This window comes from Phyllostomus hastatus, unplaced genomic scaffold (assembly GCF_019186645.2).
Source record: "Phyllostomus hastatus isolate PE091 unplaced genomic scaffold, TTU_PhHast_1.1 phas_contig_38, whole genome shotgun sequence".
NCBI lineage: Eukaryota > Metazoa > Chordata > Mammalia > Chiroptera > Phyllostomidae > Phyllostomus > Phyllostomus hastatus.
In genome coordinates, this window is record NW_025333869.1 from 10327467 (window position 1) to 10398619 (window position 71153).

A 71153-nucleotide genomic window follows, 5' to 3' on the forward strand; every position below is an offset into this window, starting at 1 on the left:
TACCACAGTTTGTTTATTCACATGCCACAAAAGATCTGACAGCTTACAATTGTTTTTTATGCTAACCATTCTAATAAGTAAATATTGATATCTCATAGGGGTATTAATTTGTAGTTTCCTAATGACTAACAACAAGGAGGGTTTATTTTATATGCATATGTGTGTGTGTGTGTGTGTGTGTGTGTGTGTATAGATATATATATATTCTTTGGGGCCAAATATTCAGATCTCTTGTTACCTTCAAAAAATGCAGCTGTTTGGTCTTTTATTTTTTAATTTAAGAGTTTTAAACACATTTTGGATACATACCCTTTATCAGCAGTGTGAGTCCTCCAATATTCTTTTCAACATTGTTTTTGGCTATTTTGGGCTCTTTGCAATTACATGTGAATTTGATGACTAGCTTTTTTATTTATGTAAAAAAGGGTGATAAAATTTTTTATTGAAAATCACATTGAATATGTGCTCAGTTAGGTAGTGTTAACATCTCAACAATTTGTCTCCTAATACATGAACACAGGATACCCTTTCCTTTACTTGAACATTTTAAATTTCTTTCATTCATTCTTTATAGTTTTCAGTGTACAGGTCTTTCATATCTTTGGTTAAGTTTATTTCCAGGTATTTAGTTCTTTTTAATGTTATTGAAAATGGAATTGCCTTTTAATTTCATTTATGAATTGTTATTGCTGGTATATAGAAACACAAGTGATTTTTGTATGTTGATTTCATGGCTTGCGAATTTGCTCCATTTTTTGTTACCACTAGTAGATTTCTTGTGGATATTTTGGGAAAGAAACATCAATGTAACAGAGAAACATTTATCAGTTGCTTCCTGTACATGCCCTGAATGGGGATCAAAGCTGCAAACTAGGTATGCACCCTGACCAGGAATCAAACCTGCAATCTTTTGGTGTACAGAATGATGTTCCAACCAACTGAGCCACCAGGCCAAAGATGCTTTATATTTTATGTTCTTTTTTATTTGTTAACACCAATTACAAATCTACTACTATCTACTATATTATATGAAATAATATAATATATATGGATGCACATTCTGTGGCCCTACTGGATTATAAATTGGTCATGCAAATTATGCAGAATGTGTTTATGCGAATTTCTTTAAGCCATTGTAATGAAAGTCCTAAAATAAAAATTCTCATAGAGAGTTTGCAAACTATCTAGACTATATGTCCTTTTCTTAATTTTGGAAACATGCGTATAAATAATTCACAGTTACCAATAAGCGTTTAAACTTTAAAAATGATGCAATTTAAGGCTCTATTGAAAATTATTGTATTATGCCTCTGAAGAACAGAGTGAACAGCCAGTGGAATCCCAGTTTATATGAAGTTTGGAAACCAAAGATTACAGAGGACGTTTAAAAACAGACAGTAAGGAAATTGAGCAGGCAGATGGGAAGGTCCTTGGGACCTGCACCAGGACCATGTCTATTGTGGTCCCTGAGCTCAACACCAGGGACAGCAGCTGCCACAGGAGCTTTGGAGGAGAGCCAGAGATCAGGGATTGTAACTTCACAGCTGCTGCCCCTCCCAGAGCAGAGAAGCCAGTCCTGCAGCACTAGAGACTTGGATGCTTAAAGTCATTGGGGGGATAAAGACACAGTGGGAAACCCACAGAGGTAGTGTTCTCCAGCTGGGACTGTGGTTACTTGCTGAAACAGTACCAGAAAAATTGGGGAACCAGGTGATACCTTGAGATGGGAGAAGAGTTGGGCTTCAACTGACCCAGATAGTCTTGAGACTGGTCAGAGTTGGGCTGTGTGAAAAGCCAGGCTTTTGCTAAGAACAAGTGTCAGCAACCAAGGGAAATTTGCTCAGAATAAAAGGCTCTCAGCTTCTATGCAAGGAACTGTCATGCCCTACAGCCAGGCCAATGAAGGATGAGCAAGAGGGATGCAATTTGCTCCAAGTCAGGGCACCTCACAGACTGATCAAAGTGGGGTAGCAGGGGCTCAGAGGGGCAGCTGTCCCCAGAGAAACTTATTTTAATATGGGAACTAAACTGCCCTGAAGGGACCTTGTACTCACAGCGCACAGGCCAGCAAAAAAGGAGGAAGGGTGTGAGTTGCTCCCACTCGGTACACCTCACGGACTAATCAAAGGGTGGCACAACAAGGTGGATTAAAGGTGCCAGTCTGGTGCATATGGACAGTGGGGATCACACAGCACTCTGAGGGCTTGGGCTGGAGACTGGACACCTGTGAATACTGTAGCCCAGACTGAGACCCCAACACAAAACCACAGGAAAGGAAAAAAACAGAGCCCAGCCCTGTTGCGCGTGGGTCACCGGCCAGCAGTGACCACGGAATGCTGTGGATGGCTCAACGATAAACACGCGAGAAATAACAACATGCACAGAGACAGACTAGTTTCTGTGGGGAAGTAGGGACGAAATGGCCACCCCCCCTGGTGGGGAGCGCGCCGATTTACAGTCCATACCTGCTTTTATTGGGCTCATTCTGCATAATAATTCAGGTAAAGTACAGTACTCATTAGGGGGAAGTAAGGAACCATAGAAAACAAAGAACTCTGCTGGTCTATTGAGTTGGGGGTCAAAGAGCTGTAAGACTGAGGAACAAAATAACTTCCTCCTAAGACCCTTCTCATTCAACTGAGAGCATTCTAAACAAAGAAGGTTTCACAGTAGTTTACATGTTCTTTCTTAGGCCTGATCACCCCGGGGAATCCGCACTTCTCAGTACAGAGCTGCACCACCCTGTCATTGTTTCAGTCTTAGGTGGAGCAAGGGAACTAAGGCAAGTGGGAGACAAGGAGGTTTTTTCCCAGACACTGAGAACTCAGGCTATGTCAAAGCCGAGGAGCGAGGGTCCATCACCCCCTTTTGCTGCAGCCCCCCAAGTCCTTCTTTTGGGGGGGGCCTCCCAAAGTGATCGTGCCTGTCTTAGGTCGTTCCCCCCGTGGGGAATCTTACCTGTTTTTGGCTAACCAACCAAGCTTTTTGGGGTTCAGTCATGAATAAAGCAGCAGAAGCAGCATTCCTGCCAGGGAGATAAGTTTTTGTCTCCTTGCTGGCTTATGGTTCCAAGGGCATTCCCTTAGCCTTAGCCTAGGCGGGGGTTTCAGCTTCTGATACCAGTCAGGGCGGTTCCCAACACAGCCCCCCTCTGCCTGTGGCATCCAAAAAGATCAGGAGAACCCACTGGTTTAAAGTCAGCAACAGGCCTTTTTTCCTTTTCAAGTGTAAGACAGTAAGACCTGGAGCTGTGAAAGGACAAAAGACAGATCCAGGGAGAGATCAGAAGGCTGACACCAACAACTGAGACAAAATTCACTGTGCTGTCCTATAGAACTTGCATTTTATTTATTGATTTTATTTTTATTTTTGTTATTATTTTATTTTTTATTTCTCTTCCATTTAATTTTCTTTGTCTTTGTTTGATTTCATTGTTTGATAGATTTTCTTTCTCCTCCTTTTCACATTGCATTTTAATTTCCCTTCTTCACTTCACTCATACTCCAAAAACACACTACTCTTGGTCTTTTACTTTTTATTCTTTTTATTCAGATCATACATTTCTTGCCACATTATTGTTGTTCCAATTCCCACACAGCACCCTTCCCTGGTCTTGATCCATTTGACTATGTTCCTGAGCTTTATTACTGTTGTGGTTAACTTAATTCTCTCACACATTATGCCAAGTTTCTAGCCCTTACTCTCACTATATCTCACCATCTAACTTCACACAAGTGCTATGCTTTCTGGAGTCAGTCCACATTCTATTTCTCCTCTAAGAAGAGTATTATCTCTTTTTCACATTTTATAAAAAGTGTCTAGTTGAGTGAAATATCATGGGTATTGCTGTACTTCTCCAAATGATCTCCTATCTGTTTTGTGCTTGTTGGTGCTTTAAATCCCATAAAATATTGTCCTGCTGTCTTAATCCATTTCACCTTCATCTAGCCCCTCATCATATACAATATAAGGTGAGAGTTGTGAATACCAGTAAACCTCCTGGAGGAGAGAACCCACTAACAAAGGAGCCACCAACAGGAAAAACCCAAGTACAATAATACAGCTCACACAAATGGAAGAAAGGACAACCCTAGAACACTCAGACAAGGAGATCAAAGAGACCACACCACTAGGTCCCACAAAAAATCCTACCATGGAAGTTCAACCTACAGAGATAGATAGTAAAGCACAGCATGGGAAATCACAGAAACAAGCAAAAAAAATCTCACCTGAAATTGGGAGATGAAGAAAGAATCTGCAATTAGAGGAAATGGAACACTCCCCACTAAAAGAGCTAAATGAAATGGAGGCAAGCAAACTATCGGATATAGAATTCAAAAGAATGGTATAAGGATGCTCAAGGAACTCACAGACAGCTACAAGGAACTGAGTGAGAACTACAAGAGTATAAAAAAGGAAATAGAAAGTATAAACAAGAACCAGTAAGAAATGAAAAATATAATTTCTGAAATAAAAAGTACACTAGAAAGAATTACAAGAAGGCTGGATGAAGCAAAGGACTGAATTAATGAGCTGGAAGAAAAAGTAGAAGGAAACACCCAGATAGAACAGCGGCATGAGGAAATACTAGGAAAATATGAAGACACCTTAAGGGAACTGCAGGAAAACATGAAATGCAACAATATTTGAATCATAGGAATACCAGAAGGAGAAGAAAATGAGCACAGGATGGAAACCCTGTTGGAAAAAATAATGACAGAAAACTTCTGAACTTGGAGAGGGGAAAAACAATGCAACTTCAGGAAGCACAGAGGGTCCAAATCAAGTTGAACCCAAAGAGGCCAATGCCAAGATACATCATAATTAAAATGCCAAGTTTTTAAGACAAAGAGAGAATCTTAAAAGCAGCAAGGGAGAAACAAGAAGTCATAAACAGGAGCTCCAATAAGGCTTGTGGCTGGTTTCTGAACAGAAATACTCCAAGCCAGGAGAGAATGGCAAGAAATATTCAAGGTAATGAAAAACTAAGGCCTGCAACCAAGGATACTCTACTCAGCAAGACTCTCAATTAAATGGAAGGCCAAATAAGGAGTTTTCCAAACAAAAGAAGGCTAAAAGAATACACCTGCACCAAACCAGCACTACAACATATGCTAAGGGGACTGCTTTAAGAAGAGGAAGAAACAGAGAGAAGAACATAGGTACAAAGAGAGTAAAATGACAATGAGTAAGTACCTATCAATAATAATCGTAAATGTAAATGGATTCAATGCTCTAATCAAAAGATATATGGTAGCTAAGTGGATAAGAAAACATAACCTGCACCAATGCTGCCTACAAGAGACCCAACTCAGAACAAAAGACCTACACAAACTGAAAGTGAAGTGATAGAAAAAATATTCCAAGTAAATGGACAGAAAAAAAATCTGGGGTAGCAATACTTATATCAGACAAAATAGACTACAAAACAAAATCTATAAAAAAAGACCCAGAAGGACACTTCATAATACTCAAGAGAAGAATCCATCAAGAAGATATAAACATTGTAAACATACAGGCACCCAACATAGGAGCACCCAAATACATAAGGAAAATCTTGGAGGACTACAAGAAAAATATAAACAGCAACACATTTATACTAAGTGATTTTACACCCCACTGTCAAAATAGATAGACCCTCCAAACAAAATATCAACAAGGATATTCTGGCATTGAACAATCTCCTAGACCAAACGATACTTAACTGATATTTATAGAACCTTTCATCCCAATGAAGCAAAGTACACATTATTTTCAAATGTATATGGAACATTTTCAAAAATAGACCACATGACAGGACACAAAGCAAGCCTCAACACAAATTCAAGAAAACTGAAATTATATCAAGTATCTTCTCAGACCACAAGGGCCTGAAACTAGAAACCAACCTTAAGGAAAAAACCTCAAAAACACTCAAATTCATAGAAATTGAATAGCATGCTATTAAACAATGAATAGGTTAATAATGAGAACAAGAAGGAAATCAAAAAGTTTCTGGACCAGGAAAAGGAAGATGGCGGAGGAGTGAATGGAAGTCACGCTGACCGCCTCCCAAGACCAATGTGGAATTACAACTCAATTGTGGAGAACCACCTGGAACAAACAACTGAGCAATAGCCAGAAGGAAGCATATAATCAGACATACAGAATCAACTTCAGCACAACCAGTCTGGTAAGGAGTCTGGTGGAGACTCAAGAGGGCTGGCTGGGTGCCTATGGGCAGCAGCACTGGTGGGATAATTAAGTGGCTGGTTAGATCCCTGAAGAATATTGGTATCTAAACCCTAAGTCAGGATTTGCAGCCTAGAACACCAGAGCCCAAACAGTACACAGATAACAACCAATGAAAAAAACAGCAGGGTTGCTCTCTACCAGACAGACAGTTGGAGACACAAGGGCCATTTAAAGGGTTAACACACAAATTTTCATTTGCAGTAACTTACCCAGGGCTCAGGCAAAGGTGGGGGAAGAGTGAATTGGAGACTATAGGAGACCATTCTGCATGGCGTGGGCCCAGCTCCCACTCAGAGGTGCACAGGACCCATGCCCACAGATAGGTTCTCCCATGGGGAATCAGGCCTGCAATGTATCTAGGCCACTTTGAGACTTTCTTTTGCTAAAACTCCCTCACCCTGAATTGAGATAGCAAGTGCTTACTGTAACTTCCTAAAATCCATGCTAAAACTCCCCAGTATGGAGTGTAACTGCTTCAATCACTTTTCCCTTTTCATTTGCAAATATCCTTCTTCTGTGATGTGATTGGCAGCATCAGCTCCTTTGTTTTCTGTAAAAGGTAACCACCTAAAGTGAACCTGTGCACAGTAAATGAGGTCCATCGTGTAATGTGCCAAGAAACCCAATAAAGGCCTGTCATGGCGGAGGCCATGGCTTTTGGCTCCTCTTGAGAGCGAAGCTGCCTGCCCTTTTCCTCCGCAGGGCTCAGGTAGTCCATGTGAATGTCTCTCCCCCATCTACAATGTCGCAGACCCTGTGAGCCGGGGTCCACATCAGGAGGCACCTGAGGAGAGACTGGGGATGGAAGCCTTGGGGAGAGAACTGAGAGAGTAGCTGCAGGGATCCCAGTGCTGAGTCATCCCCCAGACAGCAGCAGCCTTTGTGCTCAGGCAGACCACTTCCCTCTGAGTGGCAGTAGCCTGAGGGGAAACAATAGCCCTGACCCCAGGAGGGTCTCTGCTCTGGCCCTTTGGTGGTTAGGCATGACTGCTGAGTCCTAGTGACCAGATAAACAACTGAAGAAGACAACCAGAGACAGTAGGTCACTGGACTAGAGAGACTTGAAGAGAGACTGGGGATGGAGGCTTTGGGGAGAGAACTGAGAAAGTAGCTACTGGGATCTAGTGCTGAGTCAAAACCCATATGCAGCAATCATCCTGCTCAGGCAGACTACTGCCCCAAAGCAGCAGCAACCTGAGGGGAAAAAATAGACCCCCACAATGGAAGTGATTTGGCCCTGACCTACTGTGCTTAAACCTGACTGTTGAGTGCAGAGGGGCCATACTAACAATTAAAAGAGATAGCCAGTGATAACAGATCACTGGAAGTATCAAACAGGCTGCCCAAGGTCAGATAGGGTCAACATGTGACATCACCAGAGGCAAATCCAAAAAGAAAAAATACAGTGGTAAATACAAGAGGCTACCAATATGAAACCATTGTGGTGTCCTTCATGATTTACAATATTTTCTTTCCTGCATAGCTTTATAACATTCATTTCTTATCCAGAAAATTTGTATGTAAGTCACTAGATTTTATACTATAGTATATTTCAATCCATATATTCCCCCCCTTCTCTTAGCCCATCTTACCTTTCTCTTTTCTTGCAATAGTCTCATTTCAAATTTGGTCTTCTCTCTAGCTACAACTCGTTTCCATTCCACACTCATACTATTTCACATCCTTTTGTCAAGGGTCATTTCACATACTTTTGCCCAGCTATTAAAATACCCATGTTCTCTCTATACCTGTAACAAACTTTACTAGTTGTTTGTGGGTAGGATAGGTGTTGTTGCATTGTTCTTTCAAGATTACCTCTAGAAATTCACTAATTCTGTATTTCAAATAACAAATTTTACTGGACCCCTCTCCTGCATTTTTTTTACTCAAATTTGAATTATGCATTCTTAGCCTGTTTTTCTTTCTTTTTCTTTTTTGTCTTTCTTCTATTTCCCTTTAATCCTGCTCTTTTCTTTTTCTTTATTCTCCTTTTTTCTAATCCATTACATCCAAAATTTTAATTTTTCCCTCACTTAGTCTAGTTTTTGTTCCTCAATCTTAGTATTCCCTCTCCCTACTATCACTACAAAATCACTTCCCATTCCTTTAAACATCTCTTAGACTTTTCCTTGTTTCTTTTTTCCCTCTTATTCCCATACCACCTATATTAATTTTACCTCATTTGTTGTTGATAGTACTCTGTGGATCTATCTCTCCAATTTGGCTCCTGTATTCTTATTAATTATTTAATATTTTTCTTCTTCTTTTTCTCTCTCATTTTACTTTATACTATTTTAATTTCTGTTTAAAACTAATATTATATACCCCATTCCACACTCTGTATTCCCTTTCTTTATTCATGAGGTAAACTCTACCTTCTCTCTTTCCATTGCTCCAACTCCCAACTCTTAAAAGTACTCCTCCCTCTACCCTCTCAAAATCATTTCTCTTTCAGTAGGTCATCTCATATCCACTCTCTTTTCATATAATAGTCTTAATCTCATTATACCCTTATTAATACTGGTTCACTAGCTATCGATAGTGGGATTGTGGGGGAGAGTTACATTTGCAGGTGTGGATTTGTTTCTTGGGCTCTGTAGTTTTCTTCAGGCAGTGCTTGCACAACAGCATAGAAGATGTGGTGAGCAAAGTGACCCTCAATTAACCAGCTGCAGTAAGCACCCACAAAAGAACAACCAAACAACAATCAAAACCCAACTACATCCAGAAAACCAGCATAAAAGGCATAAAGGACATCCCAAGAACATCAAGTTCAGAGATCAAGGAGACTGCACCACTGTATCTCACAGGCCTCCCACCATAAAAGCTCACACCACAAAGTCAGAAAGTCAAAACAGATAAATTTCAGAAACAAAAGCAAACAAGAAGAGTCCCACAAACAATGGGAAGAAAAAGAAACAATCCCCAAGTGAAAGGAAAGGAGGAAGCCTCAGAAAGAATGCTAAGTGAAATAGAGGCAAGCCAACTATCAGATATTGAGTTCAAAGCAATGGTTATCAGGAGGCTCAATGAGCTCACAGAGAATTACCAAAAACTATAGGGAAATTATGGGGAACTTTCTGCAAACTGTATCAGCATAAAAAATTACATGGAAACAGCAACAAAGGCCAAGAAGAATGAACAATATAATTGCTGAATTAAAGAACACAGTAGGATGAATCAAAAGCAGTCTCAGTGAAGCAGAGGATCAAATTAGTGAGCTGGAGGACAAAGTAGAAAAAAACCTCCAAAAAAGAGCAAGAAAAAGAAAAAAGACTGAAAAAGAATGAAGAGGAGTTAAGGGAAATGCAGGATAACATGAAACATAATAATATTCATATAATAGAGATACCAGAAGGAGAAGAAGAGCAAGGGATAGAAAACTTGCTTGAAAAATTGATGATGGAAAACTTCCCTAATTTGATGAGAGAAGACACACAAATCCAGGAAGCATAGAAGGTCCCAATCAAGAGGAACTCAAAAAGGCCCATTCCTGCCTGGCTGGCGTAGCTCAGTGGATTGAGCATGGGCTGTGAACCAAAGTATCGCAGGTTCAACTCCCAGCCAGGGCACATGCCTGGGTTGCAGGCCATGGCCCCCAGCAACCATGCATTGATGTTTCTCTCTCTCCCTCTCTCTCTCTCTTTCTCCCTCCCTACCCTCTCTAAAAAATAAACACTTTAAAAATTTTTTTAAAAGGTTCACTCCAAGGCACATCATAATTAAAATGGCAAAAATTAAAGACAAAAGGAAAATCTTAAAGGTGGCAAAGGAGAAACAGGAAGCAGCATACAAGGGAGCCCCAGTAAGGGTAGCAGCTGACTTCTCAATGGAAACACGACAAGCCAAAAGGGAATGTCAAGAAATATTCAAAGTAATGAAAAACTAAGGCCTACAACTGAGACTACTCTATCCAGCAAGGTCCTCAATTAACTGGAAGGCCAAATAAGGAGTTTTCCAAACAAAAGAAGGCTAAAAGAATGCACCTCCACCAAACCAACACAGTAAGATGCTAAAGGGACTGCTATAAGAATAGGAAGAAAAACAGTGAGAGAGAAAGGAACAAAGGCACAAAGGGAGTAAAATGGCAATGAATAAGTACCTATCAATAATAATCTTAAATGTAAATGGATTAAATGCTCCAATCAAAAGACATAGAGTACCTGAATGGATAAGAAAACATGACCCACACATATGTTGCCTACAAGAGACCCAACTCAGAACAAAAGACCTACACAGACTGAAAGTGAAGGGCTGGAAACAAATTTTCCATGCCAATGGAAAGGAAAGGAAAGCCAGGGTAGCAATACTTATACCTGGCAAAATAGACTTTAAAACAAAGGCCATAAAAAAAGACCTAGAAGGACACATCATAATATTCAAGGGAAGAATCCATCAAGAAGATATAAACATTGTAAACATATAGACACCCAACAGAGGAGCATCCAAATGCGTAAGGAAAATCTTGGAGCACTTGAAGAAAGATATTGACAGCAACACAATTATACCAGGAGATTTTAAAACCCCACTGACAAAAAGGGACAGATCTTCCAAACAAAATATCAAGAAATATATTGTGGCATTGAACAATGCCCTAGATCAAATGTACTTAACTGATATATATATAGAACTTTTCACCCTGAGGAAACAAAATACCCATTGTTTTCAAATACACATGGAACATTTGCAAAGATAGATCACATGATGGGACACAAAACAAGCCTCAACAAATTTAAGAAAATTGAAATTATATCAAACATCTTTTCAGACAAGGGACTGAAACTAGAAGTCAACCTCAAGGAAAAAATTCAAAAACATTCAAACTCATAGAGATTGAATAGCATGTTATTAAACAATGAATGGGTTCAGAATAAGATCAAGGAAGAAATTTAAAAATTTCTGGAAACAAATGAAAATGAACTCAAAACAGTCCAAAACTTACAGGACATAGCAAAAGCAGTCCTGAGAGGGAAATTCAAAGCAATATAAGCTTACTTTAAAAACATAGAAACATTTCAAATAAACAACCTAACCCTACATCTACAAGAACTGGAGGGACAACAACAAAGATAGGCCAGAGCAAGTAGAAGGAAGGAAATAACCAAGATCAGAGCAGAATTAAATGACATAGAGACTAAAAGCACAATTCTAAGATTCAATAAATCCAGGAGCTGATTCTTGAGAAGATAAAGAAAATTGACAAACCTTTAAGCAGACTCATCAAGAAAAAAAGAGGACCCAAATAAACACAATCAGAAATGAAAGAGGAGAGATTACAAGTGATACCACAGAAATGTGAAGGATTGTAAGACATTACCATGAACAAGTATATTCCAAGAAATTTGAAAACCTGGGTGAAATGGACAAATTTCAACAAACATCAAATTTTCCAAAACTAAGTCAAGAAGCAGAAAGCCTGAACAGATATATAACAGCTAATGAAATTGAAGCAGTAATCAAAAAAACTCCAGACACGGGAAAGCTCCTGGCCAGAAGGTTTCACAGGAAAATTTTACAAAACATTTAAAGAAGAGCTCACCCTTATCCTTCTCAAACTATTACCAAAAAAATCCAAGAAGAGGGAAGACTCCCAAACTCTTTTTATGAGGCCAACATCATCCTAAGCCCAAAATTAGATAAAGAAATAACAAAGGAAGAAAACTACAGGCCAATATTGCTGATGAACATAGATGCTAAAATCTTCAGCAAAATATTGGCAAATTGCATCCAGCAATGCATTAAAAATATCAGGCACCATGATGCAGTGGTATTCACCCCAAGGATGCAAGGATGGTCAATATTTGCAAATTGATTAACATAACCCATCACATAAACAAAAAGAAAGACAAAAATCACATGATTATATCAATAGATGCACAAAAAAACATTTAATAAGGTACAGCACCCATTTATGATAAAAACACTCAGCAAAAGGGGAGTAGAGAGAGCATACCTCAACATAATAAAGATCATATATGAGAAACCTACAGCCAACTACATACTCAATGGGCAAAACTAAAAGCTTTCCCACTAACTCAGGAACAAGACAAGTGTGTCCACTTTTACCACTTTATTCAAAATAGTGTTGGAAGTTCTAGCCACAATGACCAGACAAGAATAAGAAATAAAAGGCATCCAAATTGGAAAGGAGGAAGCAAAACTGTCATTGTTTGCAGATGACATGAGAGTACACATAGAAAACCCTATAGACTCCACCCAAAAACTACTTGACCTAATAAGTGAATTTGACAAAGCAATGTGATAAAAAGTCAATATTCATAAATTGAAGGCATTTTGAATACCAACAATGCAATATCAGAAACAGAAATCAGGAAAAATATCCCATTTTCTATAGCAACAAGAAAAATAAAGTACCTAGGAATAAACCTAACCAAGGAGGTAAAAGACATGTACTCAGAAAACTACACAACACTGAGGAAAGGAATTAAGAAAAACTTTAAAAAAAAGAAATTAAGTAAGACTCAAATAAATGGAAGCATATACCATGTTCATAGATTGGAAGAATTAAATCATCAAAATATCCATAATACCCAAAGCCATTTATGGATTCAATGCAATCTCTATCAAAATATCAATGACATATTTCACAGATATAGAACAAACATTTCAAAAATTTGCATGCAACCATAAATAGCACCAAATAGCCTCAGCAACTTTGAGAAAGAAGAACAAAGTAGAAGGGATCACTATACCTGATATCAAACTATATTACAAGGCCACTGTAATCAAAAGAGCCTGGTACTGCCATGGCTGGTGTGATTCAGTGAATTGAGTGCTGCCTGTGAACCAAAGGATCGCCAGTTTGATTCCCAGTCTAGGGCACATGTCTGGATTCAGGCCAGGTCCCCAGTAAGGGGCACATGAGATGCAACCACACAATGATGTTTCTCTTCCTCTCTTTCTTTCCCCTTTCCCCTCTCTAAAAGTAAACAAATAAAATCTTTTTTGTAAAAAAAAGAGCCTGGTACTGGCATAGGAACAGACACACCGATCAATAGAATAGAATAGAGAGCCCAGAAATAAACTCATGTCTCTATGGTCAATTAATATTGGACAAAGGGGGCAGGAGCATAAAATGGAATAAAACTAGCCTCCTCAATAAATGGTATATGAAGATCTGGAGAGCTACATGCAAAAAAATGAAACTCAATCACCAACTTACACTATACACATAAACTCAAGAGGGATAAAAGAGTTAAATATAAATTGTAATACCATAAAAGTCCTAGAAGAGAACATAGGCAGGAAGGTTCCATGCAGCAATGTTTTCACCAATATGTCCCCTAGAGCACAGGATATAAAGGAGAGAATAAATAAATGGGACTACATCAAATTAAAAAGCTTCTTCATCACTAAAGAAAACCTCAGCAAAATTGTGAGGGAACCAACCATATAGGAAAATACATTTGTCAATGATACCTCACATAAGTGTTTGATCTCCAAAGCATGTAAAGAACTCACATGACTCCACACCAAGAAGACAAACAATCCAATTAAATAATGGGTAAAAGATCTGAACAGACACTTCTCCAAGGAGAACATAAAGAAGGCCAGAGATATATGAAAGGATGCTCAACATCACTAGCCATCAGAGAGATGCAAATTAAAACCACAATGTGATACCACTTCACACCAGTCAGAATAGCCATCATAAACAAATCAACAAACAAGTGCTCGTGAGGTTGTAGAGAAAAGGGAAATCCTTGTACACTGTGGGAATACAGACTGGTGCAGACACTGTGAAAAACAGTATGAAATTTCCTCAGAAAACTAAAAATGCATCTGCCTTTTGACCCAGCAATTCCACTGCTGGGATTATACCCTAAGAATCCTGAAACACCAAAACAGAAGAATGTATGCATCCCAGTGTTCACAGCAGCAGTTTTTATGATAGCCAAGTGCTGGAAACAGCCTAAGTGCCCATAAGTAAATGAGTGAATCACATAATTGTGGTACATTTACACAATGGAATACTACACAGCAGAGAGAGAGAGAGAGAGAAGGAGGGGGAGAAGATGATGAAGAAGAGGAAGAGGAAGAAGGGGGAGGGGGAGGAAGGAAGGAAGGAAGGAGAAAGAAGAAAGAAAGAAAGAAAGAAAAAAGAAAAAAGAAAGAAAGAAAGAAAGAAAGAAACTTACTTCTACCCTTCACAAAAGCATGAATGGAACTGGAGAACATTATGCTTAGTGAAATAAGCCAGGCAGTGAAAGACAAATACCATTTGATCTCACCTATACTTACAGTGAACAAACAAGTAAACAAAATAGAACCAGAGACATGGAAATAATAAACTGACAGGGACCAGAGGAGAGTGGGGAGGGCAATAATAGAGGAAAGAAGGTGAAGGGTCAAATCAAGGGACATGTATAAAGCATCCATGGACAAAGACAAGAGGAGACAGGATTGAATATGGAATTGGGGCAGTGGGTAGGGTAGGAAAGAGAAATGGGGGAATAATTGGGACAACTATAATTGAAAAACAATAATAAAATTTAAAAATAAAAATGTATTTGCTTAAATACATACAATAGAGTTAAGGATTTTACAAAAAAAAAACAGATTCAGAAATTGGTAAGATAAAAATCTCATATAATGAAAATTATTCCCTAAATACATACTTCCTTTGCCCACAACATAAACATGCATAATTTTTTAATGTACAGCAATAAATACCAATTATACTTCTACATTAATCCAGAGGGTGTGATTCTAAAGATGTGGTTTTGCTTCTCCCCATTCATCCCCATAGTGGACGTTTGACAATGTCTGAAGATATTTTTTTTGTTGTCACTGATATGGTGAGAGTGTGAAACACTGACTTGTGGTGTTAAAGGTTAAGGTCAGCATTTTTAAACTGAGGCAGAAATATGTAGGAGAGAAATAGGCATGATTTTGCTTTGCTTTAAATGGGTTTTTCATAGCTGGTCTGCTACTAATGTGTGAATCACTATTTTTTAATAATGGTAAAATATTTATAATATAAAATTTACCATCTTAACCATTTTTAAGTGCACAGTTCAGTGGTGTTAAGTACATACATATTGTTGTACAACCAATCTCCAGCATCTGTTCACTTTGCAAAACTTTAATTCTATACCCATTCTACAACTTCCCATGCTCCCCTCCACCTAGCCTATAGCAACCACCATTCAATTTTCTGTCTGTGAATTTGACTACTCTACCTACCTTCTATAAATGGAATCATACAGTATTTGTCTTTGTTGTGACTAGCTTATTTAACTAACATAATGTCATTAAGGTTCATCCATGTCAGAATTTTCCTTCTTTTTAAGGCTGAATAATATTCAATTGTATGTTTTTACCACATTTTGTTTATCCATTTATACACTGGTGGACACTTGAGTTGCTTCCCCCATTTGGCTATCATGAATAATGATGCTGTGAATGAATTTAAGTAAACCAATATCTCTTCAGGACCCTGCTTTTAATTCTTTGGGGTAATATACCCAGAGTGGAGTTGCTGATTATATGGTAGTTCTATTTATAACACTTTGAGGAGCCACCATATTGTTTTTCATTGCAGCTATACCATTTTACATTCCCACCAACAGTGCACAAGGGTTCCAGTTTCTCCAAATCCTCAGCAATACCTCTTTTTGTTTTTGTTGTTATAGTAGCCCTTCTAATGAGTGTAAGTGAGTCATTCTTGCACATAAAAGGATTGTATACTTTTAGCAGTCTCTCAAGAAATGAGCTTTAGAAACAAAATATATTTCTCACTTGACACTTCTGAAATGTAATTCTGTGTAGTGTGTCGTTAACCTTGCTAATAGATCTTAATATTAGGTTGAAAACTACCACCAAAATGTTCCCTAGTGTTTTCAGGTGTTTGACTATTCACTATAAACTACAATTCTTTATTAATACTAATACACTTATTGTCTCTTATTTCTTAAACAATTTTTTTTACATACCTGTGATTGTAAGAGCTGGATTAAAATAAAAAAGAAGATTAAAGTAAATCAGCTGGTTGCAGATTTACTTAAAATTACTGTGGTATAAAACAACACAGACAGGTAGATTTCATAAACCTCTCAAAAAAGGCATGAAAAGTACAAAAAATATTTTTAAAAATCCTAATGAGTCATTTCCTTCTGTTTTGGGGAAGATATAATACAGTGTTGCACAAACAAAAACTGAAGACCAGCAGCCTCCATGAACATAGTTGCAAAATTTCTTGCAAATATTAATGAGTCAATTTCATCAATATATAAAGACCAATGACATCAAAATCAACTTATATCATGACCAAATGTCATTCTTCCAGTAATGACTGTGTTGGCTTCATATTTAAAAAATCAATTGATGTGAATAAACTAAAGGTAAGGATGCCACTCTTACCAGGTCTATTCAACATATTACTGGAGTTTATAGCCATGTAATAAGGCAAAGAGGAAAAAGTAAAAGGAGTTTGTGAAGGAAGTACAATTATCTTTACTTGACAATGATATCATCTATGTAGAAAATTCTAAAGATTCTATTTTTAAAAAACAGTTTAGAACCAGTGAGTTAAACAAGGCCACATGATAAAGGTCACTACATAAAACAACAATACTTCTATGTACTAGTTAGTGTTAAAATGTCCTGACTAGGCCCAAGATGGAGTTGCTTATGCTAAACCCCATGTGAGCAAGCTGAAATTTATCTAAGTTTCTATGCTCAGCTCTCCCAGAATATATACACGTAAACCAACCAATCAGCACTTGCCTGCTTAGCACAAGTTATGTAACCCAGCTCCAAGCTTTCTCTTCACTCCATATAAGTCAAGTAATCCTGTTTTAACCAATTAACAATGCTCCACACTCTGGTTTCTCTTCAGATCTTATAAGTCTTTTGCCTTTTCTTTTAACAATGCCCAGTATAATTTTCTTGTTACTGCTCATTTTAGTCTATGAAACCCTTTCATATTCCACAACTCGTGAAAGCTCCTTTTTGTTTCCTAGACTGGAAACTTCCCTATTAATGAATTGCTAAATACAAGTCATCTGAATCAGGAAATAAGTGTCTGAAATTTTCTTTTGAACAGTTTGAAATTGAAATTTAAAGGCAATAACATACAAAAACATAGAATAGTTAGACATAATTTTGATAAAATATATGAAATACCTGTTTACTAAAATTTATAAAACATTACTGAGAAACCATAGGCCTAAAGAAATATACAGGGATAAGCACCATATTCATGGGTTGAGATACTCTATTAAGATAGCTCTTCTCTCCTAAATTGATATATAGAATCAATGCAGGCCAGTCAAATCCCAGCAGGCTTCTTTTTTCTTTCTTTCTTTCTTTTTTTTTTTAATTTTAGAATTTGACAGTCTGGTTGTAAAATTTGTAGGGAAATACAAAGGAACTAGAATAAGCCAGGAACAATTTTGAAAAGAAAAAAAAAACAATTTGGGACTTCTGGCCAAGATGTAGGCATAGATAGACACACTGTGCCTACTTACACAACCAAAAGAAGAACAACATATTTTTAAAAACAGAACAGACAGAAAATAGGACTGTATGGAAGTCTGACAACCAAGAAGTTAAAGAAGAAACATTCATCCAGACTGGTAGGAGGGGCAGAAACAGACAGCTGGGGCAGGGAGGACTCCTGGCAAGATGGTGGTTGCTGGACTGGGAAAATTGGTGGCTGGAGGACCAGGTAAGGCAGTGATTAGCAGAGCAGGCGGTCCCACATTCGCATGTGGATAAACCAAGAAAACAACTGGGGAGAGAGACAGACCTCACAATCCAGGCTTCCAGTGTGGGGAAATAAAGTCTTGAAACCTCTGACTGAAAAAAACCTGTGGGTGTTGAGGCAGCAGGAGAAACTCCCAGCCTCACCGCAGAGTTTGTTGGAGAGACCCACAGGGTCCTGGTATGTACACAAACTCATTTACCCTGGAATCAGCACCAAAAGGGCCTAATTTGCTTGTGGGTAGTGGTGGAGGTAACTGAAAGCTGGAAGAGAGCTGAACAGTGGCATTATTCCCTCTCCAAACCCTCCTACATACATATAGCACCACAGCACAGCAACGTGAGTTGCCTTGCCCTGATAAAATACCTAAGGCTCTGCCTGTTACATCATAACAGATGCACCAAGACAAAAAAATATGGTTCAAATGCAACAATAGATCAAAACTCTAGAAAAAGAGCTGAGCAAGGAAGACAGAGACAACCTATCAGATGCACAGTTCAAAACATTGGTAATCAGGATGTTCACAGAATTGGTTGAATATGGTCGCAAATTAGATGAAAAAATTAAGGCTATCTAAGTGAAATAAAGGAAAATGTACAGGGAACCAACAGGGATGGGAAGGAAACCAGGACTCAAATCAACGGTGTGGACCAGAAGGAAGGAAGGAAGAAATAACATTCAATGAGAACAGAGTGAAGAAACAAGAATTAAAAAATATAAGGAGAGGCTTAGAAACCTTCAGGACATCTTTAAATGTTCCAACATCTGAATTATAGGGGTGCCAGAAGAGGAACAGCAAGAAATTGAAAACTTATTTGAAAAAATAATGAAGGAAAACTTTCCCAATCCGGCAAAGGAAATGGAATTTCAGGAAGTCCAGGAAGCTTGGAAAGTCCTAAAGAAGTTAGACCCAAGGAAGAACACACCAAAGGCACATCATAACTACATTAACCAAGATTAAAGATAAGGAGAGAATCTTAAAAGAAGCAAGACAAAAGGAGACAGTTACCTACAAAGGAGTTCCCATAAGACTATCCGCTGATTTCTTAAAAGAAGCCCTACAGGCAAGAAGGGGCTGGAAAAAAGAAGTATTTGAAGTCATGAAAAGCAAGGACCTACATCCAAGATGGCTCTATCCAGCAAAGCTATCATTTAGAATGGAAGGACAGATAAAGTGCTTCCCAGATAAGGTCAAGTTAAAGGAGTTCATCATCACCAAGCCCTTATTATATGAAACATTAAAGGGACTTATCTAAGAAATAGAAGATAAAAAACTATGAACTGTAAAATGACAACAAACAACTATCAACATCTAAACCATAAAAAATAAAAAAAGGAGAACGAACTAAGCAAACAACTGCAACAGGAAGAAAATCACAGAAATGGAGATGACATGGAGGGTTATCAGTGGTGAAAGGAAGGGAGAATGGGGAAAAAGGTAGAGGGAATAAGTAGCATAAATGGTAAGTAGAAAATAGACAAGCGGAGGTTAAGAATAGTGTAGTATATGTAGAAGCCAAACAACTTATTTGTACGACCCATGGACTAATGAGGGAGGGGAATGCAGGTGGGAGGGTTGTGCAGGATGGAGGGGAATGGGGGGATGGGACAACTCTAATAGCATAATCAATAAAATATATTAAAAAAACAAATTGGAAAGACATGCTAAATCCACAGTAACAAAGAGAAGATGGCATTGCTATAAAGATAAAACACAAAAATCTATGGAACAGGATTAAAAAAAACAGAAATAGATTCTAATCTATTAAGATTATAGACAGATTTTTAAAGATAAAGTGTAATGGGTGTAATGATGGGTACCAGTAGAGGGTGCTTAGACTTGGAGGGTACGATGGACTCCATTTTTTTATTCAATGGTCATCTCCAGTCCCCTATTCCTCCCACTGTGAAAGCAAAAAGATAGCCTATCTGATGTTAAGGTTCCAAGGTGTTTTAATAGGGAAAGAATAGTCTTTCTAAAAACAAGTGCATATCCATATGCAAAAAAATGAATTTTAAAACTTCCCTTCCACTATATACAATAATTGACTTCAAATGGATGATATACTTAAATGTAAGAGGTGAAATAATAAAACTTATATAAGAATCTAACAATAGCTGGAGGGGAGGGGTGGAGGATGATGGGGGGAAGGGTTTTCAGGAACAACTATAAAGGACACATGGACAAAACCAAGGGGGAGGGTAGAAGCAAGGGAGGGAGGCTGGGGTAGGGGGGGAAGTGGTGGGGGAAAAACATAGACAACTGTAATTGAAAACCAATTAAATAATTTTTAATTAAAAAATTAATATTGTAAAGTGAAAACTTAAAAGTGACAATATGTACAGATATTCAAGAATTAAAATGGATATATAGTGAATTCTGGTATTAATTTTTAGTCTCTCCTCCTACATACTGTAACTGGAAATAAACTATCAAGAATAACTAAGGCAATAAAAAAAAAAGAATTTCTTTGTGACCTTGGTTTAAGTAAAGATTTCCTAGACACTAAAAGCAGGAACCATAAAAGTGGTGACTTGAGTTTTATTAAAACAAAAAACTTTTCTCCTGAAATGATATTATTAAGGAAATGGAAAACACCAGCTACAGAATAGTGAAACAGTAGCTGATAAAGGATTTGTTTTTAGAATATACTTTTAAATCTTTCAGCAAAATGACCAATTAAACATTTAACTAATTAAAAATGGGCAAAAGATTTCAGCACACACTTTGCCAAAAAAGACTCAGAGGCAAATAAGCACATTAAAGATTCTCAACATCATAGGCCATTGAAACAAGGCAAACTAAAGTCACAATCAGATCATTCACTATACATCCACTAGAACAGCTGGAATTAAGACTTCTGTCAACCCCAAGTGACAAAAGTTAAGTGGAGCATCTGAAAGTGATCCATTACTGGTAGAAATGCAAGGTGGTGCAGTCACTTTAGATAAACATTCTGATAAAATAGTATATAGGTATCCTTTGCCTCAGCAGTTCCACTCCCAGGTATGTCCCAGGAGAAATGAAAACATTTATGTTGCCATAAATACTTGTACATTAATGTTCATAGCACCATTATTCTAAATGACCCCAAACTGGAAACAACCAAATATCCATCAACTGTGGAATGGATGTACAAATTGTGGTTTAACCATACTGTGGTCATTTAAAAAGGAATGAACTACTGATACAAACAAAAAGAGAATGACTTTCAAAAGCATTGTGGTAAACAAAAGAAGCTGGACCAAAAAGGAATACATGTAATATCATTCCATTTATATGCCATTCTAGAAAGGACAGAACTCCAGTGATTGAAAGATCAGTGTTTTCTAAGAGTTTAGGGTGGAATGAGTTGGACTGACTGCAAAGATGCACAATTTGGGAGTGGTGGAAATGTTTTACGTCTTAATTGCAGTTAAAATTATATTTGTCAAAACTCAACTGAACACTCAAAATGGGTGAATTTGTATGTAAATTATAACTCAATACACCTGTGTTTTTTAAAAAATATACATTAGGTCTCTGCAGAAGTTTTTTTAACAGTTTGGGGAGTAAGCCTCTGATCTATTAAGATTATAGACAGATTTTTAAAGATACAGTGTGATGAGTGTGATGACAGGTAGCAGTAGAGGGTACTTAGATTTGGAGGGCATGATGGACTCTGTACCTGACTCAATACTCATCTCCCATCCCCTATTCCTCCCACTGTGGAAACTGAAAGACAGATGTTTGCTTTTCTAGCTTCTTTAGCTAAGGGTGACCCAGTGACCCAGCTTTGTTCAAGAATGTCTAAGATGACTAAGGCTGGGGCTTCTAGTGAGCCTATTGCTTTCCTAACAAAAAGAAATCTTACTTTATTGCGCTCTCGAGTGTGCTCTCTCTCTCTCTCCCTCTCTCTCTCTCTCTCTCTCTCTCTCTCTCTCTCTCTCTCTCTCTCTCTCTCTCTCTCTCTCTCTCTCTCTCTCTCTCTCCCCCCTCTCTCTCCCTTTTTCTTTTTTAATGGAAAAGGATTTTTGCCTGACATGAATGCTCAAATAAAACAGGCTTCAAAAAATAAAATAAGGTGAATGTCTTTTTTTAAGTGTGATTGTTAGAATATTAGTTTCTCAGAATACCAGGAATAATTCCTACATTTTTTATAACCAGTGTATTCAGCATGATGTTCTATTTTTGTTTAGCCTTCCTTACTTAATTTGGTAGACTCTGTGCCAAGAATGTATGGCATTTCAATCAGAATAAATTATCCCTTGACTATAACCAATGGAATCAGGGTTTAAAGGGCTATAGCTCAAAAAAGAAGAGTACTTTACATGTATATTCCATAAGTGGTATCAGGTGTTACTCTAGTAAAATTTGGTTCTTCATAAATACTTTCACATAAAGTATTTTCTGGTGTGCCCATGTCCTCTGATATAGCTGCACAGTCTTTTTTTTTTTTCTGTTCTTGATCAAACCTGAAACCTTGGAGAGAAATGGCAAATGACTAGAAAGATGCCAGGTGTGATAAGATATAGAGTCATTCAATATGCCAAGTTAAGGGCTATTCCACATTCCTTTTCACCACTGCTGTCTTTATATCCTATTCAAATGAAACAACAAATGTCCCAAATTTCTGAGTTTACCCCACTTTTCACTACCATATTTTGTCCATCTCCACAAAAGGCTCTGCAGGACTTGGGTTTGAGGTTTGATCTACTACTAATTAGCTGTGAAATCAGGTAAGTTACTTGACCTCCAGGTCTCAGTGCCCTCATCTAAAATGGGGATAGTAGCAGCACATACCTAGTCACTTTTTGTGAGAATTAAATGTAATCGTGTATGTAAAGGACTTAGCATTTAGTTGGGAATTTAATTAGTGCACTATAATTAACTATTAGTTAACAGTTTTTTATTCACAACTGAATAGAAGCCTTCTCTGGATTAGATTTTCTTGTGCTTCCTGAAGAGGTGGTACACATTCTCTCTTCTCCAATATGAACAACTTCAATGTGTCACCTTCCACTGACTTCAGCTATAATGCAAACCTCCACTACTTACAGAATTTTTCACTTGCTCTTGTGCTCCTCCTAATTATAATGCTACATCTTTCCATCTTCTAGCACTACAGGCAGACTTCACTTTATTGCACTTCACAAATGTCTTTTTCTTTCTTTTTTTGGTTTTTTTTTTTTTTTTTTTTTACAAATTGAAGACAAGATCCTCCACTAGCAAAAAGATTATGACTCACCTCATTGCAATACTTGGTGGTCTGGAACTGAATTTGCCATATCTACAAGGTTTATCTGTAGTCTCTTTTAACTCAGTATTTTATAGTCTATGCTTCCATCTTTGTACTTGCCATTCATTTATATTCTTTTATCTGTCATTGAAAACTTATTATGTGCTACACACTGGTGATTCAGTAGCAAACAGAACACACAACTCCTGGCCCTTAAATGAAGATAGTTACCTAAAATGGCTCTAAAGAAGGCCACCAACTCCAAAAACCCCTAAGTAGAAACCACAGAGTGTTCGAGGAACAGGCAAGAAGCCAGTGATAGTGGGATTGTGAGTGAGGGGGAGTGTGGGACATGATAAGGGTGGAAAGGCATCCTAAAGTCAGGTTTTTATTCCAGGCACAGAAGAAAACTGAGAGGCAGCAGAAGTCATCATTAGGAATATGGGTTCTGGAGCTAGCCTGTGTCAATTCAAATGCTGGCCCTCACAGGAACTTACTGTGAAACATTAAGCAAGTAACTCATCTCTTTGCTTGCTGGTCTGTAAAATGCAGATAATAGAACCTGACTCATTGGTTTGGTATGAAGGTCAAAAAAAGTTAATATTATAAAGCAATTTAAGATAGCACTTCCACATTGTAATTGCTAAAAAAAAAAAAAAGAGCTTAAGTGTTCCAATTGTGTTTATTTAAATTTGTAAAAGATCACTATCTGTTGTGTGGGGAATGAACTGGAGGAGTATCTATTGGTTTGGTGACAATGGCAGAAGCCTGCAGGGGGATGATGGCAGTCTGGATTGTGGTGGTGGCAATGAGCTGAACGTAAGCAGATAGGGTAAGGCTAATGACAGCTAACATTTACAGAGTATGACTTTTACCAGGCACCAGTCTAAGCTCTTTACATGTTTTATCTCTTAGTACTTCTCAACAATCTATCAGCCTGGTACTGTGGTTATTCTCATTTTACAGAGGAGGAAAGTGAGCTAGTAATGTGTCCAAGTTCACACAGCCAGTGAACAGTAGAGCCAAAAAATCAAAACCAGGCAGTCTGAATCTATACTCAACTGTAACCTCTTTTACTGCCTCTCACAGATGACAGCTGGACAGCACTCATACACTCAGATTATACGATCACCATGATTACACTTCGGTTATGTTAGAATTGTTGATATTTCTGGGTGTGATAACATGCTTCTTCAACATGCAATTACTTTCAGCTTCTTGGTTTTGTGGACCACTGGAGGGACAACAGTGGCATAGAACCTAAAAATTATTTCTAACACCTTGAGGCATTTATTTAGCCAACTGAAATTTGATATTAAAAGACTGGAACCATGAACTATGCAACTTTAAAAGAGGATTCATTAAAAAATTTATCAAACCATATAGAAAATTTTCTTCCATTTTCAAATAACTGTCTTACCTACAAGGTAGGAATGACTTGGCAAATTTATGTCTATGCACTGTGCAGTGTGCTGACATGTTAGGTGCTAAGAAATGTATACATGTGTGGAATGTATCAGTTTTGTTCACAAGAATTTCCCATAAAGTATTGCTTAAAATCATCTACTTTCGAAGTTAGCTGAAGAGTTGCTTTGGCAATATTCCTAAGCACATTATATAGTCACTAAGTTGGTTTATTAGTAAGTAATGAATTAATTCATTAGTACATGCTTAAGCTACTTCTACAATTCCACTTTATGAAATCTTAGATTAATGGCTAAACATTCACTAGCCCAAATGTTTAGTTCCCATGACTTTTTGAGTAGCTCTAATGCATCTAAGACAATGCTTAGAACAAGGAGCTGGAGGATGTATAAAAGTAATGCCCACCATCTACCATGTTAATGCCCTTTGGTCTACCTCAGGACAACTCTCCTCATCCTGCTTCATTCCTTCCAGATCATGTCCTCAGTTGAATGCCTACTAAGATGTTAGTTAACATCTAAATTAAAAGTACAGACAGAAAACTCAAAGGGAAAAAGGGTAGACAACAAAAAATTTCTCCTTGGGTCTGGATTGCCAGACCCACTGTCTCTGACATGTTAACAAAAGTTTAAAGCACGTGGTTTATGATATTAGTAGAGCGATGGTGCTCTTTGCAATGTGCAGTGAACCTAAGAGATTGCATCCAAGTAGGGCACATGCAGTTGCCACCTCAGTTCCCTAAACAGAGAATGAAATAGGAGACCAATGTGGCCCCAGAAGAGGAAGAATAGGGAAGGACAAAGTCTGATGAGCTATAAAGATGAGGGAATGATCTAAGAAGCAGTTCCTTGTGACTTGGTCCACTTCATTTCAGGCCCTGTGTCTCCCTTCCAACTGCACTCAAGAAATCAGGTAAGGACTTGGCCAAAGCAGGTATTGAAAGAGAACTGAGGAGGATTAGAATTGTCATGTAAAAAATGATTTTCCAAGTATTTATTCTATTGAATTACTATTTTTAACATTGTGATCCTGAACTTTTTTGTTTTAGGAAAATAAATATTATCCGAAAATATTTAAATATTTAAATTACTGTACTAAAAATTGCCTCTTTTTTGTTACTCCTACTTCTTGTTGCTGCAAGAACTTTTTTGTTAAGACTTTATTTATTTATTTTTAGAGAGGGAAGGGAGGGAGAAAGAGAGAGAGAAACATCAATGTGCAGTTGCTGGGGGCCGTGGCCTGCAACCCAGGCATGTGCCCTGACTGGGAATCAAACCTGTGACACTTTGGTTCGCAGCCTACGCTCAATCCACTGGGCTATGCCAGCCAGGGCTGCTCCAAGAACTTTATTCTCTGGCCTTGAAGGGGATACTGCTGAATCATTGTTAAATGAAAAGATGCAGGATAACAGCAGGTGATGTAAACCTCTTCCCAGGATCTCTTAGCAGAGAGTTCCATCTAGCTTGACCTTAACTTTAGGCAGACTTTGTGCTTTCAGTGGATATTCAGGATCATGGGATCTATGATTCTGTTTCTGTTCTGCTTGTTCATTTATTTTGTTTTTTATTCAATTTTTATTTTTTTTATTTATTGCCATTTTAATTTTGATATTATTGATCTTCTTCTTCCTAAAGAAAACCCTTTAACATTTCATATAATACTGGCTTGGTGGTGATGAACTCCTTTAGCTTTTTCTTGTCTGGGAAACTCTTTATTTGTCCTTTGATTCTGAATGATAGTTTTTCTGGGTACAGTAATCTTGATAGTAGGTCCTTGCTTTTCATCACTTCAGATATTCCTTGCCAATCCCTTCTGGCCTGCAAAATTTCTGTTGAGATATCAGCTACAAGTGAGCTCCCTTGTATGTAACTAACAGCTTTTCTCTTGCTGCTTGTAAGATTCTCTCTTTTTCTTTAAACTTTTGCATTTAATTATGACGTGTCTTGGAGTGGGCTTCTTTTCATCCATCTTGTTTGGGACTCTCTGTGCTCCTGGAATTGCATGTCTATTTCCTTCACAAAATTAGGGAAGTTTCTTTCACTATTTTTTCAAATAGATTTCCAATTTCTTGCTTTTCTCTTCTTCTGGCAGTCCTATGATGCCAATGTTGGAATGACTGAGGTTGTCTCAGAACCTGTTTACACTATCTTCATTTTTTTAAATTGTTTTTTGTTCTTCTTGTTCTGATTGGTTGTTTTTGCTTCCTAATGTTCCAAATCATTGATTGGGTTCTTGGCTTCATCCACTCTATTCTTCTTTCCCTGTAAACTGTCCTTTATTTCAACTAGTGTATCCTTTGTTTCTGACTGGATGTTTTTTATGCTATTAAGGTACTCACTAAGTTCCTTGAGCATCCTTGTAATGATTGTTTTGAACTCATCTGATACATTGCTTATCTCCATTTTGTTTAGTTCTTTTTATGGAATTTTTATCTGTTCTTTCATTAGGGCCATATTTTGTCACCTTATTCTGGCAGCTTCCCTGTGTTTGTTTCTATGTATTAGGTAGAGCAGCTCTGACTCCCTGTCTTGGTGGCATGGCCTAATGTAATAGGTGTCCAAAGGGTCCAATGGTACAACCTCTCCTTACACCCAAGCTGGGTACTCAAGGTTCACCCTTCTTGTGAGCTAAACCTTGTTTGCTGTTGGCAGGTCAATGGTTGGGATTTACCCCAGTCAGTCAGCTGCAAGGACTGTGACCACTGACTACTGCCGTCCACCTTCCATGGAGGATCAGCTGTGCAGAGACAGAGTGGTGTTGCACTGATGTGGTCTGTAGCTCTCCACTAGGTGCACAGGCTATGGGGTTTCCCAGGTCATTCGGGCCAAGGTCATCCCCCACCTGTGTTCTTCATGGGGCCACCATGCATGAGCTACAAAGCAATCTAAGATGGCTGCTACTTGTGCTGGGCTTGGATATTTTCAGGTGAAACCAAGCTGCAAATGTAGGCTGGCTACTGCTAGTGCCTGATATGAGGCCACCTAGCAATAGGTAAGGGGGCTGGGGACTCACTGAGGCTGGCAGTTGCTTATTGAGAGGATTTAGGAAGTTGTGAAGCATGAGCCAAGACCAGCCATTCATATAGAAAAGCCACTGTTAACACCTTAAGTTGGTTGTAACAGACTCTCAGAGGACCTCCAAGGTGGGGCAAATAGTGTTATCCAGGTTCCATCAATAGATGGCATCTTAGATATGGCATCTGCCTTCTAGCTCTGTGGCTCTATGGAGGCAGGGTTCAGAAAAGGGACAATGGCCCCTGCTCACCTTCCTGTCTAGGAGAAAGCTGTCCCCCAGCTCTTGTCTTGATGCCAGACACTTCATTCCTCCCTGTATGCCACTAGTGCATTTCAAGCTGCTATCCCAATGATGGAACTCAGAGGGAGTGAGTCTGAGTAAGTCCATGTGTGAGTTCTTTAAGAGGAACTGATTGGGACTCTGGAAGTTTCTTCCATTGACTCAATCCCCATTGGTTTTTGTAGTCAGGAGTTATGGGGACTTACTTATCTTCCTGGCACTGGAACCCTGGTCTGTGGGGCCTGGTGTGGGGCTGAAACTCCTTGCTCCGGAGATATCCCTCCTGAATTTTTATCCACCATGCATGGATGTGGGATCAGCCTGTTCTGCATCTCCATCCCTCCTACCAGTCTGGATGGATGTTGTTTCTTTAATTCCATAGTTGTCAGACTTCCATTCAACTCGATTTCTGACAGTTCTGAGTGATGGTTATTCTATATTTCAGTTGTAATTTTGATGTGATTGTGCGAGTAGGTGAGCCATGTTTACCTATGCCTCCATCTTGACCAGAAGTCTCCCTTTTTTATTTTTCAACTAAAATTGACACAATATTATAGTAGTTTCAGGTGTACAACATAGTGATTAAATATTTATATAACTTACAAAGTGATCACTGTAATAAGTCTAGTACCCTTCTGACACTACATAGTTATTACAATATTATTGACTATATTTCCTATGTTATATTTTACATCCCCATGACTATTTTAATAACTGGCAACTTCTACTTCTCAATCCTTTTCACCTTTTTCATTCATCCCCTTAACTTCCCTCCCATCTGGTGACCACCAATTTGTTCTCTGTATCTGTTTGTTTCTGTTTTGATGAAACATTATTTAAAGAAATTGTAAAAGATCTAAATAAATAAAAATACATGTCATTACTCTTGTATCAGAAGACTTAATATTGTTAAGATGACAATACTCCCAAATTGATCTATCTATATATATTTAAAGCAACCCCTATCAAAGGGGTTGTTTATCAAAAAAAGACAAACAACCCAATTTAATAATGGGCAAAGTACTTGAATACACATTTCTCCAAAGAAGATAATCAAATCCCCAGAAGTCTTCTTTGCAAATATTGACAAGCTGACCTTCAAATTCATATGAAAAGTCAAGGATGCTATAACAGCTAAAACAATCTTGAAAAAGAAGAACAGAGTTGGAGGATTCACACTTCCCAATTTCAAAACTTACTACAAAGCTGAAGTAATCAAAACAGTGTGGAACTAGCATAAGGATAAACATATAGACAAATGGAAGAGCTGGGAGTCCAGAAATAAATCCATATATCTACCATCAATTGATTTTATCTCTTTAACAAATGGTGCTGGTACAACTGGGTATCCATCTGCAAAAGAATGAATTTGGACCTATACCATACATGATATGCAAAATTAACTTAAAATAGATCAATGACTTCAATATCAAAGCTAAAACCATAAAACTCTTGGCATAAAACATAGGAATAAATCTTCATGATCTTAGATTTAGCAACAGATTGTTAGACACAACACCAGAACCATGAACAACAAAAGAAAAAGTAGATAAATTGGACTTCATAAAAATAAAAAAAAAATTTGTGCATCAAAGGATATTATGAAGAAAGTGAAAAGACAAGCTACATAATAGGAGAAAATATTTACAAATCACATTTTTGATAAGGGTCTAATATCCCTGAAAATCCTCTGGCAAGTCAACAACAAAAAAGACAAACAACCCAATTTAATAATGGGCAAAGTACTTGAATACACATTTCTCCAAAGAAGATAATCAAATGCCAATAAGCACATAAAAAGTTGCTCAATGTCCTTAGATATTAGGAAATGCAAATTAAGACCACAATGAGGAATCACTTCACAGCCACTAGAATGGATTTCATTAAAAAATAGAGCCCTGGCTTGTGTGACTCAGTGGACTGAGTGCCAGCCTGGGAACCAAAGGTTGCTGGTTGGATTTCCAGTCAGGGCACATGTCTGGGTTGTGGGCCAGGTTCCCAATAGGGGGTGCATGAGAGGCAACCACACATTGATGTTTCTCTCCCTCTCCTTCTCCCTCCAATCCTCTCTAAAAAATAAATAAATAAAATCTTTTTAAAAATTAGAAAATAGCAAATGTTGACAAGGATATGGAAAAGAAGTGTCAATACAATTGCTGACGGCATATAAAATGCTTCTCCTGCTATGGGAAATAGTTTGGTGGTTTCAGTTAAACAGAGACCTCTCAGACCTCTATAACCCCACAATTTCCCCTCACCCAGTATGTCCAAAATAATCAAAAACCAGAACTACTCAAGTACATGTACACTACTGTACACAATAGCCAAACATGAACACAGCTCAAATGTCCATAAAGATGAATAGATAAACAAACTGTGGAATGAAGTATTGACACATTGTTGTGAATTTGTTAAATTACCATTTGTTAAGTAAAGCCAGTATGAGATAGTGAGCTGCAGTTGAAAAAGAGACCACAAGGGAAGTTTAAATGGAGAGCTTTATTCCTCATAGGTCCTAGAGGAAATACATGGCATCAGATCTCAAGGGGCTCTGGGAGGTGCTCAAGGCAGGGTACAGACAAAGCAGGAGGCACATGCTATATTGGGGTCTGTAGCTGGAGTGCTTTGAGGTTCCCAGTGTAAGACAGGATTGGTCAATTTAAACCAAAAAGGTCAGGGTTTTGGTAAGTTCCACAAGAGTCCATCCAAGGGGTGCCCAAGGGGAAGGCCCTGGGAGGTGCAGAGACTGTTGCTTACATGGGCTACTAGGGATGGCAGGTGAGGAATTTCCATTTGCCCGTGATTCCAGGGCTGTTATCTAGGGCATGTGCTCATGGAGGGACTAGTTTGAGCTCAAGGCCCCTGCAGGCCACTTGGTCACACAGAATGGATGCTGAGGCAGCAGTATTATGGAGTAGTTTAGCTAAATTCTCAACACACATGCTACATGTAGATGTGCCTCTGGATCTTTCTACCAATTTACAGAAATCACAGAGGACAGACGAACATGCCATAGAACACCACAAGAATGCAATCAGCAAATGTAGACTATGGGAAACTCTACAGGTCAAATGATATGGATCTTCAATATGTACATTAGAAATACATAAGAGTTGTAGAGGAGCCCTATATATTAAGAAGCATTAAAAAAAAAATTTATAACACTGGCCAGTTGGCCCAGTTGATTGAAGTATTGTGCCATACACCAAAAGGTTTAGGGTTTGATCCCAGGTCTGGGCACATACCTAGGTTGAGGGTTCTGAGGCAATCAATCTATGTTTCTCTCTCACATTAATGTTTCTCCCTCTCTCTCTCTCTCTCTCTCTCTCTCTCTCTCTCTCTCTCTCTCTCTCTCTTTCTCTCTCTCTCTCTCTCTCCCCCCCCCCAAACATATCCTTGGGTTGGCCAAAAACTCCATAAAATAAAAGACACATTTTTCATTTTCATCAAAAAGTTCATTGATTTAGATATTTTGAGTGTGTTGGCTATCTCCTGCATGAACATTGATTGTTCTCAGTTAATGTCTTGATTTTATTGCTATCAACTTCAAATGGTGTACCCAATCTCAGAACATTATCCAGCGAAAAGTCTCCAGCGTGAACCTTCACAAACAATTTATGATACATTCAATCAGTCATAGCACCTTCTCCATACATTGCACAAATTTTTTTTATGTTTCACTAGTGTTTTTTCCTTGTTTGAAATAATAAGCATACTATGCTGAAAATGTTGCATATTTTCTTCCACCTTCAATATTAAAATGGCTACACAAAAATTCACCAACTTTTAAATTTTTTTAAATTGCACACTGACATGACAGATGTCACAGTACAATCTAACAAAATTGTTTCAAATGAAGTTGAAGACAACTAAGCACTACAAAGCCATCTTACAGAAAAAAAGCAAACTTTTTGACCAATCCAATATAAACAAGGTAAGACAACTCATAGTAATGCCCTCCTGGTTAATAATTAAACTATAGAACAATGAAGAGATATGATTATTATAAATCAGGATAGTGGTTACTTTGAGGGGGAGAGAGAAGCATGAGACTGAGATTGAGCACAGGCAGGTGCTTCAGGCAAACTTCTATATTCTTGGTCTGAAAATAGTTACAAGATGTTTCCCTTATAAAAATTTATTGTCATGCATTGTTTTATGTGGTTTCCTACAGCTTTTTTTTATTTGCAAACAATTCCCTAGCCCAGAGATTCTGATTCAGGGAGTGTGGGACAGGGTCCAGATATGGTTTTTTTAATTCAAATATAGTGACCATACAATATTATATTAGTTTCAGATGTGCAACATAGTGATATTCAATATTTATACCACCTCAATAAGTCTAGTAATCATCTGTTACTGTACAAAGTTGTTATGATATTATTGACTATATTCCCTGCATTATACATTGCATACCCATAATATATTTATTCCATAAGTAGAAATTTGTACCTCTTATTCCCTTTAATGTTTTTCACTCATATTCCCACTCTCTCCCCTCTGGCAACCATCAGTTTGTTTTCTGTAATTATGAGTGTTTCTGTTCTGTCTTATTTATTCATTTGTTTTGTTTTGTTTTGTTTTGTTTTAGATTCCACATGTCAGTGAAATAATATGGTGTTTGCCTTCTCCATTCAACTTATTTCACTCAGCACAATATCCTCTAGGTACATTCTTGTTTTTGCAAATGGCAGGATTTCATTCTTTTTATCGCTAAGTAATATTCCATTCTCTATATATATACACCACACTTCTTTATCCTAGGGAAAAAAAAACATGAGTAGTAAGTTTTTTTACACTAGCCTCAGCAATATTTTTTTGGATATGTCTTCCATGGCAACAGCCACAAAAGCTAAAATAAAAAACTGGGACTACAACAAAATAAAAAGCTTTTGCACAGAAAAAGGTAATCTACTGAATAGGAGAGATATTTCCAAATGATTTATTCAATAAAGAGTTAATATCCAAAATATATAAAGAACTCATATGACTCAACATAAAAATAAAAGTATGGCCCTGGCTGGCATAGCTCAGTGGATTGCGTGCGGGCTGCGAGCCAAAGCATCTCAGGTTCAATTCCCAGTCAGGGCACATGCCTGGGTTGCAGTCCATGGCCCCCAGCAACTGCACATTGATGTTTCTCTCTCTCTTTCTCCCTCCCTTCCCTCTCTAAAAATAAGTAAATAAAAAATTTAAAAAAGAAAGAAATGTATCCATTTCAATGAACCAAATTTATTTAAAAAAGTATGATTTTAGAATTCTCCAGGTGATTGTGATTGTGAAAAATTAACAAGAGTATCCTTAATCAATCTTAATGCTCAAGAGAAATGAAACAAGAACCAGAGCCTGAAGTGTTTAAGTCAATCAAAGACCCCTATGTTGGACTTCTGGCCAAGATGGAAATGTAGGTAGACACACTGTGCCTCCTCCCACAACCAAAAGGACAACAACAATTTAAAAACAGCAAACAATCAGAACTGACATAAAATCAAACTGTATGGAAGTCTGACAACCATGGAGTTAAAAAAGGAACATTCATCCAGACCAGTAGAGACAAGCAGCTGGGGTAGAGAGGACTCCTGGCAAGACAGCAGCTGGCAGACCAGGGCAAGCAAGGCGGTGGCTGGCAGACCCAGGGAGGCAGGAGATTGTGGAGCAGGGTGCACAAAGCTGCAGCTGTCCCAAAAGGCAGCAGACCAGGTTGTTCCCACATTCACATGCAGATAAACCAGGAAAAACAAAGAGGGAGCAGGATTGACCGCTCAACCCAGGGCCCCAGCTAGAGGAAATAAAGCTTCAAACCACTGATAGAAAACACCTGTGGGGGTTGAGGCAGCAGCAGGAGAAACTCCCAGCCTCACAGGAAAGTTCATTGGAGAGACCCACAGAGTTCCAGAACGTACACAAGCCCACCCACCAGGAATCAGCACCAGAAGGGCCCACTTTGCTTGTGGGAAGCAGGAGAAGTGACTGAAATACAGCAGAGAATGGAGCAAGTGCCATTGTTCCCTCTAGGACCCCTCCCCCACATACAGCATCACAACACTGCGACGTGGGTTACCCAACCCAGGTGAATACCTAAGGCTCTTCCCCTCACTATGTAACAGGCACATCAATACAAAAAAAAAAAAAAAATTGCCCAAATGAAAGAACAGAGCAAAGCTCCAGAAAAAAATACAACTAAGCAACAAAGTAATAGCCAACCTATCAGATGCACAGTTCAAAACACTGGTAATCAGGATGCTCACAGGATTGGTTGAATTTGGTCACAAATTATATGAAAAAATGAAGGCTATGCTAAGTGAAATAAAGGAAAATGTACAGGGAATCAATAGTGATGGGAAGGAAGCTGGGACTCAAATCAATAGTGTGGACCAGAAGGAAGAAAGAAACATCCAATCAGAAAAGAATGAAGAAACAAGAATTCAAAAAAAATGAGGAGAGGCTTGGGAACCTCTGGGACAACTTTAAACATTCCAACATCTGAATTATAGGGGTACCAGAAGGAGAAAAGGAAGAGCAACAAGTGGAAAAGGTATCTGAACAAATAATGAAGGAGAACTTCCCCAATCTAGCAAAGGAAATAGACTTCCAGAAAGTCCAGAAAGCTCAGAGAGTCCCAAAGAAGTTGGACCCAAGGAGGAACACACCAAGGCACATCATAATTACATTACCCAAGATTAAAGATAAGGAGAGAATCTTAAAAGCAGCAATACAAAAGGAGACAGTTACCTACAAAGGAGTGGCCATAAGACTATCAGCTGATTTCTTAAAAGAAGCCCTACAGGCAAGAAGGGGCTGAAAAAAAGAAGTATTTGAAGTCATGAAAAGCAAGGACCTACATCCAAGATGGCTCTATTGAGAAAAGCTTTCCTTTAGAATGGAAGGGCAGATAAAGTGCTTCCCAGATAAGGTCAAGTTAAAGGAGTTCATCATCACCAAGCCTTTATTGTATGAAATGTTAAAGGATAAACGTTTAAAAAGATAAACATTAAATTTATTTATCTAAGAAAAAGAAGATAAAAACATGTATTGTAACATGACAGCAAACTCACAATTATTAGCAACCACACCTAAAACTAAAACAAAAACAAAAACAGACTAAGCAAACAACTAGAACAGGGACAGAACCACAGAAATGGAGGGTTAGCAACAGGGGAGTCGGAGGGGGAGAGAGGTGGAAAAGGTACAGAGAATAAGTAACATAAATGGTAGGTAGAAAATAGACAGGGGGAGGTTAAGAATAGTATGGGAAATGTAGATGCCAAAGAACTTCTATGTATGACCCATGGACATGAACTAAAGAGGGGGAATGTGGGTGGGAGTGGGTGTGCAGGGTAGAGGGGAATGAAGGGGAAAAATGGGACAACTGTAATAGCATAATCAATACAATATATAGTTTTAAAAATGGGTCTCTCAAACACCAAATTAGAAATTCACACCTTGGTCATCTACCTAGAGCTGGACTTTGGGAGTGTTTGTCAAGTTTTATCATAAGCTTTGAGCCAGAAATAGTATTATTTTTTTCTCCCTGGGAATTATAAGTAAGAGAATCCAGATCTCAGTGGAGGAAGGACCAATGGAATCTCCTCCTTCTGTAAGAAGGTAAATAAATTAACAGAACTGTGATAGAATATACTTAGATGCCATCCAGTGAAGCCACTCACTAACTGAGGACCAAAGAAGACCATAATCTACATCCATGTTCATAGCAGCACTATTCACAACAGCCAAAAGATGGGAGAAACCCAAGTGTCTATCGGAGGATGAATGGATGAACAAAACATTGTATATACACATAAAATGGGGTATTATTAAGCTTTAAAAATAAAGGAAGTGCAAAACAGTACAGACACTTTGGAAGACAGTTTGGCAGTTTCTTACAAAACTAAATACAGCCTTACTATATCATCCAGCAATTGCTCTCCTTAGTATTTGGCCAAAGGAGTTGAAAACATGTCCACACAAAAACATGCACATGGATGTTTACAGCAGTTTCATTCATAATTGCCGAGGCTTAGAAGCAATGAAGATGTCCTTTAGGGCATAAATGAATAAACTGTATATCCAGACAATTAAATATTATTCAGTGCTAAAAAGAAATGAGCTATCAAGCCATGAAAAGACATGGAGGAAACTTAAATGCATACGACTAAGTGAAAGAAACCAATCTGAAAAGGCTACATACTGTATGATTCCAACTATGAGACATTCTGGAAAACTCAAAACTACAGAAACAATAAAAAGATCAGCTGTTGCCAGAGTTCAGAGGGGACAGGGAGTAAGAAGAGCACAGACAATTTTTAGGGTAGTAAAATCACTCTGTACAATACTATAATGGTGTATATTATCCTTACATACTTGTCTAAACCCATAAGATAGATAGCACCAAGATTGAACCTTAATGTAAACTGTGGTCTTTGGGTGATAATGATATTTCAGTGTAGGATTATCAATTGTAACAAAGGTAATACTCTGGTGGGGGATGTTTGTAATGGGGAAGGTCTGGTTGCAGGGGCTTGGCACGCAGGGGTGTATGGAAAATCTCTGTATCTTTCTCTCAATTTTGCTGTGCACTTAAAACCTCTAAAAAATAAAGTCTATTAAAATGTAAACAGATTAGTCCAAGTGGAGCAAGCGAGCTGAATGGTTGTGTAGTCAAGCCTCAGAGATTGGCAGCACTAGCAGCATGGCTGACCAGCTGACTGAAGAGCAGATTGCAGAATTCAAAGCAGCTTTTTCACTATTTGACAAGGATGGTGATGGGACTATTACAACAAAGGAATTGGGAACTGTAACAAGGTCTCTTGGGCAGAATCCCACAGAAGCAGAGTTACAGGACATGATTAATGAAGTAGATGCTGATGGTAATGACACAATTGACTTCCCAGAATTTCTGGCAATGATGGCAAGAAAAATGAAAGACACAGACAGTGAAGAAGAAATTAGAGAAGCATTACGTGTGTTTAATAAGGATGGCAATGGCTACATCACTGCAGCAGAGCTTCACCATGTGATGACAAACCTTGGAGAGAATTTAACAGATGAAGAGGTTGATGAAATGATCAGAGAAGCAGATATTGATGGTGATGGTCAAGTAAACTATAAAGAGTTTGTACAAATGATGACAGCAAAGTGAAGGCATTGTACAGAATGTGTTAAATTTCTTGTACAAAATTGTTTATTTGCCTTTTCTTTGTTTGTAACTTATCTGTAAAAGGTTTCCCCTACTGTAAAAAAAATATGCATGTATAGTAATTAGGACTTCATTCCTCCATATTTTCTTCCCTTATTGTCATTGTCCTGAACTCTTATTTTAGAAAACTGATCAAGTAACATGTTACATGTGGCTTACTCTGGATATATCTAAGCCCTTCTGCACATCTAAACTTAGGAGGAGTTGGTTAAATGAGGGAACATCTGGATAATGCCTTTTTTAAAGTAGTTTTCTTTAGGAACTATCAGCATATTGTTGTTGCAGTGTGGAGTTGTAACTCTGCAAGGACTATGGACAGTCAACAATATGTACTTAAAGTCGCACTATTGCAAAATAGGTGTATTATTCAGGTACTCATACACTATTTTTTTGTATTGCTGGTCCTGTACCAGAAACATTTTCTTTTATTGTTACTTGCTTTTTAAATTTTGTTTAGGCACTTAAAGAAAATCTGCTTATGGCACAATTTGTCTCAAATCCATTCCAAGTTGTATATTTGTTTTCCAATAAAAAAAATTTAACACCCCTCCAAAATGTAAACAAACAAAAACTTGTAACTTATGAAGTCTGTCCAGAAAATATCCAGCCATCAGCTACCCCCATAGTATTTTCCTGAATCTCATTGATGGTCTGAAATCTCTTCCCTTTCAAAGGTGATTTTAGTTTTGGGAAAAAACAGAAATCACAGGGCACCAACTCTGGGCTGTAGCAGGGGCTGAGTCATCTGAGTGACTTGATGTTTTGCCAAAAAATTCTGCATGAGATGTGATGTATGAGAGGGCATGTTGTTGTGATGAAGCTGCCAATCACCAGTTGCCTGTAGCTGTGGCCTTCTGAATCATCCAGATAGTTTCGACAGAGGAATGTTCAAGCTTAACACAAAATCTGATGCAGATTCATTGCTCCACTCACTCAGTTATTTTGAATGTAACAGCCACAAAGTACACATGCTCACTGAATAGTCTCTACCACCCCCACTGACCAGTACAGTGAAGTCATCATTATTCACACATGTGCATTCCAGTCCACTCTCTTTGGCTGCCAGGTTACATTGATGTCATGTAGACCATTCTTATTATATTAAATGGCTAGAGTTTTTCCAGACAGACATCATATAGGTAAAAGGAAATTATGTTATTACTATACAAAGAGCTCTAAAAAATCAATAAGAAAAAGAGATATCCAATGAAAATGAAAAATAGATATGAACAGGCAGATCATAAATAGATTCAAGTGATCAGTAAATATATTAGATAATATTAATAGCTAACATTTACTTAGCCTTTACTTTGAGCTAGGTACTATGCTAACACTGTACATGTAAGATGCCCTTAAACCCTGAAATCCAACTAATAAGGCATCTACAAATCCCACTTTATAGATGAAGAAATTCAAGTCCAGGAGATTCAGCAACTTACTCAACATCATAGGACCTGAGAGTATCAAATGGGAATTCTCACCCAGGCAGTCTGGCAAAGCACAACCTTACTCATACTAAAGGAATTGTAAAATCAAAATATTATTAAGATTTATTAATATACCATCCTTTCACTTATAAAGTTAGCCAAAATATTAAAGTTTGATAACACTCAAATGTTGACATGAATATGAGGAAATACAAATTTTCATGTATTATTATTGGTATAATCTTTTTGGAGAACAATTTGCCAATATGCATAGACATTTTATATCACCACTCCTGAAATATTATCCTACAGATATTCTCACACATATACACAAAACTATACATACAAGGATATTTATTTTTATATGGTCTTTACAATAGCAAAAATATAGGAAACAACATAAAGTCCAGTAGAACCTCACTGTATTTAATATGCCCATGAGAAGGGAGGTAAAATCTATACATGGCAATATTATCTACAAGATACATTAATTCTTAGAAATAAATGCAGAATAGTATCTAGGATGATCTCATTTGTATAAAATAGTTAGAAATCTGAGCTGTGATTACAGAGGAAATTTCCTGGAGGACCATTGGAAATTACAGTGTTAACTATAGGAACTGCAAGGTGGGAAGAGAGACAGACCTTCACTGTACACTTTGCACTATTTGAAGTTCTTATCATGAACATGTACAATGTTTAAAAACAAAAGCCAAGGTCTATACTTTTGAAATTCATATCTTAAATATGTATTCCTTCTGTTATGGAACAGGGGGGCTGGCCCTGAGCACATATGCCTAGGGCCAGCTGGAAGTGTGGGTTCTTGACATTGTGTAGAGAAGATTCACAACACAAGTCCAGGTGACTAGATTATGATGGTATGTTTATTAAAGCTGGGGACAGTGAAACAAGGAAAAAGCTTAGCAAGAAGACGCAGCAGGAGAGCCTAGCCTGGACTGCCTTAGCTCACTGGAAAATCAGAAAAAAGGGCAGCCTTGGGATAAATTCAGGGGATTAGCCTGGGCCAAGCTGTGCATGGCCTTATTGTTTAGGAGACTCCTGTGGGGAAACAAGAGGAGAAAAAGAATGGGGTGGGCAGCTTCTCAGAGGGACAGCAGCTTCTCAGAGGGAGAGCTTGCTCTGGGTCCTTTGTCTGGAGGCTATTATCTCTCCCTTGCAGGCAGGAATCTTAGGGGAGGTCTCAGGAGAGGGTTTCAGCAGAATATTCATCAGCTCTCCAGCTGTGCCCTTTCAGGGTCATGGTCTCCACTGATTGGTCAGTGACAGGGCAGGGGGTCTTTAGTCTTTATAATTGGTTCTGGTATCCCCCACCTAGTTTTGCTGCTTTGCTGGGCCTAGATGTTATCTCTAAGGAGGTGACCTTTTGTATCTGGCTGTAAATTGCTGGGCCAGTTTGTTGAGCTATTTGTCTGTTTCTCTATTCCACTTACCAAGGAATTTTCCTAGCTTCTTACTATTCCCTCTCACTTTCATTTTTAAAAAGACAAAAAGCCAGCCCTAATTTCACACAGACTGTGTAACCAGAAAAGACACCGGCGTTTGGGCTGCCTGTCACTACCAAACCCAATGAGCAATGACAGCGATTGAATTTTTTATGGGTGCTTTATTCAGATGGCCGGCGATCCGAGAAAATGGCGGTTCATACCCTAACAAACCATCTTGCCTTCTCTTTCCTGACCATATCTTTTATAAGGGAGTGGGGGAGGACAAGCAAGTGCGGTGAGGGCTTTGAAATTCAGGGAGGATTAGGTGAGCGAAGCTGCAGCCTTCCTGTTCGTGGCAGTTAGCTGTTCCCAAGGAGGGTGGGTCACACAAAAGGCCTGGATGCCTCCAACTTGTCCCCAGGCGGTAATCTCTAGCCAATGCCCCAGGAGGTCAGCTGCTTTTCCCGGGAGCCAGGATGGGCCTTATCTGTAGTTTCTGAAACAAAAGCTTAACATACACATTACTTGCTAGACTTACGGCTTTTTACCTTAAGCTAAAATTTTCCAAGTCTTGAGTCCCCTATCAACTGGAGTTTGAATTTCAGTTTCTTCATTTCCAGGTCATAAAACAGGGCAAGTTACTTGATCTCTCTGAATTTCAGTTGTTATTGTGAAGTGGGGCTAATTGTAAGAAGATAATGCATGAGAAACATCGTCATTGCTTCCGCCGTTTGTTTAGTGTCAGAACATGGCAGCCAATATTATCATTGTTTTCATTCATTGACAGAATATGAAAACCTGATGTTTTTCAATTAATTAATTGTGTATACCAGTAACTTCTTCAGGCAGATTATAAGTTTCTTCCTTACTGTGAAAATATTACATCTGGAGGTACAGCAGCCATCTTGTGACCATGAGAACATGTTGAAGATGACCGAACAAAATTATGGAAAGACTCTGAATTCCTAATGTCTTCACTGAGCCACTGTGCCTACTCTAGAACAGTGGCCTTCTAAATTATTAAATGAAATTAAGAATTAAGTGAGAAATTAAACATTCAAATTTTTTATATAACTTTTGGTTCGTAATTCAATTACTTGTAGCCAAAAATGTCCTAAGGGAGATGCCACCTCTGAGAGGCCTTGTGGGCATGGAATGAGAGAGGAGTCCTTGTCCTGGACACAGTCCCCTCTCCCCTACTGAAGAAGAGAGGCTCAGTCCTGTGCAGGCTGCGCTCTCTCTCTCAGTTCCATGCACACCCAGCCACTCTTCAGTTGTGAGGCTGTCACCCTGTCCTCCTGCTTGACCTGCTGTCAGGAATAGGCTCTCCCTCTGAGCTCTCTCTTGGCTGCCATCACCCCTGACAGACCTCACTGGCCTTGGCACCAGTTGGAGTGGGTGGAGATCATGCCAGGTAAGGAATGACGAGGGAGAAGACCTTCAGAATCAGCCCCACCTCTGAACTTTAGGCCTCAGTCCTTCTGTGACAGTCAACTCTAACTTCCATCCCCTCCTCGGCCCACTGCCCCCACACACTTTCCCGGGGGGGCGGGGTCTCTTCTGCCAGGCAGGGTCAGGCCCACTACCAGAAGGCCCAGTCCTAGCCCACACTGCTTTCCCATGGCCCAGGCAGAGGAGCCCCTAGTGTGTGACCACAGAGAAGTTCAGAGGCTCTAGGCAACTTTAAACAAAAGGTAAGTCATAGGGTTATGAAAATACACCTATTTAGGGTCCACTGACAAAGGCCCTTACATCCAGCCCCCTTGGCATGCATAATTCACATCCAAATCAAAGGTGTAAGTGAAGCTGTCTCCCTCTCCCTCCATTCCGTGCCCCTCCAGGCCGCTGACATCTCTGCCTGGACTCCACCCTCTCCATTCTTCCCAGCATCTCCACCTCTGTACTCCTCTCTGGTGATCTTCTGCTAGAAGGAGACCTGGTGGGCAGAGAGTGTCCAGAGGAAGGGTGGCGGGTGGCGAGGAGCACAAGGCACAAGGATCACCTTCCCTCACCCAGTCCCACATCGGACTGCAATACTGCCCGTGACTGGCCAACCTCCGCCCTCTGGACGGGTCCTGCGGGAGGTCAGGTCACTCCACGGGATTCCCAGTTGGTGAGGGTGTGTGGCTCCATGGTCACTAGGGGACATCAGAGCTCCGCCAGTGGACCACGCTGCTCTGTGACCTGCACTAAGTAGGACCCCTGTGAGAGACCCCACAGGAGGGACCCCACCTGGCTCCCTGGGACCCACACCGCACAGCCGACCCGCCGACCCTCCCAGCCAGCCCCAGGATCCCATCCTGCCCCAGCACCGCTCAGCACCCGCCAGTGGTAGGGATGTGGGGTGGTCATAGGTTGGTCAGAGAAAAGGAGGTCTCCTTGCTCCTAGCCCCAATTCTATGACCAAAGGGTGCCAAGGGGACTTAAAGCCCTGGGAGAGGAGGAGCCCAGGCAGGGACTAGGCACAAAATGTAAGGGGTGGACAGAAGACTTGGTAATTAAGATAAATGCAGTGCAATATTTTTAAATCAAAATTAATGCAAAAAATAAATTTAAAAAGTCAATAATTCAAATAAAGGCAGGATCCAACTTCCCACCTGGCTGCCCTACCCTTCAGCAAAGCTCAGGCAGTGTTCCTGATGTCTCCAGTAGTGCTCTATGTCCCAGGCCTGAGATGACAGCCCAATTGGCTCCTGCCTCCCCTTCCCCAGCCCAGTGGTATGACCACTTAGGAGGATGTGGGCCTCACCCAAGGGATGCTACAGGAGACAGAGATGTTTTGCAGGATAGAGAAGTTTAGAGGTTGGAATTTTCACAGGAAGAAGCCCTTTCCCCACTCCCTGAATACCCTCAATTGTGAAGGGAAAAAAAATCAAACCAGAGAGTCTTCCTCAAGAGACATAGGCTGGGCTGATGAAAGCCACAAAGCTTGAATACAAAATGACACACTTGGTCACCATCTTCCCAAACCCTTGACTGCTAAAAAATGAGAAGTGACTTGAGGGAGGGAGAAGCATAAGGCTAGAGATGAAGAGCCATGTAGGCCTGGGATGAAGGGATAATTCCACTCTTTCCCAGCTGGGCTCCAGCACCCCAAGTTTAGTTACTTGGTGAGCCATGGAAAAGCCAGCCCCAACAGAGGCTTCCTACTTGGGCCTTGCTTATGCTTCTCAATGGGCACCTTCTCAGCTGTCTACCCGGCGCAAAGAAAAAAGGCTCATTCTCCTAACTCCTAGCTCCTAGACACAAGACCAGTCCCACACATGACAGAAGCACAGAGATGGGACAACAAGGTGTGTCCCAACTGATTCCCAGGCCATGCCACAACCTAAGTACAAGCCAAGAAAGAAAATTCTGAAAGCATGAAAGAGAAGGTGGCCCACCTAAGGCCAGCAGATGGGCAATACCCATATACCTGCCCACTGGGTGACCCAGCCACTCAAGCCCCAGTAAGGGTCACCAAAATTAAGAACTGCTGGGATCCCCTTCCAGCCTGATCAAAGCCTCTCCAGTCACCCAGCAGGACCACTGACAATTATTTTCTCTTTTGAGGCAAAAGTGATAGAAACCTGACATTCTGGGGATAGGACACCCCAGAGTATCCCAAGGAGGCTGCCTTCTCTAGTGAGATGCTCAAAAGCTACCTCAAGTTCAAACATTTTAATTTTCACCAAAGGAGAGAAAGGACATGTGTGTCAGAAGGGCCTAGACTCATGAAAATCAGGAATGCCAAGAGCCAGAGCCAGCAATTGCTCAGGGAGAAATGGCACACACCACAGGAAGAGGAACTGCTCCTGGAGAAGGAGGGTTAAGGCAAGGCAGACCCTGTCATAAAGGGAAGGAAGCATGATTTTTAACAAATTTTAACAAATTTTAACAAATTTGCCAATGATGACTGTGTGGTCTCATAGGGACATGAGGACCAGTGCTGACCTCAGGGCAACCTAGCCACAGGCCCTAGGCTCTGTCTGGCTCTGCACTGCCTAATAAGTGGATATAGACTGATAAAGAGTCTGAGCTATCTTCAGATGAAAAAACTGGGCCAGGCCAAGATGATGAATGAGAAGGGATTTAACATGAGCACAAGGAAAGTTCTGCATTTTGGTAACCAGGGTCCCTTGGCATGAGCACAAATGAGACAGAACTACTTCAGAGTATCTCACAGAGAGAGTTTGGGCATTTTGTGGGCTTTGGGCTCCATGAAAGTTTACTGTATGAAGGGCTGCTCAAGTATGAATGCAATTGTTGGCAAGTATGCCCCCAGACCCCTCAGATACCCATGGTTTCTGTGCACCCTTCCATTGGGATAAGCCCTACAACCCCGTGCAGAGCCCAGCCCTGGGCTCCTGGAGCTTCTAGCCTGCATGCCAGAGCCGGAAGTGTCTGGAGCTTACTGCACCCCCACCCTTGGTGACCCTTACCCTCAAAATAGAACCTGGACCCGGGGTTCCCCTGTGGGACCTGGGCTAAGCCAGGAATCTACCTGAAATTGCACTCTTGACTGGGCCTCTATCCCTTCTCCACCTTGTGCTCCCTCTCCCTCTTCATTAATAAACTCAGAATCCTCATCCCAGCACAAGCTTCCAGGGAACCCAGCCCCAGACCAGTGAGCAATGAGGGATAAGATGGTCCTCAACATGGCTCTGGGAACTACAGTTTTGGATGGCTAAAGCCAGAGCACACATGTCCCAGGCAAGGTGCAAGTCAGGGAACAAAGGAGCTGGAAGAGGCTGTGAATGTGGAATGGTCAAGAAGACAGAATGTAGGCAAGAGCTAGGCCCTGCCTATGGCTACAGAAGTGGCCTCCAATACCACTAGCACATGTGCTGAGTGCTAACTCAGTGCCAAGACGCCTTATGGGGTTATTCCATTTACTCTTCACAGGAAACCTAAGGAGGCACCATTATCATACCCATTTTACAGAGGAGGATGCTGAGGATCAGCAAAGTTAGTAACTTGTCCAAAATCTCATGGCTATAGGTGAGACCCAGGATTCAAACTCAAGTTTCACCCACTAAACTACAGTGTGCCCCACTCTCATGTCCTAAGTGCCAAGACCTGCATTGGAAAGGCATGTCTGTTGGTCCCTTATTAAATAAGAATCCAGCACCTCTAGGAATCACAGACTCAATGCAGCTGACAGGGAAGGTGCTGTCAGTGGGACCAGACCATTATCTGCTTTTCCACCCTCCCAGTCCTGTGTCCTCAGGGCAGCAGCATCTTATACTCTAGCAGGAACAGCTTCCCCCCAAGTGACTAGTGACTCCCTTACAAGGGTGATGGCAGCCTGTGTCCGGGCAAGGCCCAGAGGGGACAAGCTCCAGAAAGCCAGGGTTCAGCTGTTGGGGGCTTGGAAGGCGGCCAGGAAGGAGAGACAGGGATAGAAGGGAGGGGGATTCCTGCCTGGGCAGAGAACTCTAGTAATCTGCTCCAAAGGATAGAATCTACCAGAAAAAAAAAGAAGAGAAAAAAAAAAAAAAAAAGAAGACCAGCCAGGACCAACAACCCTTCCCAGGCAAAGCTCTGACTTCTACTACTTTAAGTTCAAAGCAAATGTACAAATAATGAAAGCCACCACCTCCCAGAGCAGGACCTAAAGGGGACCTGGAAAGTCTGATCAGAAATCCAGAGTCTGAGAGACCTGTAAACCAGGTTGGTGGCCATGTCCCAAGACCCTAGACAACTGCCAGTCAGGACTGCCCAGGGAGCAACCAAGGGTGGGAGGCAGGGGCAATTTCTGCCTCCAGGACAAATTCAGAAATTAACCTACAGTCAATCCACAGTGGGCTGCGGCTATGCAGCATGGCTAGTGAGGACAAGGGCACAGTTCCTGTTGTCTCAGGACAGCAAGCTTAACCAGGAGGGTGTTCTCCAGGCACCACCCTGAAATTTATCTCAGTCAATATAAGTGGGTAGGCAGCTTCAGCTATCCCATTCCCACTAATGGCCTGGCCCAGCCTGACATGCTGGCATGCCAGGTTCTCTGCCTGGAGGTGGCACAGATTGGCACACATTGGCCAGAGTGAACTCATGAGAATCTGTATATGACACAGGAGAAAGTCTCTCCATGAAAGGTTTCACTGGTCCCAGCCAAGCCCCATGGCATGTGGCCCTTCACCTTCCCCTCCAGAACCTCCCACCTGTCACAGGTGGTAGCTTCACCTCCTTTTGCTCCTCAGCCTCCTGGAGCTCCTTCCTGAATCCACCACACCATGTGTGTGTGTTTTTGTCCCTAACAGGTCCCTCCTTGGTTCCCACGCCCCCATTCCCTTGGGTCCTTGCCTTCCACACTAATCTATCCAATGGCAGCCAAAGGGCTATTTTTTAAATGAAATCTGGCTCTACCACCCCTTCCACACCTCCCCTAAGTCCCTTTCCTCACTCCAGGATCCTCATAATGGGGACTTCCTTTGCCAGCCTCCCAGCCCAACACCCCCAAATAGCCTGTATTACAGTGACTCAACACAGCCCAGGCAGGACAGGGACCTCTGAACCCCTGACCAGGCTGTTCTCTGCCTGCCTGGCACACCCCTCACCCTCTGCCCACCTGTCCAAACCCACTGTGTCCTCAAGACCCTGCTTAGCTGTGGCCCTGTGGGAAGATGACCTCCCCAGTCCTGTTCCATACCCTTCCCTTAATGTCCCCACAGCGATTTGCTCTCTCCAGTCTGGCCCAATGAAGTTGAGGCTCTTGGAGCCTGCTCAGGGCTTGGCATAAAGACAGCCCAGTACCCATGTGTCACTCCCGAGAGCATGATGTGCCTACCCTATACCACACAGAAGAGGACAGGTCCAGGCTCTGAGCTAGACAGTGCCTAGAGCCTCATGACTACACAAAAAACCAGCCTGGTCATATTTTTAAAAGGGAAGCTAGGTCAAGTCCCTTCCTGCTGTTCACACCTAACCTTCTGTCCCTACCCCACTGGCAAAAGTGGTTCTGACTTGCTGTTATTTTAAAGCAGGTATGGCATTTTACAAAGCTCAGCTAGAACTGTGAAAGCCATGGTTCTGGGTAGAGCCCACTGAGGGGCCTTGGAAGGCTTTCAATCTGAAGCACGCCTTTCTCACCTGCTCCTTTGGCCCCTTAGCATGTCACTCTTGCTTGTGAAATTAACCCAGGGTTGCCTGAATTATTTCTACCTCAGTGGTACCAGGTCCCTGGCGGCGGGTAAAAGCCTCCTGTCAGGTCCTGGGTTCCCAGGTGCAAAAGGGGGCCCAAAACAGGGCCACATCATGGGCAAAGCTGCTTGTGAACTCAGACTCCACCCCTCCCGTGCCCAATGACCCTGGGCAGGACACTAACCTTCTGGCTCCCTCACAGGGTGGGCTGCCAGACTGTCTCAGGAGCTGAAATTTTCAACTTGAAGCCCCAGGATGAGGACCCAAGCCCACTCACATCCTCCACAGTCCTGGAGAGATCCTTGGGCAATAAAGTCAGGCTGTGCCCTGGTGTCCTGGGCTTTCCCACTCCCATAGTCCCCTGGCTCACAGGCCTCCCTGCCCCCCACAGCCTCACAGCTCCTGCCATTTCCCACCAGGTGGCAGACCCCACTCAAGGATCCTCTTTTCCCATTGATTCCTGCCCTCTCTTCTTTGAAGAATTGTACCCACTGAAAATAAAGCCCTAAATTAAGGAATGAGGTGATAATGGTGCAATTTCAGAAGGTGTGACATATTTGGGGACAGTTGGCCACCTGTCCTCCTGTTCCTGTGGCACAATGACCTAAAAGGCAGGTGGCTCTTACAAGCACCCTGTGGACTTTCTGTAAAGCTCAGCACCCTCATACTGAGGTGTACCTCTCTTCCGTAATGTGAGCACAGTAAGGGCACACACAGCCTGTCACATTTCCCAAGGAATCCATAGAAGCTGGCACAGAATGTGGCCTCAGTAAATTCTTGTTCATGGCTGCCCTTCCCTGACTGACCAGGCATGCTGCAGGTAAACAACCCAGGTTTCCACCAGCCCTGCTTTGAATCCTAGCCCTCCACTTCAAGCTGTCTAGCTAAAGTATGTCAGCCAGAACCCTGCCAAATGTCTGTGGTTTTGTCTGTAACACAGGGTGAAGAGCTGAAGACTCAACAAGTGACAAATGGTACGTGGCACCCAGGAGGCCTTTGACAGTGTCATTTCACTTCCCTAAAGACCCGGCCAATCTCTGTCATTTGGGGCCCCACATTTCATGCCAAGGATTCATTATGTCTCAGCCCTGCTCTAAAATTAAGCCGCTGAGAGTCCTGAGGGAAATCATGGCAGAGATCTGAAGAGACTGAACAAAAGGCAATTATTTTTACAGAAAAATCAGAATCTCCCTGATGCACAGTGCTAAAACTCTGTCCCTAAGTTTAGAGCGCAGATGTGCAGAAATGTGGCTCTCAGGAATCAAGCCCTTAAAACCCAGCACAGTTGCAAATAGCAAGAAGTCCCCAGGCTAAAGTCCTGTGGTCTGCTAGCAGCCTACAGCAGAGATGTGTCCACAGCTGCCAGTGGGTCCAAAGAGCACATGGTCTCCACTGTCTCTTATTGGGGGCTGAGTCCATGGGCCCAAGACAGCTTTTAGGGCCACAATTCCTCACTCAGGGGGTGCGCTGGAGCAGCCACAGCAGCTGGGACGCCTCAAAGACTGCATGACAGCTCGTAGTGGCGCCCTCCAGCCCTCAGCAGACAGGCTGTCCTCACTGGCAGGTGCATGCTGCAGCTGCTCAAACTGCATCTCCAGGTGCTTCTGAATGGCCACACCAAGCACCTCAGGGTCCACTGCAGCTCCATACACCTCCCACGTCATGCCTTCAGCATCCCATCGCACATCCTGCACAGGAGATGATGCCTCCTCCAGGCTGGACCCCAAAGTCACCTCTGGGAATGTGTGCAGGGCCACAGGGGCTTCCAGAGGTGGGCTGGTAGCCACAGCCTTGCACTCTGCCATGGGGGCCACCTGTACACCAGCATCCTGTGCCGACAGAGGGGACATCAACACTGGGGCCAAGTCACTGGCTGAGGTCATGGTCCACACATCCTTGGTCCTGGCACCAGGCTCCATAGCTAACCCAGTGGGATCCCAGGGATGGGCACAGCAGTGGGAATGCCCAGGAAGACCCCCAGGTAACCTATACTGGAACTTCACCCCATGCTGAGCCTGCAGCCCAGATTCACTTACTGATGCTACTAGTTTGGGAAAGGCCAAGACCCCAGGGGCAGGCACAGCATGGCAGTAGCCACTGGCCCCCACCTCCGTCAGGCCACAGAGTTGAGCTACTGGGGGCAGAGCTTGGCAAGAGGTGGTGGCTGACTGCCTAGTGGCTTTGGGCCTGGCCTTGGGGCTACTGCTGTGGGTGGTTGTGCCTCCCAGGACTAGTGGTGACACCCACACTTGACTCTCTCCCAGCGTCCAGACTGAGTTTGAAGTCCCAGCCTCTGCAGCCAGGTCTCTTTCCAGGCCGGCAGGGGCCTGCCCTCCCTGGCCAGAAGTACTGCCAGACTGCAGCTGAGCCCTGTGGACTGGCGAGCTGCCAAGGGCTGAGCAGCTGAGGCTGGCCTTCCGAGCACCACTGTGGCCCCGCGTCTGGGTGCTATGGACCAGGTCTGAGTGGCTCCTCTGTACAGCTGCGGTGCTGGGGGCATGTAGGCGATATAGGTCACCACCACCCATGGTAGATACATTGCCCACAGTGCTGCTCCGCCAGTGGCCCACAGCACCAGGCCATGGTCTGGGGCTGGAGGTCAGTGTCTCTTCTGTGCTCTTAGCGTGGTGGCCCTCTTCCTCCAGGACCTGGGGACTGGTGCTGGCCTCACCCAACTGGGCCTGCCATACAGTGCTGCTGGCACTTTTTCGGAGCTTTGGCCTCTGTCCCCAGCCTTCACCCAGCAGGCTGGAAGAACTCCGAGACAGGGGCTGTGGGCAGGGGCTCAAGGGTGCCTGGGCACCTGGCTCAGGGTGGCTGCTGCTCATGACTGCCTGCAGGAAAGAGAGGAAGGAAACAGGGTTGAGTTGTGTGGCAGCACTTCTGCTGGACTCTGCTGTGGGCTCACAAGGTGCTAGGCACACTGTGGGGAGAGCTTCAGTCCTAGCCTCCTAATGGCTCAGAGCCATAAGCAAAACAGTGACAAGACACTAGACACTTCAAATCAAGGTCATTACACATATATACAGGCATGACACTACAAATATCAAATAACCAGTACCAAGTGACTAGAACCATCCCAAGAATAGAGTCCTGGAGACCACTCACCATGCTGGCTGGTGACTCTCTACTGCTGGACTGTGGGATGGAGGGGAAGTCAGGGAAAGAGCAAGTGCAGGGGCCTTATGGGTGGGAGCTTTGAGCAAAACAGTGACAAGACACTAGACACTTCATATAGCTCTTAGTCAATCAGCACATAAGTATTGCTGTATTTTCATAACCAGTAAAGCTCGACTGACGAATACTAGCCTGGCTCCTCCCGCGGCTGTTCAGTATCCACCTGGCTCTGGACTGGGGACTCCTTGGTACACACTAGGGGTCGAGAGAAGGTTTGTGGGATAAATAAGCAATGAATATAGGACACACTGAGACCTGCCCAGGTTCTCCCATGGCCTGCCCACATTCTCTCTGACCCTAGAACTCAGTCTTGGCGTCTGAAAGGGCAGGAGTTTCCCAACTCCTGCCTCTGGCTCCAAGGAGAGGAAGAGAACCCCCCACACCAGCCCTTTCCATGCAGAACTCATTCAGCATTTGCTCATTCCACAACCATTTCCTGAGCACTTGCACGCCAGAGGGGCCCTGACTAATTTAAATCCAGCTCTGCCCTGGCAATGGGTCCCAAACCACCAATCAGACATATCCTCCATAAAGTTTAAACCCCCTCTTGCCAAGTGTGCCTGCACCCTCTTTGCCTCCCTCCTTCCCTGCCATTTCTGTCTCTTCCTTCAGCTATACAGACCCCTCTGGACTTGCCCACTGACCCATCTGTAGCCTCATGTCAGCACTGGCCCCTTCAACCTCAGCATCGCCTCTTGGGGAAGGTTTCCTGAGCTGATCTGGCACCATATCTGGCTGAGCACTATCTGGCCTGGATGGAAGAGTCTGGCCAACCGTGGACCTTTCACCAGCCTGAAGCTGTTCTAAAGCAGGCCTAAAGCCTGTTCCCCTGTCTGTCCAGTACCCCGTCCTAACCTGACATACAGTTGATACTCAGAGAATGTCTGCTGTATGCCTGGTGGAAAGAAGGAGTGAATACAAGAGTCAGCCAAAAAGGAACAGGCTTGAGCACCAAAAATGAGACTGAGGGATGGCATTTCTAAGGCAAGAGCACTCACTTTGTGTGATGGATCAGAAAAGGCTTCCTGGGGTAGGAAAGCTCCTGGCCATGTAAGTTGGGCCTGGAGAAAGAGGAGGGAAAGGGAGCCCAGGGAGAAGGAATAGGGTGAGCAGAAGGCAAGAGGCATGTGTTCAGAGCACCCAAGAGGAATAGCAGCGGGCTGGGGCTAGGGCTGGGCAGGGCCGCAGAAGAAGTGGGGTCAGGGCATCTGGGCCAACCTGGCCCTTGCCAAAGCTGTGAGTTAGGAACATCACTCTGGGACTCCCTGCCAGGCAGGATGGGCTGGAGAAACAGGGCGAGGACAGCAAGCAACAAAGACAGTTTAGGCAACCCCAGTCCTGCCTTCCCACCCCTGGGCTGATAAGAACTGCCATAAAACTAACCACCCTGGCCAGGTGAGCAAGGCCACCTGAAAGGGAATGTGGGAAGGGCCCTCAGGAACTCAGTTTCTGTATAATTACAAACTTCTTGCTGTCAGCACTCAGCAGATGGCCAGGGGCTGTTCAAGCAAACAGTGAGGATATTTCTGAAGCTGTGGTGCCCTGAGAGCTCAAGGCTTGCTATGGATCCCAGTTCAGCACAACTGCCTGCAACAATAAAAGGTTCTCTTCTGCACTATCCAATACAGTGGGCACTGGCCACATGTGATTTAATGACTACCATACTAGACTGAGCAGTTCCAGACCCAGCCCTAGGCTGGGCAAGAGTGTTCCCTCCTAGCTGCTCCTTGGGGCCAACACCAGACTGGTTCCTGGAAGGATCACGAAAATGACAGGTAGCCGAGAGAGACCATGACCCAGGCCCTGCCTTCAAGGATGTGAATGATAGACACATAAACAGAGAAGGCCAACAAGGCCAATAACAATCCTGGTGGTGGTGGTGGTGGTGATGATGATGATGATAATGATGATGATGATATCAGCTCCCAGTACCAAATCGCCCACCTTGTGCCAGATGTGCCATATTTTTTCTAGCACTGTCTCTTGTAGAATTGTCAGAGCAACTTCCTAAGATACGTCATCATTCATATTCTATAGATGAGAAAGTCAAAGCTCAGAGGTTTAATGACTTGCCCAAAAGCAAGGAGGATAGGAAGTATGCCAGATAGCCAGGAATGCCATGGACACTGACAGCCCCTGGCAAGCAGACAGCCACCCAGCTGCATGTCTAAGAACACCAAGGAGGCCCCATCTGGACAGCCTATACAGCCTCTGACTGAGCTCCACCTACCCTGGACCCTCCTAGGCAACAAGGTCATAGTGAACCAAGCCAACCCCTGGCCCCCCTGAGGAACCAGGTGGAGTGTGGCTGGGGTGCCATCAGACCCCAACAGGAGCAAATAAGAAGCCATCAGTGACAAGGGTCCCCCGTGCCTGTCTCACTAGGTGGCTACCCAGTGCCCAGGGCTAGCTGTGACTCAGAGAGAGCAGTGACAACAAAGACCCCATGGGGAGGGAAGTGTTCTGTATTTGTTCATTCCTTTCCTCACCCCACTTCCACAAGTGTCACATGACAAAACTAAGACCTGGAGCAGTTCAGAAATGTTTGAGAACCTACAGCTGAACCCCAACAGGGTATCATTCCTCCTACAACCTGGTCTTCCCACCCCTAACAGCAAGCCAGGCTCTGCGGGAAGTAATGCAAGTTACCTCGGGGCGGGGAAAGAGGTTTCCCATACCCCCTATCTCAAAGGAAAGGAGCCTTGCAGGGAGGATGACAGCTGACCACATATGCACTGGAGCCGTGGCTGAGCAGGTGGGCCAAGAAATCTGCTTCCAACCCTGGCTCTTCCCCTTCTTGTGTACATGCCTTCAAGTGGATCCTCAAGTGGATACTTAACCTCTTTCAGCTTCAGTTTCCTCAACCTGCAAAACAAAAGTAAATCCCCACTTTGCAGGGGTTTTGTGAAGACTAAATGTGATGGCATAGGGACTGTCTCGAAAGATCATTGTTAATAGTCTTTTCTTTACCCTTCCAACAGAAGTGACTTCTGCTCAAGGTATCATAGGGACTTGTACTGAGGGGTGGAGGTAGGGGTGAAGGCAGCAAAAAGCCCTTTTAGGAAGCCACTGAGACTCTCCTTAGATTCACCTAGTCTTACTTCCCATTGCTTTCTATCTTCATGCCATCCTAAGACCTAGCCACCACCAGTGTTCCTAGTGTCTTCATCACCACACTAAATTTCCCAGTCTATTTCAAACCTTAATTGGGGAGGACATGCACACATACATGGACACACATGTAGAGACATGCACACAAGTTTGGAGTCTGCATTCTAAATGCCCATCTGCCTTAAAAACCATGGAAAGGGCTCTGGTTTCATGCTAAAGAGGCTCTGGAAAGATGTTTTAGCACGGGATAAAAGACAGGAACATATAAGTATCCAAGACCCCTGGTGTTCTTTGGGTGACACTTTAATGTTCTCTCTCCTGTCCCAGTTGATGCCAATCAAAGTTGTGAAGTGGCCAGCACCTGTAGCCAATACAGGACTGTCCTGTTGCCACTGTTCTGCTTAGCAGTGCATGGAGGAGCAACCAGGCTCGAATGCGGCCATCAAGCAATGTCATTTTGAGTAAAAGTTCCCAGCTCTGCAGAAATTTCCAGACTGACCCAACCAAAGAGACTGCTAGGTCACTTGGTCTAAGATTCTACCTCTTGCTATGCCGTCCCAGTACAGGGACACAGGCCTTTGGGTGTCTGCCAAGGGGAATAATCAAGGCAGGCCCATTTCGAGCCCTACTCCTCCTCTCCTAAGGGGAGTGGTGACTTCTGCTTCCAGCAAGACCAAAACAGGAAAGGCAAACCCATGTGGCCAGGAGAGAAAACTGTCCAATTCTAAAATATGGACGTTAGCCACCAGGCACCAGTTAACACAGCTCACAAATCCCTCATTGCAGAGTGGGGGTGTGGCAACCTTCAGCAGGTGGTCTGATTCAACCCAGCAGGAAATGGCCTGACAGGAAGACTCAGGGCCAAGTTGGGCAACACAGCACGGAACACTCCAGACAGGGAGTGTTTGGAGGGGACAAAACTTGCCCATCACAGAGAGGGGCCTTTAAGAACAAGATGTCCAGGAACAAAGTTGTGCCAGGAAAGGGTTCTAGGGTAACCCTGGGTTAGTGGCCCCAAGAACCCAGCTCTGCTAACCAGAGAGAAGCCCCAGAGCTTCCTCCACTGAGGAGGATTTGCCCATATTTCCCAGGAGACACCTTAGGTGAAGGTAAGCCCTCATGGCACAGCTGCCCCAAACCAGAAGCAGCCCAGGTGGCTGCTGTGCCCCTACCTTCAAGCTCACTGGCACCCATACACCGCCATGGGCTCATGCCCCATCCATAGTCACACCAGCGGTGGACGCACAGGCCCTTCTGTTGTTCCAGCCTGCAGGAAACACTGCCTACACAGCTGCATTCTGCACACCAATCGCCCAGGCCTGAGCGGACCACACCACACCACACCACACCACAGCACACCCCCCGCCTCAGGGCAGGGCTCCCTTCTCTGCTCCTCAGGCCCGAAAGCCCATCCGGACTCAGGAAGAAGGTCCTCAACACGTTCCCCAAAACAAGGCTAAAGACCTTACCAGTAGTCAAAACCAGTAACTGAGGGAAGACGGAACTGTGGGGCAAGGAAGCAGGGGAGGAGAGCAGTAGGAACAAGAGGGAAGAGAGGTTTGGGGCGGGGGTGGGGTGGCAGTGAACGGAGCGTAACGTGGAGCGGGAAGAAGGAATGGGAGCGGGAAGAAGCAACTGGAGCAGAGGTGGAAGCAGGAGACGGGGTCTCAGGGCAGAGTAAATGGGAGGATGGGCCGAGTAAACAGGTGAGGAGACGGGATAGGCAATGAGAGCAGAGATGGAAGGACGAATACGGCCATAGGGGGCGCTGAGTTCCGGGCAGGGGCCAGAATGCGGAGGATCTGGGCGCAGGGAAAGGCGAGGAGTGGGTTCTGGGGCGCACGAATGGAAGACACCACCCAAGCCATCCGTTCCCCCCGACCCACCCTCGGACATGCTCCGAGCCGTTCTCTCACCCTCTCGCCCGCCCGGAGCAGTGCAGGCAGGCGGAAGCGTTTCTCCTGCGGCCGCCACAGGTGCCCAGCTTAGCGGCCCAAGATGGAGCCGAACCCGACTTGGGCTACACACTCCGCCAGTCCCGGTTCCTCCAGCCTTCGGAGGAGCCACTGAGGTACTGCGGGAGAACGACTGGGAGGGGTTTCTGCGCAGAGGAGGGGCGCAGGGGGCGGTGCCCCCGCTCACCTGGGCCCGCCCCTCGCTCCTCCGCAGGCGTCTACGTACAACCCGCCCCCGACTCCGCTCCAAGTCCACTTCTTCATTGCCCCGCCCTCAAACCCTGCGCCTCACCTTCTGCCTGCTTGGCCAGTGACCCCTTGCCTCCCGCCCCTCCACGTGTCCTGCGAAGGCAGTGTTTCCTTCCGTCACCCTGGCTCCGCCCTTCACTAGTCTCCAGCTTCCGACCCTGCCCTCTATACCCTTAAGCTCTAGGACCCGCCCTCTGGGATACCGAGCTGCATCCTTCTAGCCCCTCTCCTACGGACCCCCATTCTCCAAGACCTGGACCCCACCATCGGATCCTTCCAGATTCCCAGACCGACCCTGGTCCTTTGAGCTCCGCCTCCGGCCCCCCCACCCCCACCCAAGCTCCCAGCCTTGTATGCTGAGGCCTCTGCCCAGCCTCCAAGACCCCAACCTCATTGACTCTGTCCCCAGAGTTGTATTCCCAGCCCCACCACTAAGGCCCGTATGCTCCCACCCCTTTCCTGGCCCACATCTCGATCTCACCTTTGCCCCCCAAACCAATTCTGGGCACTCAATCTCCAGTCAGCCCCATGGACCCCAACAGCAGGCTTGCACAATGACCGTACAGGGGTGAGCTGAGCGTCCCCACCCAGAACCTGCACCCCTTCCCGCTGTCCCTGCATCCACCAAATGCCCTGCTTCCTCCCCACCTGCCCCACAAATGTCTGGAGCCAGTCCAGGCCCTGGGAATGCCTGGGCACACCCTACTGAGCTGGGGTCCTGAGTGTTCATTTCCCTTAACATCCTCCAATCTCCAACAGTCACTGGCCAGGCTCTGGGCACACAGACTCAACAGATGACCACAGGCCAGAGCTTGCCCCTGACCCCTTCCACCCTCAAGGGGTTCCTACCACCCACCCCCAGGGATGAGTGGTAAGAGGAGCTTGTCCTATCTCTGGGCCTCAGTCTCTGAGATTTGGGTCCCAATGCTGGCCCTCCTCCGTTGATCCCAGCTCCAGGGAACCCTGATTTGCTTGTGCAGCTGTTTGCTGAAGAGTCTGCACCTCTCTGGTCCAGTGGCCATCTCCACACCTCCTCTAGTCTAGGAAGACATCATGCCCCAGCCTCAACTTTGGCCTCTCCAGGCCCTGTACTGCCACTGGAGCACCAGGAGGGGGTCTACAGAAAGTCCCACAGCCCTGCAAGCAAGGCAGAAAGTGGAAAGCCTGGGCAGAAGCCTGTACCACTCAGTCCCATTAGCCCTGCTAGCCTGGCACATAGCCCCAGGGCAGGGGTAGGGGGGGTTATAAGGCGTAGGGGGGTTATGATGCCGCAGGTGGAGCTTTGACCCAGTACCCAGCCACCCCATACCTTGGTGTGTTCTCTGCATGTGCAGCCCCTCCCAGCCTTAGTGCTCCTGTCTGTAGCTCCAAACTGTCCCTCATCAGTTTGTCACATGGGCCCAAGAACACAACAGATGGTACTATATCTGGCACAGCATTTGGCCCTGTGGGTCATGCCCTTGTGCTTCCCTGCCTGGCCTTTAACCACAGACACTGCAGCCTACTCCCCCTAGCCTGAAATCCTACTTCTTAAGGCCTGGAAGCCTTGGTCCTACCTTCTCTACTCCTCCCCACCCTGGTCAGTTACCACCTCAAGTTGGATACTGAGTCACTGGTGAAGTGGTTGGGATTCTTCTCAGGAAGACCCTTTCCAGTGGGGTCTTAGGGCACAATTGCAGAGCCTGGCAGATAGGCTGCCCTGGGGAACTGAGCACTGGAAGCCAGCAGAGGTGTCCAAGCAGAGGCTTCAGGCCCTGGCCTCCCACCACACAGCCTGGCAGGGGGATCCTGGCCAAAGGGAGGAAATGTGGAATTTGTTTGCTAAGGCCACCACTCATTGTTGCCCAGGATTAGGACCTGTCCTTTCACATCTCAGAAGTCTTACTCATAGTCTCTTTCTAGAGAAGTCAACTTAGCACCAAGAAGGAAGGCGCTACATGGGATTACATAGAGTTGGTGTCAGATCCGAGACTGAAACCTGGGACTTCCAGCTCCCTGAGCATCTGAGAACCCTCCGAGCCCCCTACCTCAAGTGTTTCAAGGAGGCCTGCTTGGGGTGTCAACAAATGTCTACCACACTAGATACCTGCAGATGCAACCTGGCTGGACCTGCCCCCAGGGTCTCTAAGCATCACTCTGGCCTTAGCCTCTTGTCCAATTAGTCCTCTCCTTCCATTTGTCAAGAAAGTTCCCCCTGGCCACTCAGGGAGAGCCCAGAATAGGGAGCCAGACATAAACTGCAATCCCAATGCCCCCCCCATGTCCATTCAATTGCCCTTCAGTCCCACACCAAGTCAATACTGTCCATACCTCTGGGTGTTGGCTTCCTCGTCTGCAGTGGCAATAATTATACTTGCCTCACAGGGCTGTGCTAAAGGTGAGGTTTATGGAAGTGTTCTGCAGGAGTATTCTTGCCGCTATGTCATTTGATCAGAAATTTATCAGACTCCTCCTAAGTCAGGATCTGGGGATATAAGCCAGGACTGTATGGTGTGGGAGCTCGTTTTGTTGGTTGCTTTGGTAGAGAGAGGACACTCTGGCCAAGTGCCATTTCCTGAGACGTGGAACCCTGACAAAAGAGGAGCAAATACAGTGTGCTCAGGAGTTCAGTATGCGAGCAGTGGGGTGGAAGACACACCAGCTGGACACGCAAGTTGAACATACAGAACTGGAGTTTCCTAGGAGGTCTGGGCATCACAGGCACAGAGGTCCCTGAAGTCACAGGAGTGGATAAGGTTTTCAGGGAGATTGAAGACAAGGTTCTAGTACCGCACTATGAGTAAACAAGTGGCAAAGGACTGAGAAAGAGCAGCCAGACAAGAAAGAGGGAAACTAAGACACTGCTGTGATCCAGGCCACTTAAAGCAAACAGCTTCAGTGAGGTGATAGGAGCAGAAGCCACTGGAGTAGATGCAAGGATGAGTCAGAGGAGAGAACCACGGACAGCACAGGTACAGACAACTCTTTTAAGCATAGCCATAAAGGGGAGAAGAAAGAAAGGTGTCACTTGGAAATGGACGTGGAGTCAAGAGAGAGAGAGATGTTTTGTTTTGGTTTTGTTTTTCAATAAGCTGCATCATGTAATAGTATTTCTTGATTTCAAGCAACAGAAAACAACTCTGGGTAAGTTAAGCAAAAAGGGAATGTGTTGGAAGACAGCAGGGAGCTCAGAATAGAAGCTAATACTGGAGAGTTTGCCTCAGTCCTTTCAGACAGGAGCCAGTTTCCTTGAGACAGCAGCTGCTCAACAGCAGAAGCCACTCCACAGTCTCACCCTGTCACCACCGCGGAAAGGATTCTAGTTCTTTGTCCTTTGTATGCCTCTCAGGCAAAGTTTCAAAGTCCCAGGGGAGCAAGAGCTCACTTGGCTGAGCTACAACCATGAGCCCTCTGTCCTTGGAGGGCGAGAGGAATACCTGGCCAAATGAATCTCTCTAGGAGCACCCACAGCCCAGAAGGACCACACACAAGATGTTTTCCCCAGAAGGGGGAATGGAAGCTGGGTGGCCAGACAGACAGATCCACTGCACATTGTAACAAGTTGAGTGTATTTGACAGCAGGGAGAAGGACTCATAGGGAGTGGATGAAGAACTGAAAAGAGTGGGAACCACTGCTGGCATAAGGTCCTTGGGCTGGGATCCTAAACATGTGAAATAGGACTAGGGGCGGCTTCTCCATGAAGCAGGAAGAAATGACAGGGGCAGTCCTAGGTAACTTACTGTGTTTAGAAATTGAAGTTTGATGGTTTCTGTTCCCTCTGTGAAATAAAAGCCAAGCTCATGTGCTGAGACAGAAAGGGAAAGATAGAAAGTTTGGAGGGATGAGTGAAGTGGAAGATGTTTGAAATAGTCACTGCAGAAAGTAGAAGAGCCCATTGGCCAAACAATGTTGGGGCCTACGCAATATTTGTGGCCAGCAATGATATCTCCCAGGAAGAATCTTCACCAAAGAAAAACAAGTCTTAATCAGGACTCACAGTTGTAAGAGAGAAGGGAAGAGTCAAGGCCTTAGCCTTCCAGATGCTGGTGGCCAGCTGGACACTGCTGATTTCACTTGTTGAGTGACTCTTGAGGCTTACCAAGAGTCAGTTGAGTTTGTTTGTATCAAAGTTACTTATTCTAAGTATACATGTTATAACTATGAAATTTAATTAAATAGCACAAAAACTGATGGACTATGAATACAAAAAGAAAGTTTTGTTCCTATAAAAACTAGGTTAAATGTTTTGGAAAGTGAGTCACAAAAACTGCTGTCAGTTATGTGTCTAAGTGTAGGAAAGGCAACTTGGAAAAGAATAGGAAAATCATAACAATCTAGAAAAATTCTGAATCAGATTGCTTCCTAGCTGTCTTTAAGTTAACTGGCTTGCCTATTAACCAATAGTTTATCAGATTTGAAGCCTGGATAAAAGGGCTAAAATTGTATAGTTTAGGGTAATGAGAGAATTTATTGACTCCAACTTTGGACATTGCTAGAGCTAAAGGCTTATATGATGTGGCCAAGGCTCTGTCTCTCTTCTTCCTTCCTTCTGACTCCCTCTAGATGAGATTTATCCTTACACAGTCTGTCTCCTCTTGGGAAACAAGGTTGCTGGCAGCCCTATATCCACATCTTCACATTTCTGGACTCACTAATCAAATCTTGCTGACCCTGCTTGACAATGTGATCCTCCTGGGAGTATGGAGGCACTGTACTAAAACTGACAGTCCCTCCAGAGTCACAGAATGGTGGAATGACAAGATGCTGTTGATAGACTAAGGGTAAAACAACAATGAACTAGCCCAAAACACAGATGGCCACTGGAGAAAGCATGCCTGGGAATCTCTGAAAAGGAGACATTGAACATCTAATGTGTCAGTGTGTCATCAATGCATCAGGAACAGAGAGCTTCAACTAGTTGAACAATATCTGTTTTTCAGACAAAAAAGTAGCCAGAGTGTGAGAGACTCCTCTAGCCATAAGATCCTTGAAAGAAAAAGATGCTGACTTCCCAGGACCTGGCATTTAATAGATGCTGAGAGAGAGAGAGAGAGAGAGAGAGAGAGAGAGAGAGAGAGAGATTCAGTTTATCCAGGAACACCCATTACCATCTCAGTTTCATCCACAAATATTTTACTGAATCCCTAACAAGTGCCAGTCTTAGGTTATGAGCTTGGAATACATGCTGAATCAGACATGCCTTGACCTCAAGGCCTGTGTGTTGAGGTATTCAGGGACAGCAATGACAAATAGACAATTAAATCAGAATGATTAGAGACAGAGGGGCCACAGCACACAAAGGAGAGGCATTATAATAGACATCTGTTGCTTTTTAGCTCCCCACAATCCATCCCCCCTTTCATTTGGGGGATCACCCCAAGACAGAGACAGCTAGTTGTCCCCCAGTTCATATTCTCTCCTCTGGAGTAATAAAACTCCTCTAGCTGAGAACATGCCTACTCAGAATAGAGAGAACATTGTCTGGACACTGGATAGCCAGCCATGCCATGTGACTAGCTCTGTCCATTGAGATGTCAGAAGTGATGCATGCAGTTTCTCAGTGGTGCCCTTCAGAAGAAATGTGCCTCACCCTTTCCCTCTCCCTCTGGTTGGCATGAAGTCATGAAGTTAAGCCAGTTGGTATCTTTTGGGGTTGCCTTCCTCAGGGAGAGGGCTTTCAAAGCTTTGGAAGAATGGGCAGGGAACACAGATATTTGATTGGCTAAAGGAATAGACTGGAACTGAGACTGCTAATGGTCCCCATGGGTCATGTTTCCTTCAATGTCTAAAGAACCTCTGTTTTTCATCTGGAGATATAGAAATCCAGAAAAAAGACTATTCCCTCATCTTCCTGGAAGCTATGACCGGCCAAGTAACTGACCAGCAGGACTGAAGCATACAGAGGTGATGCCTTTAACCGGAAGGGGTAAGCCCTCCTTTTTCCTCTTTTCTGTTTCCAACTGCTGAGTAGCATAGATGGTGAAACATCTCAAAACCCATGTACACAAAATACCTAGGGATAGTTAAGCAACAATGTAGGAAAAACCTGGGCTCCCAGGCTGCTTACCTGCAGACAGATGAGAAAGAAACTTCTATATTGCTCAAACTATATTCTAAAAATCACTCACCCTCTCTCCTCTATACCCATGTGCTTTGGGTGAGTCTCAGAAGAGGAGTAAACTAATCACTGCCTCACATTACTCTGGCCACAGAGATTGTTCAGGATAAGCATGTGTCACACAGAGCCAATGACATTCAGTAAAAAATTTCTCTGAGAGTCCTGAGGAGGAAACTCACTGTTTTCCAGAAGGAGATGTGGGGACTGAAGCCACCATCTTACACAAAGTCTGGTACTGGCAACAGCCCAGAGGGTGACAAAATGACAATGTGAGAGAAGTCAGGTCCAGAGTGCATATCCAAGCCTTGCATCCAGTTAAGGCTAAGGCTAGTCTCATTCCTTCACTTCTCAACTAAGGAAGCCAACAAATATCCTTTTTGTTAAAATCAGTTCAGGTTCAATTTCCATCCATTGCTACCAAAAGCAGCCCCAGTGAGTCTTCAGCCAAGCCTAAAATATTGTGGAGGCAACATGGAAGGCAGATGCCTGCATTGAGTCTTGCAAGGTAAGTCAGAGACTACCCGAAGCTTGCTTGGAGGAAAAATGGATTTCTTATCAGAATACATGGGAATTTGAACCATAATTGAAAAGTTCTCAGGAACTAGTAAGATAGGTCCAGAAATATACATTGTTGCATCACTTCCTTCCTAGAGCAAAGTGCACCATCTCACTCCTCGGTTTCCTCTACTAGGCTCTTTCTACCAACTAGCACCCTCTACTGACACAGAATTTCTGCTGCTTGAATACATTGAGTCACCAAGGCCCCAGCATCTCCTGGAGGCATTTCTTAATGCAGCAATTTTCAATCAGTGTGCTGCAAGAATTTTTCAAATGTGCAATACATGATTTAGTCTGGGGCAATGACCTTTTAGGTTCTCATATTTAAAAAATGACAATAACCAATACAACAATAGCTGTCCAGTGTGAATGAATTAGAATTACACCTATTTTTGTCAGATTCAGCAAAAACTACAATATATTTTTCAGTGTGCCACAGAATTTTAGTAATTAATTTATATGTGCCATGAGATTTTTAAATGGTTGAAAATTGTTCTCTTAGTGTATCCTTCTCACTTCCCCTGCAGCTAGCTGCCTTGCTTCTGCCATTTTTCCAACTCACAGTTCAAACAAGAAGAATTTGATAGGTATAGGCCATCCTTAATGCCAGAGGAAAACCCACAAGTCCTGGTTCAGGTGCTGTCTCCCATACAATGGTCACATGGTCTAAAACAGGTCCACCTACTGGCTATCTTCTCTGTTGGGCTGTGGGCAGGCAGGTACCAATACAGATATGTCTTTTACATCTACACAGAAGTATTAGCCAGTACTTTTTTTTTACTTCAAGAGGCAACTCAAACTCAAATTGGCTGAAGCGCCAAAAGTGCTCTTATAAGTCAAGGCAGTCAGGCTTGGCTGGATCCATAGGTTTAAGTGATGTCATCAGAATGTGGCACCTCTTCATCTCATTTAGATAGATTTTCCATATAGAGTTGGCTCTCAGCAGCACCTGGATTATATCTTCACACCTATAAGTCTATGGAGAAGAGTGTAAGGAGTTGAGACAATGCCAAGTTACTGCATTTGCTATTATTATTAAAATTACTCTCAACATTTCTCCCCAAATTGTAGGTTTGGGTCTCAGTAAACTAATGTGAGTCACTGCTCAGCTCTTCTCCCATCACTGTGGCCTAGGGAACACAATGCTCTGACTGGCCAGCTCTAGATCAAGCCTACCTCTAGAATTAGGGAGAAGTCAGCCCACCTTCAAGCATTGTCTAAGAATAAAGGAAGACAAGGGCTTTGTCACCAGAAGAAGCAAGGATTGATTCTGGATGGGAAAAAAACAAGAAATGTTCACTGTAATCTGAACCTTTGGCTGCCCAACTTCCACACTTATTCTTCCTCCAATAAACATACTTGTTAAAATGTTCTTACTTAAAATAATACAGTTATACTATATACCACCAAATCCTACTCATACCTACTGCATCGGAAGAAAACAGAGGATGTAGATTCTCAAGCAGTTGCTGCATCCAGCTCCAGGTCTGGAATCTCTGGATGATGTGAGGTCCTTTCAGAGAGGCCAGAAAGAACTACACTGAATGAAGCTCTGAGGACTTAGGTAGAAGGACTTAATGGATGACCTCCTCCAAGTACCACCAGTAGGGTGAAGAAATTTCTATCAATTTCCAATTCATCTGGATTATCCCACCCAAGATTTAAATTTCAGATTGACAGCATTTGATAGGCATATTTTCCATCCTGCCCCACCCATTAACCTGGAGAGAGCAGGGAAGATGGCATCTGATGGGAGAAGAGACAGTTTCTGTTACTGTAAGAGGGAAGCTAGGATGCATGACTAATGTGGCAAATCCTCAGGGCAGTATTTCAGTGGCTTGACAAAGAGATAAAGATACTGCTAATGAGCTAGCCAGTGGGTGGGTGGCTGGGTCAGTGGGCTGAGATATGACATCAATGACAGCTCCAGTTCCCCTAATGCCTAGGAAACTATGGACTCCCACTTCTTGTCATGAAACCACTAACACAGCCCTTGCTTCAGAGGAAACTGTTTGTACCAATTCAGGCCCAAGGTCTTGGTTCTTCACAAGTCCAGTAATGACCTAGCATGAAGACCGAATAGCAGACACTGCTATTTACCTACCTGTGTCAGAATAGGCTAGCGTATGCTGCAACAGCAAACCTCACAGAAAAATATCAGTGGCCTAGCTAAATGAAGGTCTATTTCTCACTTATGCTTTATATTCATCATATGACCTCTGATCCTTCAGGGACCCCAGACAACTACAGGCTTCTTGATACACACTTTTATAATTGTCACACCAATAGAAAAAAACATGGAGGATTATGCACCAATTTTTAAAGCTTCCACTAGAAAGTGATACATGTCACTTCTGCTTATATTTCACCGGCCAAAGTAAATCACTATGCCTGAGCCCCAAGTGGGGCCATGAAGAGAAGAATATCAAACATAATGGTCCAATACACACTGCACTAATGACAACCACTACACACTTTTTCTCTCTTCTTTCTTTCTAACAGAGTCACAGTTTTGTCTAGCATGATAATGTACCTAGGTAAGTATATTCACCTTTCTAGACTTTCTTGTAACTAGAGGTAGCCATGTGAACTTGTTTTAACCACTTAGATGTAATATGGACTCACCAGTAGCACTCCCAGGAATGCCTTCAGATGCAACAGCCATCCTAAGACCGTAAGGACAGAATCTGCACGATAAGGAAGGTTGTGGGAAAACTCCATCCCGGAGTTCTCCCAGCTGCCGCAGAAGAGAACAAGTCATCCCAGACACAATCTTGCTGTTCTAGTAGGAAAGGGGGTAGCAATTCCCTCTAGTGGAGAATACCCCGAGCCCTTCTCCCAAATGGCTTTTATTGGGAATGGTATGTGCAGGGGTATACAGTATACATGCATAGTTCATCAATCAATGTCAAAAGGTTATAGTCACACAAAAACAGGTATTATCTATAGATAACAATTGAAGGAACACAGAGATTTGTTGTAAGTCAGGGTCTGTTAGTCATGCTGACGCCAAATGGTCTTTAAGACATGTTTCATGAGATAAGGAGTTTACTCTTTATGCCTTGTACTTAAGCACCCGGTTTATATCAACAGAGCTATACAAAGCGGAGTAAGCTTCAAAGGACACAATGTATTTATCAGGCCTGACTCCCATGGGAACTCTCAGTGTTAGAGTTGGGTCATGCCTGTCACCTGCATTACCTAGTTTTCCAGGGAGACTTACTAGTCCCTTTCAGGGCTGGCTCACCTGGGGCTACAGTCTCTGAAACTCCACAGAGCGGTCCCCAACAGAAGGTGAAAGAGGAGGATAATGGAGCAGGGAATCTTGAAGTCCATGAGCAGCTGCCTTGCCCTGGAATGCCAATCTCTGGGCTGCTTTTTACACAAAAACGGTACACCCCTAACTCTTTGATCCACTGGTAGGTTGTCTGGCATTTAACTTCAAACATATTCCTTACCATTTACCTTCTCTGTGTTTGAAGTTTCTCAAAGCTTAATCTTTAATATACGGATGATTCACACTGCAATGGAAAGATAATGGGCTTTTTGGATTACTCAAAATTGGCTTAAAAGCTAGGGTTGGCCAATTTCTAGTTATGTGTCCTTGGGTGAATAACTAAGGCTCTCTGAGCCTTATTTTCCTCATCTGTAAAATAGGAGTAATAATCCTTTGGCATAGGAAGCTATTTATGATGTTTCTTTCCCTTACTTTCCACTGTAATACTGAGAAGGTCAGATACTCACTCACTTACTTTGTCTCCCTTAAAACCAGCATAGCTGGTCAATAAGGCATAAGGGCTAACATACTGGGGGTTTTTTTGTAAAAGAATAAAATTGAGTGAGGAAAGAAGCACTTAACCTGCCCATGTTCCCTTCCTTCTTTTTCTGCCTTTGAGTTTGGTATTAGAAGACAACAAACTTGGTGCAAAGTAGCTATCTTTGCACCAAGTAGCTATCTTGTGTCTAACAGAAAGACACAAGAAGCCCAGGTCTTAGATGATAATCTTGAGTTGCCAAGTCAAATCAGAGGCCATCTAACTACAAATTTCTTGCTAACCAATTCTAAGACCTGCATTATTCTTTTTCACATTTAACATTTCTGAAATCAAGTTACATCTCACAACAGTTTTGATAGTAAAAAAAATTGTATGATAGTTTCACAGCATTTTTTATTATGCAAAGAAAATGGTGTAATAAGGGTGCATTTTATATCAATGATATTTTAAAGTTAGTGAAATGTGGTAATAAATTTCTTTATGGTTTAAGTCACATTTAGTCAGGTTTTCTGTAATTGTCATCAAAAGAATTTCTAACTGATAAAAAAATACATACTGTAGAAAGAGGTGTGAAATATGAATGAGAAATTAATGTAAATAAAGTATTTGGTGTAGATTATTTCAAAGGGATGGCATTTGATCAGGGGCTTAATATCTTTTTATATAAATTCTTTTTCTCTACCATGTCCAACTGTGCACACATATATGAACTGAAGAGAGGTACATGTTCAGAAAATAAGGACAGGTAAAGAAACTCTGAGTTATAAGTTTCTATCATAGAAAATTCAAAGAAGATAGGCAATCTTGTATCATTTGAGATTTTTTATTGTTTTAAAGATTTTATTTATTTATTTTTAGAGAGAGGGAAGGGGAGGTAGAAAGAGAGAGAGAAACATCAATGTGTGGTTGCCTCTTGTGCACCCCCCACTGGGGACCTGGCCCACAACCCAGTCATGTACCCTGACTGGGAATCGAACCAGAGACCCTTTGGTTCATAGGCCAGCAACTCGATCCACTGAGCCCCACCAGCCAGGGCAAGATTTTTTTACTACAAATGACAGATACTTAATCAAACTGTCTAAGTACAAATGGGAATTTGTTGACTCACCTAAGGGAAAGTCAAATGATGTTCTGACTTCAGACATGGTCTGATTCACCTGTCAGCAGGACTCAGTATCTCTCTTCCTCTCATCTTTGGGCATAATCTGTTAAGCTAATCCTGTTCCCAATCAGGCTCTTTTCTAATCATTCTGATCATTCATGATCATTAGATTTAAGACTCTCAGGAAGAGCACCTGCCTCCATCCCAGCATTGTCAGGAAAATTGGTTTTGCATCTCACTGGCTGTGGTCAGTACCTGTGCCTGCCTCTCCTTGACCCCATCACTGCAGCCCAGAGAGGGAGCTGCAGAAGAATCAAGGCCAATGGCACTAAAAGGAGGAGAGAGGGGCCCTCCTAGAACACAAAGGGGTTTAGCAGAAGAATGAAGGATGCTGTGTTACAACAACCCCAGGTGTCTTCCCTCAGCCTTCTTCTCTCTTTCCTAAATGCACTACCACCACCTGGGTCTCAGCATATTAACACTCCCATGACCAAGGGAATTGGTCCAGAGAAGACCAAAATCAGCTAGGAATGAGAAGTGACAAGACCATCTGTCCTAGGCCACAAATTCAATGAGCATGAAGAGTGAGAAAGGGTGTAGCTCTCCAAAGGTCAGCCTAGCTCAGCTGCCCACTCTAGTCTCACCAAAGGAATTGACAAGAAAGTGCCTGTGTTTCAGTTAACTCTTGCTGCTTACAGAATCTCTAGGGCAATCATCCACAAGTGTTAATATCTCCCTTCCATGTCTGCAAGTTGTTTGGGGTGGGTTAGGATAGACTAGGCTCATTGACTCCAGGCTCCCACTTAATTTTGGATCTGCTACGCAGATCTCTCATCACCCTGGAACTGGCAGCTACCTGAGACATGCTCTTATTACTTGATGACAGAAATACAAGAGAGCAGGACACTTCTATTATCCCTGTGCACTTCACCTCTGCTAACATTCTACTGGCCCAAGAAAGTCACAGGGCCAAGCCCAAAGTCAACTGGTAGAGAAGTATATTTCCCTACTATGTTGCAAAGATGAGGAAGTACAATACCAGTACTGGAAAGAGAGGACTTGGTACCAATAATTTAATTGACCACAGAAGGTAATCAATGAATGACCTTCCCCACAGGCTCAGCCCTTTCAACTGATTTGCTTGTTACAGTGAAAGCTCAGCCTTGAGCACTAAAACTCAATAAGAATGCCTCTTCCATATTCCAACAGAGGAATTCCAACTCTTAGGAAATTACATTAAAGGTGCAGAGCTTTTAAAATATCAGAAAATACCTTGGCAACTTATAAAAAGCAGAAGGGCTCTATATATTTTATAAAGTGATTTGCATATATCTGCATAGTGTATCTACCTATACTTTTATGCATTTAGGTTGACTTAATTAAATTTAATGATTTTTAAAAGTGACTTGTCCATGGTCACATGATCTATTTGGGGTAAAGAAGGAGGACATGGGAGAGCCCTGAGCTCTCTATGGAGGCCAAACACCTGGAATGGAGCAATATTCAACAGAGCTTACTTTTCTTCTGCCCACTGCCCTCAACAGTGTTACTTGAATCATCAGAAAACCCAGGCCAGGTGATAATCAAATCTGAAAACTGGAGTTGGTTAAGTCTTCCTGACTTCCATAGCTAGGGCTGGCCTGAGGCAACCCCTGCTGTCTGAGAGAGTGATGTGGTCAGCATCTTCTCTTCTCTCTCACCTTGCCTCCTGCAGACTTCTGAGGTCACAGCATACAGAGAGGGGAAGGGAAGGCAGTATGGAAAGTTCTTTCTTGATGGTCTCATAGATGGCCTTTTTTACACTCTCTGGATCTGGAAGAGGTTTAATGCTGTCATGGACACTTTGAAAAGTATCTTAAAGACTAACTTCCCTTTCCCACTTCCAGTCCCCCACTCCCAGCTCCAGAGCTGTAGTTCCCTTGACCCCAGCAAATAAATCAGAAGCCACTTACTTTCTCCTCAGCCCCTAGGAAGTTTACTTCCTAATACCTTCTGTGGCAGTTCCACCAGCTCTCTGGCAAGCTTTTTGGGTCAGAGTCTGAGGTGATCATGCACCACCCCTTTCATTCATGGGGCCCACTTCTGCTCATGGAAATATGCACACATTCCATGTGCTGACAAGCCCCTAGGAGTGGGCCAGTGGCAATTCCCCACACTCAGGCCCACACTCCCACCACAAGTGGCACATCTAGTCCCTGAGGTCCACAAGCCTTTGACCCATCATTTGAGGGAATGCAGCTACTTCCCAACACCACAATAGCTTGTTTTTGTCTCTACTCACTCTCCACCATCTCAAGCCAGAAGCCACAACCACCAGCCCATTTCCTCACAAACTCCAGGGATCACAAAGCAAGCACTCAAAATGGTCCTGCTGAAGCCAGCACCCTCTGGGTTTGAGGGAAGGAAGTAGCTATTCCACCTCACACCCTTGGTGAAGGTCTCCCATCACAGCCCCAGCCCTCACCAAAGGAATATCACAAGTCCTTTCTCTCCTCCACTCTCTCAGACTTCTTTTTCTCACTATGGGCACATTGTCCAACTGGTTCTCAGCCACCTTTAAAAATCTGCATCATAGTCTATCAACACCCTTTAGAATTTCATAGCTAACTTCTTAGTGTTTCAGCCAAAACATCAACTTAGCATCTTGATACATTTTTTAAAAAGCCTTTTCCATCATCCCCCTGGAAGATGTCTTCATGTATCTCATTGGTTTAAAACACTGTCCTATGGCCACCCCTAGCTGCAAAGAAGGCCGGTCAAGTCAGAATCTAGGAAGGGGGCATGAAAGATCCCTGCAGGGCTTGGATCATTCAGATTCAACCTCTGGGGCTGAGCACATTGCTACACCTCACAAAAGGTGCAACTGAAAAGCTGGAACAGGAGTGGGGTGGATATTGGAGGCTCCGTAGTAAATTAACAGTTGTTTGCCACAATGGCCCTGGTGATAAGACCACAACCCTGAATGGCCAACAATCCTTGAGACTGCTGCATGACCAGAGGTGACAATTCAAAACAGACAAGCCTTGCCTTGGTCCCTGACTTCTGCCCTGAAAGTAAACCCTGGTGGTCAAGACACCAGAAGCTGGAACAGATGATGTCAAACCAGTCAGTCACTTCTAGCTAAGTGGCCTTGGGCAACTCATCACCTCAGTGTCCCTCACCTTCCAACTGGTAAATGGAAATAGAAGTCTCACAGAACTTGCTCCATCTTTCATCTCCTGCCTTGATTAAGGCTCTTAGTTGCAAGTGAGAGAAATAAACACATACTAGCTTATGAAACAGAAAAAAAGGGTAATTCATCGACTCATCCACAGACAGGTGGCTGCCAGCATATGGGACCAGCGTCAGCAGCAGCACCAGGCCTCCAGTTCTCCTCCATGCTCCTCACTGGCTTCATCCCTCATCTCAGTAACTCCCACAAAAAAAGGGATGTCTCTTGCCCTACAGGCCCCACAAAAATTCTAGAGTTGATTCTGATTAGGTCATAGCCCATCCCTGAACCATGTGTGATGTCCCAGAACAGAGACAAACTGGTGATGTAGGGAAAGACAGAAGACTGGCTTCTACCAGCTACTATGTGGACTGGAGAGGAGAATGTAATTCCCATGAAAGAGAAGGCTGCCAGGCAGGGGCAGGAAGAAGGGAGACCCAGGCAGCAAGAGACAGAACACTCCTGGGAGGCACGAGTGAACCATGAGGTCCATAGGATGGGACATATTTGGAGCCAGCGTGGGGGAGTGAGGGACAAGGATGGATACTTCCTCCAGGCTCCTCCAAAGAAGGGGCTAGAGGAAATTAATACCTAAGCCACCCTAATAAAGTCAGAAGAAAGAGATGATGCTGGGAGTGGGAGAATCCTTTTCACCTCACAAAGAGGCACCTGGGGTGACCAGGGTGGAATTTATATAAATGTGAGAAATGCAGACTTCCACATGTTTCTCAGCATGTCTTTATCCTGCTCTGGCCTTTGTTTCTAAATGATGAGAGATGACACTTCCTCAGATGGGGCTGATTCTTAAGGTTAATTGAAAGTGGCCTTT

At 42.9% G+C, this 71153-nt stretch overlaps 2 protein-coding genes across 5 annotated transcripts; one reads left to right on the forward strand and one right to left on the reverse strand.

The window, feature by feature from the left end:
• The first annotated feature begins 36580 nt into the window (after positions 1–36580).
• Positions 36581–37193, forward strand: LOC123821009 (calmodulin-1-like). Its single transcript, XM_045842242.1, has one exon. The coding sequence runs from the start codon at positions 36590–36592 to the stop codon at positions 37037–37039; it is 450 nt and encodes a 149-aa protein (XP_045698198.1). The 5' UTR covers positions 36581–36589; the 3' UTR covers positions 37040–37193.
• Positions 37194–48231: 11038 nt separating this feature from the next.
• GPRIN2 (G protein regulated inducer of neurite outgrowth 2) lies at positions 48232–55684 on the reverse strand. 4 transcript variants are annotated; one of them, XM_045842146.1, is made up of 3 exons: positions 55292–55593; positions 52914–53129; positions 48232–49921 (listed from the first exon to the last, which is right to left on the reverse strand). In XM_045842146.1, the coding sequence occupies exons 2-3, from the start codon at positions 52992–52994 to the stop codon at positions 48539–48541; spliced, it is 1464 nt and encodes a 487-aa protein (XP_045698102.1). In that variant the 5' UTR covers positions 52995–53129; positions 55292–55593; the 3' UTR covers positions 48232–48538. The 4 variants fall into 4 exon arrangements, with proteins under 4 accessions (XP_045698102.1, XP_045698104.1, XP_045698103.1 ...); XM_045842148.1 differs by lacking the exons at positions 52914–53129; positions 55292–55593 and adding an exon at positions 55623–55684; XM_045842147.1 differs by lacking the exon at positions 52914–53129.
• Positions 55685–71153: the final 15469 nt, after the last annotated feature.

Coding starts and splice junctions, on each gene's coding strand:
- LOC123821009 (XM_045842242.1), top strand. CDS start 36,590: ATGGCTGACCAGCTGACTGAAGAGCAGATTGCAGAATTCAAAGCAGCT.
- GPRIN2 (XM_045842146.1), bottom strand. CDS start 52,994: ATGTGGTCAGCTGTCATCCTCCCTGCAAGGCTCCTTTCCTTTGAGATA. Junction 49,922..52,913: donor ACCTCTTTCCCCGCCCCGAG/GTAACTTGCATT, acceptor TCTTTCCTGCAG/GCAGTCATGAGCAGCAGCCA.